This window comes from Panthera tigris, chromosome A3, assembly GCF_018350195.1.
Source record: "Panthera tigris isolate Pti1 chromosome A3, P.tigris_Pti1_mat1.1, whole genome shotgun sequence".
NCBI lineage: Eukaryota > Metazoa > Chordata > Mammalia > Carnivora > Felidae > Panthera > Panthera tigris.
The window spans coordinates 122497657-122569745 of record NC_056662.1 but is presented as its reverse complement, the minus strand read 5'-3'; positions in this window follow the sequence as shown (position 1 = coordinate 122569745).

Here is a 72089-nt window from a genome sequence, read left to right as displayed (position 1 = left end):
ACCTACCAGCTTGTTGATATTGTCTTATTGGTATCGTCAGATGTTCAACTCTGAGAAAAATAGTAATCAACTGTGAACAAAGCCGAATACAAGTTATTTAGATTTATTAATCTCTGAAGAACAAGAACAATGCCATTCCTTCTCCTATCATCCTTGACCTCAGTACAGTGCTTTGCTCCTTGCAGAACATTTTCACATCTGCAATTCTATTTGATCCTTCTAGTAACATGGTGAGGTAGGAAGAATAGAGATTGCTTGTCTTCCCTTTGCAAAAGAGAATACTAAGGAGATGTGACTTGCTTGGCTAAAGTTGTAGGACCAGTATGTGTCAGAGCTACGGATTTCTGAATCCTGGCTTTTTTATTTTACCAAAGCCAGTCTGAGGGGCCAGCCATTGTCTTGTATATCTGTATGTATTTGGAAGAGAGAACATTTGGGTGATGCCAAGAACTCAAAGGGGCCATGCATAGCTTGTGAACTTTACTAAGCGGGTAATCATCACAGATCCAAAAGCAGATTTGTGAGAGGAAATGCTAGGGCAACCTAATTTAGACCTTCCTTCATGAAAGAAAGACATTCAAACCATGTGATGGATTCTTTTTAATATGGTATTATTGTCAGGGAATAGCTTCAATATGCACTGTAAGCATTAAATGCTAAAAATAATAACAGCAATTATAGATTGTTCTGACACCAGAAGAGTAGAATTATACTTCTTAACTGCATTGCCTTCAGCCAATAAAAATGCAAAATCGCTTCTCTGGAAACGATTTCCCTGTGTGCTAGATTACCAAGAGATGGCAGCATTCCATCCATCATTCAGCAACTATATATTCCTTGTTGAGAACTAAGATTTCCTCTTTTCCCAATAAAGTGTTGAGAACAAAGAATAAAATTTAAAATATGAGTCTGTTTCATAATCACCCATTGTCACACAATCATGCAGCTCTCCATTGTCTACATCTAAGTTTAGGTGCAGATGATACATAACTGTAAAGATTCAAATGACCTATTTTAAAGTAATACATGGTATAGAGTTGATGATAATGTACAAAACCCACTGACAAATGATTCGAGAAAGTGAATGGTGATATATGATTCCTCCTTGGATGCACTTGAAAGTTTCCATTTGAAGACTCTGCAGAACTTGGTAGTGCAAAGTCAAATGTACTGTGCTAATAAAGCTGGGACTGCTTTGTGTTATCCTGTTTGAAGTTTGATATTGTGTTTGAGTTAAGCACTTGTCTGGAGATGGAAAATTTTAGGAAATGTACCATTACAATTCTCCAGTCATGATAGCTGATGCAGGAAGCCCCAGATATGTGATCATTTCTAAGGAGGGTTGGAAAGACTTCTTTATGAGTGAAGTTTGAGAAATAGCCATAAAGTTAAGTATTTCAGAAGTTCATATTTCCAATGCTCAGCTTGTCATGCAATCCTTCTTAAGGTTTTTTTCATAATTGAGTTATTATTTCATGACAGAGGCCATTGGAAAAATAATTTTGGTATAGTTCTCGTAACAAAAGTGGATAATTTTAAAATATATGGGTATATTGCTAGTCTCCTTTTTTCTTGTTTGGAGGGGAAGGGGTGACAATTATATGACAATTTTATTGTTTGTTTGTTTGTTTGTTACCAGGAATTGTTTTCAGTTGTTAAATATCACAGATTTGTCATAGAGTTAACTTGTCAGTCAGTGACCTCTGACAGTGAACTTAGACTTACTTTTGGAAACTGCAGAATCTCTACTAGATGTCTCCTTGCTTTCTGTTTTCATGGAAGTCATTACCGCCTCACTTGATTAGAGAGCCATGGAGCTGGGAGGAACCTGCATTATTTGTCTTTATCTTACTCTTAAGAGATGACTCCTTCATCCCAGAATTTTTAAAAAATGTGCCAAAAGTCACATAAAGTAGTGGTAGAGGAAGCCATGCCTGTTTCTAGTCTCCTGACTTCTGCTACCTGAAAAATAAGTTCAGAAAAATGACACCTTTGGATTTAAAGGTGACCTAGTGCCACTGTCCCCTTCAGCTATCTGAATTAACTGGATTGAAGATATTTGAACCATCATTCAAAGCAAGGTTCTGGCTAAGGAGGCAGATGCAACAGAAGGAAGCAGTGGATCTCTGCATAGCAATGGAAGGTGCTGGTGATTCCAGAGATCTGAGTGGCTTCAGCTTTTCTCCATGTCTGGGACAGAAATCTTTATCTCTGGTCAGAAACCCTGTGCTCTTGTTTCTGTACACTCCTAAGAGAGAGAGTCTACCAAGCAGGGCCTCAGGGAATTTGCCAGTTGTTTTCTGAGGATAGGACGTTTTTCCTAAGCAAACTGGTACCTTTGCTAGGAGGAACATATCCTTCCCTCTTGGTGGATCCCAGGATAGGTTGCACACAGATCAGGTCCTGGGCACAGAATTGTTGACAATTTGCAATCATCTCCTTGTTTTCCATGAATATTCCTGTGTAATGGATCCAGGGCCCTGGAATAAGCAAGACAACATTGGAAAAGTAGGTACTTCCTACAAAGATGTTTTTTTTTCCTTTTTTTTCCTTTTTTTTTCTTTTCTTTTTTCTTTTTTTTTTTACTTCTATAAGGAAGTCATGGTGAGGATATTATCTAAAGGTCTGCATAGGAGGACATAGCTGTCATTCTCAAAGGCCCAAATTAGGGAAAAAAAAAGAGCAATTCTTCATAATAATGGTAACCTTTTTTTTAATGTGTCAGGTATTATTCTGAGCGCTTTTCATATATCTATATTTATTCCCCATAATAACCCTATGGAATTGCTACTATCATTACCTCCATTTTTTTAGGTAAAACTGAGATTAAATAACCTCTTGAGGTCACATAGGTAGTAAATGCTAAACTAAACCCTTTGTTCTTAACTGAACCATACTGTCCCTATGTCCGCTTCTGCCTGCACGAGGGGTAGCATTTTCTTTTTCTCTTTAGAACATCAAAATGCAGCTAGTCGTGGAGCACCTGGATGGCTCAGTCAGTTAAGTGTCTGACTTTTGATTTTGGCTTGGGTTATGATATCAGGGTTCATGAGATCTAGCCCCATGCTGGGCTCTGCTCTGACAAAGTGGGTCCTGCTTAGAATTCTCTCTCTCCCCTTCTCTGTCCCTCCCCCACTTGCACACACACACTCTCAAAATAAATAAACAAACATTTAAAAAGTGCAGCTACTTGTGGTGTGACTTGCCTTTTCCTTATCTGTATTGTGAGAGAACACAAAGATAGAGTGTGAGCCTGGACAATTGGAGAGTTTACTCTGGTTTGGGAGTTTCATGGGCTTCTTGATATGGGCATAGATGGTCCTCAACCCTAGAGACAGCAGCCTCCTTGCTTAAGTTGTCCTTCTACAGATGGCTGCAACTAATCCACTGAAAGTGAAGCCCCTGCAGATCATGTCTTGGCACTGATGTGGAAAGGTGATCCTCCTTGTCTTGCCCTCTAATGAAACAGATCTTATGGGTATTGATTTTCCAGCAAGCCCCAGAGTCAATTTGTGGACAGACTTTACCTGTTTGAGTCTATCAAGTGTATCTCGTTTTCATTTATTGCTGGAAATAGAAATGTAACTCTAATTTACATTTCTCACAGAAAGTAAACTTTTCAGCTGTTGGTTTCCAAGGAGTTTCCTTTAGGAAATATCCTCATGGATACATTCCTCGAAGGACTTTGTTCCACCTCCCCACCTAATTCAGTCGGGAGTAAAGATAGACCCCATACATGTCCTGCTTCTGCTTTGACCTCTAGAGCTGCTCACCACTTTCTCCACCTCATTAGTTTTGATCTGGCCTCTGCTTCAGGGTCTCTGCCTGCCTATCTTTGTTCCATAATGTTAAGTTGAGTCTACCTGTTCATGAATCCCTGAGTTTAAGAAGCGTGCCAAGGTGAATTCTGCCATCTTTATATTTTATCTGTAACCCTGTTTGGAGATATTCAGAAAGAACTAATGCCTCTGTCCCCTAATATTAACAGAATGGCTTATCTCCAAATATGCAAAATGGTTTGCAAGAGGGACTTTACTACTGTGCAAAGCTTCCAGAGACCTAGGAAATACTTTATGGCAAAAAATTGATGAAAATCATAGGAACCCCTTAATTACTGAGTGTCAACAAAGCAGTAGAAAATGATGCCATTTGTAGGAGTAAGGAGTAGAGGCCTCAGCCTTGGACAAGAGTCAGAATGACTAAAAGCATTAGGGCAGATGGCTAGGTCATAAACACACTATCTACCTTCCTTATTTCTGTGTCTTTGGGATCAAGGCAGCCTCAATTCATGCTGTGTTCTGTATGTTGACATAGGAGAGAGAATTAACCTTTTAAGTCAAGTAAATGTATTTCTCAGATACATTTACTTCCTTAGTCACTATAGGGTTCAGTTATAAGGCTCAATGTATCTTAGTAACAATAGCCACTGGCTAGAAGAATTTATTTGTTCTGTTAGATTTCATTATTTTGCAGGTGACTATGGTTATCCTTCCCTGGAAGAAGATGATGAGAGGACCTCCATTAGACTATGTGCTTCATTTTACTACAAAAGTAATATCATTTATTGATATTCAATATAAGTCAATAACTATAATAAGAGTTTTAATCATATTGTCTCATTTAAATAAAAAAAATAACTTTATGAGGTAAATAGTATTAATTATTCCCATTTTACAGATGAGAAACTTGCCCAAAGTCATATTGATAGTAAGGAGAAGAGCAAAGATTTGAATCTGGCAAATCTGACTAAGAGGGCTGCATTATAAACAGTTATGTCTCTCTCTGTGTCTCTTTGGGGCTTTGTCTTGTCCTTTACATGTCTTGTCCTTTACATCCGCGAAGCCTGAAACATGGAAGGTGCGCAGGAAATACTTAATGATGTTGTTGATAGATTGGATTTACTGGCCCTTCTCAATGAAGTCTTCCCTGACTTGTGTATAGTTATAGATAAAGTAGTTTTTAGAATGCATTCTACTCTTTTGACTCTGTTTACCTAGACTTGATACCATGTTTGTGTTTTTTGTATGATGGTGTCATACCTAGACTATAAGTTCTTTAGGAGTAGGGATTTTGTCTTTTGCTTCATTTACCAGCTAAGTCCGTTGAACAGGGATGACCTCATAGTGTGTGTGTGTAGGTGGATAAATACATCATTATATTCAAAGATGGCATTGAGTTAATAGAAACATTAAAAAGAAGACATCAACATGAGGATAAAGTATGGCTTGGAATGTGTCGCAGAAAGTCTTCCTGAGGCCGACTTCCTCAGAATGAGTGATTTGCCATATGATTTCAGTTCACTCTGTGCTGTGCCTTTTGTAGTACCTGGTGTGTTTTACAGTAATTGTGTCTATTCAATTTTCTGTCTTTCTTGCTGGACTATGATATCTAGAAAGGCAAATACCATTTATCCACAGAACTCAGCACATGATTGCTCATTAAATATTTGAGGAATGATTGAAAGTACTTATCTGTGGTTATCCCACATCTTCAGCTGCTAAATACTCGGTGTGAGTCATTTGGATTGGATGAGCTAAAGCACAATCCTGAGACCTGAGGTTGGCAAGCACACACAAACGTCAGAAGTAGGTGGAACACATGGCATTCTCAACAGCAACAGTAACAACAGAACAGAATGAAATTAATTCTGTGTAGAAGAATTTTGAGTGCTCATACTTCTGATCAATTCTTATAAGCAGCAATTAGAGAATAGGGGCCCAAAATTATACATATGACCCTGACATTGAAGTCCTCCAAATGCAGTGGACTGGGCCTTCTTGAAGTACAGGTCCTGACTTATTCAATACATAGACATGATTAAGACAGAGTCTGTGGAGTTTGTGGGCACAGGTGAAGGTCACCACCACAGAGGTGCAAGATATAAATTGAATTTCACAGATATTAATGGCAGAGCCATGTGCTTGATTCCTGGAATTCCATAATTCAGAGAAAAGCTGGAGAATCTCCTTTTTTTGAGGTAATAGCAGATAAAGGGTTTACCAGGCCTCCCTCCATCTATACAGAACTCCAGTCAGGCTGTGAGTGCTTTTTCTTCTGTAACACAGATCCCTGCAGGAACTAGCTGCTTGCTTAGAAATGGTAGCACCAGAAAAAAGATGCTGTAGGCTGAATAATTATTTCATGTCTGATCCCTAAGTCTAATACCAAGTGAGTGAAACAAACCCGTTAGTAAAACAAATACCCGCATTAGGCCACTAGAAGCAAAGAGACAAATAGGAAGAGGCAGGCAATTCTGCTGTCGAAGCAGGCACTGGGGAGGATTGCCAGAGGCCATCTGCCCTGGTTAACAGCAAAGCCCATTGCTGTGTGGGATTTGGGGGTGCTACTTGCTGCTAGCCAGCACCAACCCCAACAAGAGAGACAACACTGAAGGGGATATCAGGGCAGTCCCGCTTCTAGCATGGCTGTGGGCTTTGGTAAATTGATTTCCATTTTTACTAACTGAAAGCCAGTAGCTAATGAGAGAATAATTTCTGGGTGCCATATGGGCATATGGATATTTTCTAATTTATTTGCTTGAATATTATCTGTCCCTCTTTATATTAAGACATTATATTGTAATTATTTATACTGCCCCCGGCTGAAACAAACAGAGCTATTTGTTGAAAGGTTAAATGAGAAGAGGTGATGACTCCAGCTCATGTTTGGGGAATCAAAGAGATAGAACACCCACATTATTTCAGTTATGTTCCAGGAAGCAGAGCGTGTCAGGGAAGAGTATGGTCTACAGTGCTGATCAAAGGGTGGCAGTAAAACTCAGATCTCATTCCCAACCCTAGAGCTGTGGGCTGACAGAGCTGGAGGGACCTTAGGGATCATTTATTCAAAATCTTTCATTTTAGAAGCCCAAGGCCTGGAGAAGGGAGGTGACTCTCCCAAGATCACACAGGTATTACAGAGATTTAAACATGTTCCAGGTCTTCTGAAGCTGTTCTGTGAGCTCTCCACTTAGCCTCAGTGGTCTGCCCTGCCTCCTCCTCTCAGGTGGCCTTGGTTCATTTTCTAGATGTGATGTCGTGATTACACTGGTTTCAAAAGTAGAAAATGTATATATATATATATATATATATATATATATATATATACACACACATATATATATATATATGCACACACACACACACATACATACATACACACACATTGTGATTAAAACTTTTAACATTTACTCTCTTAGCAACTTTCAGATATACAATACAGTATTATTAACTACAGTCACCATGCTTTACATTACATCCCCATGACTTATTTATTTTATAACTGGAAGTGTATACCTTTTATATATTTTTGAAGAAAAAGAACAAAGTCAATAACCTACTACCAGGGGGATGTGGTTGATGTTTCACTTATGTGGTACAGACAATTAAAAATGTTCCGTCCGCACTTAGAGCTGAGTTTCTCAAGACATTCAGACCTTGACCTTGCTCTCTGGGCTGCTGAGGGTGGAAGAGCAGAAGAGATGCTATAGTGAAATTTTTGTCTGATGGACACCTTTCATCTGCTGTCAGGTCACATTCTCACAGACAGAATTCTCTCTCTCTTGCTTGCTTGCTCACTCGCTTGCACACAAGCATGTCTGTGCAAAATTAAATTAATCAGGTGTTATTTGACAATTGCTAAATAAATTGATTCCCTAAATACTATAGAATTAAAGTAAATTGATTTATTTTCTTTGGAGAACCATTCTTAGACTTGGTGAGCCTTAAATTGGATATTGACAGATGAAGAGAATTTGGATAATAAACAGAGAAGACAGTATATGATGTAGGACAGAATATGATATACTGGTGGTGGGGTGAGGCTGGGATTTGGAGGAAAAAGATCAACCTTGGCCTCACTGGCGTCAGGGGCACGTGTAATGGTAGAAGTGAAATGTGCTTTCAGGGAGGTCCAGGAGATTAAGATTATGGAGAAGGCACAGTAAGACAGCCTACTATAAAGTTGACATTATATACTATATGTATATAGGAACAACTACACATTTATTTTATCAAGAATTAAACTTGATCCTATGTAAAAGAGCTATCTTTCTCTTGATTGGTGACTTACAGAGGGACCTATCTCTTCCCCAACTCCCATATCCATCTGGCCCCAACCTTTTTCTTTGTCACTCCAAGTCAAATTTAAAGTAAAAAAATCCATAATTTGTCTATTTTTTCCTAATTATATCTGTCTTTGCAGTACTACCTATGATTTAATCAAGTGTTCACATGGCTGCTAAAGTGATAGTTTAGGTTAAAGCATTTTAGTCTCATTCAACACATATTCAACAAATATTTATTAAGTCTTACTGTTTACCTGAAATTGGGCTGGGACTTGGGATTTGAAAAAAGAACAAAATAGAGTCTTAGTCATTAAGCAGCTTGAATCTAATAGGACAAATAATGCAGGAAAATATTCCAGATGTGATATCAGAAATTCGTGCAAAGAAACATAGCACATAGGGAGCATTTAATAAATATTTGTGGAATTGAAACCCCTCCTCTTGTGCTCTAGACCTCCTTCTTTCTTGCCTTTTCAAGGACTTTGCTCCGGTATTTCTCCCCTTTCCCTATTCACTGAAGTTTCCCTTTCTATAAGATCAGTTCATTAGTATATAAACACATACTGATCATTCCTACCTAAAAAGTAACATTAGCAAAGAGCTGTTTTTAAAAAATGTATTTATTTATCTTGAGAGAGAGAGAGACTGAGTGAGAGAGCGAGCAAGCATGCGCAGGGAGGGACAGGGAGAGAGAGGGAGAGCCCCCCATGTGGGGCTCGAACTCATGAACCAGGAGATCATGACCTGAGCCAATGTTGGATGTTCAACTGTCTGAGCCACCCATGTGACCCACAAACACTGCTTTTGCCCTCATATCTTTCTCCAGCTATTGTCATTCCCTCCTGCCCTTTATAGCCCTTTCTGCTTCTTTACTAAACATCCTTTCCTGAATTTATTCCAAAAAGGCTTCATATAGTCTTCACTCCTTCATTAACACTGCTACTGAAAGGAGCATGAGTTATCCTATTGCCCTAGTCCAAGTGACTTCTCTTCTTACCTTACTTGATCTCCAGCAACATTCAACAAAATGGACTCTAATTTCTTGGAGTTATTTTCTCTTGGCATCATGGCACCAGACTCTCTTAGTTTTCCTCCAAGCTGATGTTTGCTGTCTCCTCCCCTTCTGCTGTACCTCTGTTTTTTACCTCCCATTTTCTCTCTTGCACTCTCCCTGGGTGATCTAACCCATACTCTTGTTTTAAATACTACCTGTACATGAGCAACTCTCAAACTTTATCTCTGGTTTTTACCTCTTCCCAACAATCCAAGTACGAATATCCTACCTCTATTTGACATTTCCAGATGGATGCCATATGCATATATCAAACTTAACATAGTCAGTATAATTTTCTTAATTTCCCACTCCACCACTACTCTGACATAAATTCTCTACCTTTCAGTTTATGGCACTGTCATATACCTAGTTTCTCATATACCAATTATCCCTTGGTTCCTCTCATTCCCTAAGTTCCTACATCAAATCCATGAATAAGAACTATAGACTCTACTACCTCTATATCAGGTCTCAAATTTTTTATTTTTCTTCATTTTCATTACTACATCCCAATCAAAGCCACTGTTGCTTCTCATCCAGACATACAATAGTTGCTCAACTGATTTTCCTATTACCTCCTTTTACCTACTTTCAGTTTTCTGCAACATAGCCTGAACTGTTTTTTGCAAATGCAAATCAGATCACGTCCTTGTCCTACTTAAGACCCTCTAATGGCTTCTCATCACTCCTAAAATAAAATAAAAAACTCCTTTACCCTGCCTTCTAAAGCCTTCATTGTTAGGTCCCTGGTTACTTCTCTTGTTTCCTCTCATATCCACCCTATGGCATGCTGGTAAATGTTTAAGAACAGGCTCTCTAAATGGGAAGGTTGGGGGTAGGAGGAGGAGGCTAGGAACTGGAGGGAAACTTGGTTTACAGTGTTTTCCAATTTCCCTTTTGTAAATTCTCCCACCATGGCCAGTTACAAGCTACCAGAATGATGTCAGCTGGCTTAAAAATTTCCTGAAAGTGTGACCGTTGTCTCTCACTAGCCTATACAAGCCAGCTGGTATAAACCTTCATTACAGTGCTTTAGCCACCCCAGCCATTTATTTCCTATAAAACATTATTCAAGTACCTGCCTTAGGCCTTAGGTACCATTTCTCTCTCTGCCTGAAATGCTCTTCTACTTGATCATGATGTAGAACAAGAATAATATCGTTATTTAGGTCTTACTTGAGCTCAAAGAACTCGCTGAACTTTTCATTGAAAACCCATATAGTTACCATTTAGTCAGTCTCTAGTACATACCATAGTTAGTTCTCTCCATAAGACTTAAATCTGTCTGATCTTTACCTAATGTGTATATTTATTTATATTCTGTTTGCCTCACTGGAATATAATCTCTACAATTGCAGAGTTTTTGTCTTACCATATTCACTGCTACATCCCCAGCATTAAGAGCAATGCCTAACACACACTAGATGTTCAGTTTGAAAAACAAATCAATGAATAAAATAACATTTCCAGCAAAATTGATCTCTGCTTGTTTATATAGTCTTTGTAATAACTAAATAGTCAAATTTCTCAAACATAACTTGCTTTTCTTCTGTTCGCCATTTTGCAGTCACTCATTTCCTAGCCTACAATATTGTGTCTGTTCCTTTGCTTTTTATCTATCAGCATATTTTTACCCAGCAAGGCTCTAATCATTGCCCTTCTATTAAGAAGTGTTGCATGGTCATTTTAGGCTATAGAGTTCCTCACCTCTGATGGCCACCAGTGCATTTTAACTGTATACATCCCTAGTAATTGCTCACATACTACCAAGTGACACCCTGTGTTGTTCTCTTGCCCTGTGACTTATCAGTTCTATTTTTATTCAGTGTTTCTAATACCCATATAGTCTCTCCCTTCTTCCCTTTTTGACTCTGAGGTCCTATAGTTCCCAAACAGGCTGGTACCTCCTTCAGTATTCACTTAGATTCCCAGTGCCATTCCCTGAACACAGTGACTATTTAGTAAATACCTATTTATTAGATTTATTTTATGGACTTTGAGCATCTATAAGCTGGATCTTCTTTTGTTTTTCTCTGTCGATAGACTCTCCATCCTTCTTTGACTTGCTTTGTGCCCTGGGATCCTGACATGTATGCACTTTACCAAACAGCCCTCATTCCTTCTGACTTTGACTGAGTTGAACCAAGTAGGAGCATAGGTCAGAGATCTGGAGGAAGAAGGAAGAGCAAGGGAAGAAGTGGCATTTCCTGGCTCTTCCTCACCCTGCAAGGTCATCACAGAATCTTTATCTTTTGTTGAAATGCCTCCATCAGCTCTCATCACTTTTGTCTACACAGCACTCTCTTTCTGAACCCAGGGGCCACTTCCTCACTTCATTCCATCAATCCTAAGGATGGTTACTAGATCTGTGGTACTTCACCATTCCTTATAATCTCCATACCCAATGCCTATATCTTTATAAATACCCCCTTACTTAAACCCTCCTTAAATGACTTAGTTTGAGGGTACTTCCTATCTCCTGTTAAATACCATAGAAATTTTCTTTTTCATAGAACCTCACCTATTCTTTAGTACATAGCTTGGGTCCTACCTCTGCTGTTAAACTTGCTCTAATTACTTCTAATAGAAATGTGGCTCAACAAAATTTAGCTCAATTATATTTGCCGATGTCTCATTTTTATATATTTAAGTTCTTTGCCTGTGACAAAAGAATTCCTGCCTCTGACAGAAATTAAATTTCCTAAAAACAGATCTTTGGCTATACACCTAAATACCTCTCAGACTTTCTTCTGTATCCATCAGCACCAACCTAGGATAAGCTACTATCATCCTCTCCCCGCCCCCCCTCCACTTGGCTCATGCCTATTCTGGAGACATTTGTAATTAATTTACATGTGTCCTCTTTGGATCTTCTCAAATCTGCCCCCCACCCCCCACACACACACCATGGTCAGGATTATGTCCCAAAATTCAGTTCTAGGGTGCCTTGATGGCTCAGTTGGTTGGGTGTCTGACATTTGATTTCAACTCAGGTCATGCTCATGGTTCATGAGATCAAGCCCCACATAGGGCTCCACACTGACAGCGTGGAGCCTGCTTGGTTCTCTCCCTCCATCTCTCTCTGTTCCTCCTCCATGTGTTCTCTCTCTCTCTCTCTCTCTCTCTCTCTCTCTCTCTCTTTCTCACAGAATAAATAAATAAACTTAAAATTCAATTCTGATCATGCTTCATCACTCACATCCCAAACACACATACACACAGACAGTACATCCATGTAGACTCTATAGCTTTTCTGTGTTGGGAGAAAAAAGACAAAACATCTTCCTTTGAACCACAAGGCATCTCATAATCTGGTCACAACCCTCTTCTCCAGTCTCCTCTCTTACTGTGGTTCCTTTGCTCCTTCCACTTTAGGGGCTTTCCTTCAGTTTCTGGGATATCCCATACTTTGTTCTGGACAGAACCTTTGATATGCAGTCTCCTTTCTTTTTCTCTCTTCCTCATTTCATTCCTGCTTATCACTCAGGTCTCAGCCAAAGTGTCATTTTTCACCAGGAAGTGTTTTTGATTTTTTTAAAATTTGGTCATATCTTTTTACGTCCACTCTGCTCTCTTCATAGCACTCATTATAATTGAAATTTTGCATGTATTTGCATGATTACTGATGTATTCATATTTCCCACCAGCTCATACACAACATAGTCAGTGTCAAGATTTTCTTACTCTGTACCTCCAGTTTCTGATAGTGCTGGACACTCAGTAAATATATGAAGGACAAACATATGATCCTGATCCAATTGTGGGCATCATTCATATATAGATGACTTCCTCCACAATTATGTTTATTATTCTTTGGACAAGTGCTTCTCTCTTAATCAGGTAGATCATCTGACAATATCATTATGACTAAATACCATGTGAAAGTTTTAAGTGCATTATAATTCAGTGGAAAATGCAGAAAAAAAAAACTTAGAGATAAATAGAGTTAATATATTGGAGTATATAATTTAAGAATGTATTTCTGTGTTATTCAGGAGCCCTTTGGGTACAAACAACAGTAAGGGGACTAAAGTGAGCTTTGGATAAGCAGTGAATTTACTGGAAGGATGTCTGGTAAGGTCACATAGTCAAGAAGAGGCTAATATTCCAATTTAGGAAAGCCAGGAGAGTAATTGGAACCCAGGTCTTAAATTCCACTCACACTTTTGCTCTTTGTCCCCATAACTCAATGTCCCATTTCTGGAGCTTCTAGCATCATTATGTCTTTCTCTAATACAGCTTCTTGCAGATGGAGGAAATTCTGACCCTGGAGTAGAAAAGACTTACCTATTTCTAGTTTGAAAAGAATCCTTATTCTGGGGAAAGTTCTCATTGATCATGTTGGATAGAGTCTGATCCTGAACAAGGGAATTGGCATCTATAAGAATATGGTTGGACTGGGAAGAGGAATAGTTTCAAAAAAGAAAAGACGTTTAGCGGCACCTGGGTGGCTCAGTTGGTTGGGCGACTGACTTCAGCTCAGATCATGATCTCACAGTTTGTGAGTTCAAGCCCCGCATTGGGCTCTGTGCTGACAGCTCAGAGCCTGGAGCCTGCTCCAGATTCTGTCTACCCCTCCCCTGCTCATGCTCTGTGTCTCTCTGTCTCTCAATAATAAATAAATGTTTAAAAAAATTTAAAAAAAAGAAAAGAAGTTTTGGGGAAGGTTGATGGGAGGTGTTCACCACAGTGTGTGTGTGTGTGTGTGTGTGTGTGTGTGTGTGTGTGTGAGAGAGAGAGAGAGAGAGAGAGAGAGAGAGACAGAGACAGAGAGACAGAGAGAGGCGGGGGGCATGTTGTTTCATATCATCATACCTCATGTAATGATACATTATGACCATCTTTAAAAAATATGGCTCTGTAATCATCATATATCTGTCATCCTGACAGGCCAAAGCAGAGTGTGGCCTGGGCTGGATAACGGGAGAGCATTTTTGCTCCTCATTTTCATTCTTTCAGTGAAGGCACCACTGATGAACACAAAATGGAGGTGAGAAAACAAGAGGGCAGAGTAGGAGGCTTAGAGGCAGTTTGAGCAAAAGGATCTGGGATTTAGGCCACAAGGAGGAAAAGTCATTCAAAGAAAAGGCGAGCAGCCCAAATGAGCTCATTTCTGAGAGAGGAAATGGGAGTTAATGAATAAAGATAGAACTAAGAATCCAAGGAGATAATTGGCCTTACTAGATATAGGGTCTCTTGCCAGAACAGTACATCCTAAAAATGCTAATTCAGAGCCCCAGAAGATTGGAGCAGCATTAGATAAGAACAGGCTCATCAGACCTATTTGCAGAAAAGTCCGGAAGGGCTTGGAGAGCAGGGGCATATATCAGCATCTCAAGTGTGAGAAGGAAGATGTATGTCACTCATTTTTCTCTGGCTGAGCCTCTTCATAAAATCTCCTGGTCTCAACTCTTCCTGTCTACTGCTCTCACATGTTGGTGGAGGTGACAAGATCAGGTCTCAGGTCCCTACTCAGGGTATCCACTGCAGAGGTGCCCTTCCCTCCTGACTTAGCTGTGCTCCAAGAACTTGTTCCCTGAAGTTCTGAGAGTATCTATTCAGCTACCTGACCCAGCCCCTCAGGGATGCTTTCAATCCCAGGGGTCTGCAACCATGACTCTTTGGACCTACCCAATGTCAGCTACCTCCTGAGCAATGTTACCATTGTTTAAATATCACTTCACATTTTATATTCTCATGGCAGGTAACACGATCTCAAATTCATGAAGCATCTGCTCTCCCTTCATCCATCCACTCTGGAGATAATTTTTAAAAGATATTTTTTCTAATGACTTTAAATTTAAAGCTTTTTTTTTTTTAAGTGGAAGTTTGGGAGACTTTGAAAAGTCATGCTCAGCAAAAAAAAAAAAGTAATTTATACTCTCTCTAGTTAATAACCTCTTATGTGCTTTAATAATTTAAACCAATTATCAATGGGAAGGTCTATAGTGTATACTTCAATGATTGCTTTTCGTATATTTCCTCCTTTCTTTCATGCCGTATGCCACATGTCCTCAATGTGTCTCCAGTGCCTATTATCTCTGCTACACACATAAAATAACTGCTTTAGCTAGGAGAACATGACCTTGACACTGAGAAAAGCAGTCCTTTAAAGGATAGCTCAATTAAAATCTAAGGCCTCTGTTCCTGATTGGATTTCATTATTATTCATAAGACTATATAGCACTGAACCACGTGTTCGCAGAGTCCTCAAGGCTGGTTTCAGAAAAGGTGCATTAAAGTCATCAGTGGGATGTCTGCCTGGAGCCTGTTGATGCTTAGTCACCAATAAGCTCATTAGTTTGACTTGGCGTGTGGAGGCTTTACCCCTCTGAGTGAATATACTTGTCCCTCCATTAGATTGTGAACACCTTGAGGGAGGCTGTGCAATGGACTAGTTAGGAGCATAGGTTATTAGATTCACAGAGATGTGAGCAAGTTATTTAAATTCTCTGAGCTCAGCTTACCTATATGAAAAATGGGAATGATATGGTTCTTCTAAGGTTGAGGTGGTACATCTAAAATGCTCAGTATAGTTCCTGGCTGTGATAAGCACTAAAGCTATTTAATAATAATAATTAATAATTAATAATAATAATAATAATAATAATACAGGACAATGCCTTTTTCTTTTTATTCTCCTAGTGCCCTTAACGCCCATGCATTGCTGAGATAAGATTTATGTAATCAATAACCACTCAATAAAAGGTAGGGCTGTGAGGGCATGCCACACTCAGTTCTCTGTTGCTCAGAAAAAGGAGAAAAATGTGAACTAGAGCAGGTAGGGAAGGCTTCCCTGAGGAGATAGGATGTGAAATAGGTCACAAAGGCAGGCTATGACATGGAACTTCTTAGAACATAAAGGACTAATGATTTGTGCCAAGTTGACAGAAAGTACCTCATGGATGAAGCACACTTAATCCTAAGGATAAGACATCTGAACTAATCAGAAGGAGGCCAGAGAGGGTATTACTAACAGAATCTGTTCATAAATTATCTGAAGGCTTCAGAGAGAAGGGCCAATGCTGAATTATGTGCCAAGTTCAAAGCAGCAACTTTAATATTTTAAAGGCAGGCCCTGACTTCTGTTCTTCCATATAACAGGCCCTTCTGCCCCATTGAGAATATTATGGGAAATGGAACATGCATGGAATGAATATGTAGTGTAAGCACATGTTACAGGATGTAATAAGGAACAGTGTCTTGAGGGCGAGAACTGAGAAGAGTATAGAAACCTTAGTTAGATCATGTGAAGTGCGATGTCATGTGTCCCAAGAAAAGCTAGAAAATCTTCTTAGCTCTGCAATACTCTAGTGATTCTAGAGCAGGATTTCTCAACTGTGACACTAGTGATATTTGGGTTGGATAATTCTTGGTGGCAGGGGACTGTCTTGTGCCTTGTGAGATGTTGAACAATGTCCCTGTCCTCTCCCAACTTGGTATCAACCGTAATCCCTCAATTGTAACAGCAAAACATGTCTCCAAACATTACCTGGGGGTGGCGTTATCACCCCAGTTGAGAACCACTACTCTATTTAGTGATAATAATCTGGGGAGATTGGCATTCCTAGACACCTGCATACCTGCTGCCCTAAATTTTTCATCTGGACCCCCTTTGTTTTTTGAGAAAAAAAGAGAGATAGAGTGTGTGTATGTACAAGTGGAAGAGAGGCAGAAGGAGAGGGAGAGAGAGAATCTTAAGCAGTCTCCACACCCAGCACAGAGCCTGACATGGGGGGCTCAGTCTCACAATCATGAGATCATGACCTGAGCTGAAATCAAGAATCAGACACTTAACTGACTGAGCCACCCAGGTGCCCCTGGACACCTACCCCCCACCCCTTGTTTTTTAATGTCGAGCTCACTGAGCTCAGCTCTGGCATTTCTTTGTGTTTTTTTTTTTAATTTAAAGCCTTTTTAATGTTTATTTTTGAGAGAGAGAGAAAGAGAGACAGAGTGGGAGTGGGAGAGGGGCAGAGAGCAAGGGAGACACAGAATCTGAAGCAGGCTCCAGCCTCCGAGCTGTCAGCACAGAGCCTGACACGGGGCTCGAACACACAAACTGTGAGATCATGGCTCAGAGATCAAGAATCTGATGCTTAACCAACTGAGCCACCCAGGGCCCCAGGCATTTCTGAACCTAATTAACTTTAGTCTTTTGACATGTGGGCAGCTACCATGATGTGAAGTCATATGCATTGGTCTAACAGAGTCAAGGAAAAGCTAGTTACACACTAAAGAACTTTTCAGATGAAGAAAATCTTTTCCCCACATTTAATTTTCCCCCCAGTGTCCATTCCAGCATTTGGGAAAATAGCAATTGCTTTATCTTTACTTCTTGAACAGTAGAACATATGCCAGGGTCCAGCCTGGATACAGCAGAGTTGTGACATTTTGTGACATCACAGATTTGATCTGCATTTCTGAATCTTGTGACCTTCTGCTCCATTCTGACTATGGACAACTCACAAGCACAGAGGTAATCAGGTGTGAAGTAGGAGAAACACATTTCAAACAGTGCTGGCTTTGGGCACTGTTGGGGGGTGGTTAAATACAAGCTTTCTGTCATTGTTCTAATGATCCCCACCCAGTGTGGCCATTTGAAACCAAGCTTTTGGCATTTTTTTTCCTTCATCCAGATCCACAATATACATATGTATCCTAAATGCTCTTTCCAAGGCAGTAAGGCAGTGTGGAACTAACTTTTTTTTTTTTTTGAGTTTTTTTTTTTAATGTTTATTTTTGAGAGACAGAGAGACAGTGCATAAGCTGGGAGGGGCAGAGAGAGAGGGAGACACAGAATCCAAAGCAGGCTCCAGTCTCCGAGCTGTCAACACAGAGCCCGACACGGGGCTCAAATCCACAAACCGTGAGATCATGACTTGAGCTGAAGTCGGACACTTAACCGACTGAGCCACCCAGGCATCCCATGAGTTCTAAAGTCTTAGCCATTTGCTAAATACAAAGCACATCACCTCTCCTCTTCATGTCAAACTCTTCTGCAATTGTTATTCTTGGCCAAACACATTTGGAGGTTGTTCCATTTGCTTCTTCTCAAGGGTGTCAGGGCCAGCTCCATGACTGATGAAGTGTGACTGTGCCTCAGAGCCACTCACAGCAGCACCAGCTACCAGCTCTCAAGATGCCTATTAGCCTGGACCATACCTAGAAGACCAGGCACAAAATCAGAGAGGCTAACAAGTCTTCATTTTATGGGGCTGAGATGATCCTTTGTGAATTGCTCTCTTAATTCGCGTTTTTATTTCTCTTTTTCAGTAAAGCTTGTTTTTCCCGATGTTTACAGTATTCCAGTCTGCACTTTGCTTTCCTCTTAAGCTCATTGTCTTAGGTAATGACCAAAATTTCTCTTCCAGAATAAATGTCAAACCCAACAGAGACCACAGATGAAATCAAAACTCTGTATTTCAGTCTTTATCTGCTTCAACCTTGCCATTTCATGATATTCTAAGTTCTTTGAATTTATTTCCCTCTTTTTGGGTTCCCCCCCCACCAGGTGGGATTCTAGAGATGAGCTTCAGTCCTAAGAGACACATTTTCATGTGGTATTTAGACCTCCAAAGGACAAACTTTAGAAGGACAAATGAAATATTACAATGAAATCTTCTAAAGAGTTCCAGTGAGCAAACCAAGAATGAAATTTGCACTACTGGATACGTTGCTTTTGAACCTTGAACTCCCAAAGATTGAAGGATTACTGACACTATATTGACCTCATTTTTATCTTTAAATATTGATTTAAAAAATTTTCTTACTACAGAGATAGACCATTGATCTATATGGAAATTAATTGTTTTAATACCGTGAGTTTTAATGTAAAAACTTCTTTTATCATTGCTGCTCTTTTAGCATAAATAGAATTAAAAGTGCACATCTTCCGATTGATCAATAAGGCCTACTACTGTCTTTTACAGTTTAATGTGGATAACTGCAAGGTCTGGATTACAATTGTCAACACAGAAAAAGAGGTTTAGTCATAAAAACTGTGAAGTTGATCAAGAACAGAAACCCACTGAAAGTGATAGAAATTACCTGAAAGGGAGTGTGAGCACTCCTTGCATAACATGTATGATTAGATCTCTCCTCCCACCTGAGCAACACCGTTTTCACTTTCTCCAGTCAGTGCTTCCTTACACCTTGACAGTGATTTATGGACACATTGAGGACATAGAAGCACCATGATGGTGTGGAGCGGGGTGTAAGACTAAGCACATTACCAGCCTCACAGAAGATGCTTATTACTGACCACTGCGTTGTTGGTCATCTGATCCAGGGGAGAGGGTAACTAGAGGGGTGGTGCTACGCCATTTGGCTCAAGAGTTCAAAGGATGAAAAATCACAGCTGCTTCCCTTGTAAACCATAAGGGCGAGATCACTGCAAAAGGCAACTTACGAGAGTTAAGGGACGACTAAAACGAACATGGAAAATTGGAGCTGCCTTAATGTGCTGAGCCAGCATATGCTGCAGAATAAATAAGCTGTGCAGGCAAAGCCCAGGCCACACAGAGAGGCTCCCACCCCTTGCCAGGCCAGGGTCTTGAAGAAAGACCTGCACATCTGTCTGCCTGTCAGCTGCCTGAAGAGGTTCCTAGGGGTGGACTTTTGGAATCTGGCTCTCTCTGGGTGTGAGAATCTCCCTGGAAGTGGAGGAAAGACAGACAGGAGGTCTCCCGTGGACAGGACAGGGCACTGCACATCCAGAAATGTAATGGGCTTATCTGATGCTCAACATGCCTGAGAGCTTTTTGCTTCTGCCAGTGTTTCTTCCTTTTGTTATCATTAATACACAGATTATCACTTGCCAGCTCCCATGAGCTTTCTGACTGTAAGAAAAAACATTCCTTTCATCATCAGCTAATGAGGACATTTTGTCCCTGTAATCCCTAAAGAAGTACACTCCTCCCCTAATTAATCAACAAATATTTATTGAGCAGCTTTGGCACACAAGTCTACTGCCATTCCTTCTGAATCTGCCCTTCTTTCTTCTGTGCTTTCATAGAGCTCACTTTGCTTGTACTTTTGTAGCACATTTACTGCACTGTATGATCATTACATGCCCACATGGCTGATTCTCTGACTGGACTGAGAGCTCTCAAAGTCAGGGACCATACTTTATTCATCTCTGTAAGTCTAGTGCCTAGATTAAGTCCTAGCATAGAGTGGGTGCTCAAGAAATGCTTGAGAAATAAATGAATGAATGCGTGCATGCATAGTTTCCGTCTCCTTGGACATGAGGAAAATGGAAGCTGCACTACCCCTTGAGGAGTTCACATTCTGGATGTGGGTCAAAAGAATAAACACGGAAGACTGTGAATTACTAAACAGATTCATGTAATATGTATTATAAGTGTTCAGAGGGGATAGTTAAGATAGGCCATAGAGAAACCAGGCAAGGTGCAGAGAGTGATGAGATTTGAGTTAGGTTTGGAAATTGGAAATGATGGCTCTGAATTCCAAGAAGGCAATTGGGATATGCATTCCCCCAACCTACCAGTCATTCCTCCAGAGGGTGCTGTTTACTCTACTGTGTAAAATAGGGCCTCACATTTGGTTTGGCAAATGTGAAATGAGAGTTTGTGATTTTCTTTTTAATGGTATATAGTCCCTCAGGAGAAGGTTAACGAAAGAATGAAAATAAGCATAAGTTCTATTAAGGAAAGCTATCCCTCATCTGCTAAATGCAGAGACCCTCTGAGCCCCTATAAATGTTCTCAGAACAGTACCTGACTCTGGTCCCTTCCTCAAACTTCCTGTTCTTTTCTCTTTTCACCTCATTGGGTTGAGATGTTCAGGGTGCTTCTAGCTAAACACTCACAAGACATGACCATGTGCATGTGGAAACCTTGAAGGTGGCAGCAGACAAGAACAAGAAATGTAGTCCGGTACTACATAATTTTAATGGAGGCCAGCATTAGTTTCTCCCTCCACAGCTATCTCTGCTACTGTCTCTTCCTCCATGAGGTGCTGCTCAACTAATATTTTAAATATGCTCTTTGAATGTTTACTCAGATCCAGGACCACTGTATTCCTATCTTGTGTTTTGGTCAATGACCTATGACTGGCCTGTCCCATCTGACCAACCCAACAAAAGTGCTTTCTCTACTTCCTTCTCTGTTCATACTTATCTGTGTTCGCCTGGACAGACGCTTATTGAAACAAGGACTGGATTAAAGGACGTCAGAGCACGTTTAGAAAACAAGGCTGTAAACCTAAACTAAGACATATGGCTTTGGCTTCACTGAAGGTTGGAATGAGGGTGAGGGCCATGGGAAGGAAAAGAAGAAGACAGAGGAGTGGCCTTGATAAATTAAGTGGACTGATGGCCCTGATAGTCTTATGAACCAAGTAACACCTGTGAAATGTTTGTGAACACATGGAATAGCCCAGAAAAGGAAGCAGCTATAGAGATGTGCTTCCTTCCTCATCCCCCAGGGAGTTGTGGGTACAGTGGCTTCTGCTCTCTTTTGAAGAAGGAGATGACCTGGCAGTTCACGGTAAAGAGCTTCTGTCTAGAAGTCAGGAACCCTGGGTCTCATATCCCCTAACTTGGTGTGATGTTGAGTGGGCTCTGCCCTTATCTTAGTCTTTATTTTTCTCATATGTAAAACTAGAAACTTAAAGAAAATGGTGCTTTAGAGCCCCTGCAGCTATGATTATCTGTGAATCTGTGGCTTCACATTAAGTCATTTGAAGAGAGAATGCTGGTAAGGCATATTTTAAGTTAAAGTATGGATTCTCAAAAACAGGATAGTTCACACATTGTAGAGAGAGAATTCTAGGTAGCAGCTACCCCAGTTACTTATTATGAAAGCTGGATGGATACCAGATTCCTGGCACACCTGTGTTCATTAATAGAGTCCAGTCCATGGGTTTTAGGCAATATATATTAATGGGAAGATGGGTTTTATTATTCATTTGTTCTGTCATTAATTGACCCATCTATTTGCTAAATGTTCTTGAATGCCTCCTACAACTTGCTCTGTGTTGGGGACATAAAAAAAAAAAAAAGCAAAAATAAGATACTATCCTAGCCTAAGTGCCCAATGTATAGGAAAGGAGCAATAACTCAGGAGGGGGGCCCAGAGTGGCAGGCCAGAGGGGGCTCCCTGGCAAAAGACTCTTAGAGCTGACTTTTGAGGACTGATTACACTTTTACAAGACTGGGAGTGTTGGAGAGGAGGTAAGTAAAGGCAAGAGAGTATTGGAGACAAAGGGGCCTACTTACTGGATTGTCCAGTGGGGAGGGGGCCTTAGTAGACATAGAAGGAGACAAAAAGTGAAACTCTTGCCTCACACAAGGGACAAGATAGATGATGAGGCTTGAACCACATAGAATAAGGAAGCCTGAATCTGGCATCCATCCCTGCTCCTGCCATGTTTTGTGGCTTTGTGCATCTTGCCTGGGATACATTCTGCAGCTTGTGGATGCTTATTATCCATAATAATCATAATAATTAATAAAACCTTTTAAAGGGGGCTTTAATCATGCTTGTGCTTTGCTTCCAAACACATAATAAAAAGGAATTACTTATAAAAATGACAAATTTATTCCTAATTATACCATTATTTTGTTATGCAATACAAGTAAAGCAATCTTTGAAGCTGGAAAAATGTCTCATGCAGAATTAATTAGAACAGTACACGATTTGGAATTAGGCAATTATTTTATTGATATTTCACAACTAGAACTTTGTAAGAGTACCTCAAATATTTCCATTATTGCCAGTAAATAGTTAAACACTTACTGGTATGAGTTCAAAGATAAACTTTGGACTGTTTTTGGACCTCATGGAAATGTTTTTAGTCTGTGAGAAAATGTGTAAGACTTACCAGTCACTGTGGCCCCAGGGAAGTTTTGAGGAAGAAGATGGCAACGTTCAGAGAATTTGTTGTTCATATGACACCACAAGGGAGGAGCTACAGAGACACAGTAGTGTTTCCTCAGCCAGAAAAGACCCAGGTGTCATCACTGAGCAGGTGAGGAAATCTAGAGAGGGAGAGCGATTCCTAAGTCACATGGTAAATTATGGGCTGAGGTCATAATTCCCATCCCTGGACCTTCATCTCTGTGTCCTTACTTTTCTTTGAAATTATACACTTTTTTTTAGGTTATGAAAGTAAAACCTATTCATATATCCAGTGCTTTTTCTTGCTGCCTTCAGACCCAAGTCCACATTGACTTCTTTATTTCATTTTTGCAGTAAATTAAAAGCCCATAGACATGTCATCTTACTTTGCCTCATGCATGTAAAACTTGCCTCCTTCCCCATCTACTACTACTAGGCTGTAGATAAATCAAAGGCTAAGTTCCTTTTCATTCTTCTGTCTTAACCAGCCAATGTTCAGAACTGGGCACATAGCACAGGCACAGTGAAAATTTATCAAGCAGATTCATCAAGCTCAAAGGATCTGATCAGAGTACAAGAGACTCTACTCCTCATGGTATTCTTGTAGGCTAATAAAGGGATTCTCATCAGCCAATTCCACTTTTGGGGGGCAAGGGTCCCCATACAAATAAGCAATGCTGTCAACACAAGGTGGGTGTCCTATACTTCAACTCAGTTCTGACACTATCTACTCAGAAGTAGCATCAGATTCCACAGGTTAAAATTTCAGTCCTACAAGACTCCCCCCACCCATTCCTTCCATTTCAGACACTAGTCACAAGCCCAGGTTGTCACCTGTGCTTCTGACAAACTGGCTATAGCTTAGAGGTTCCAAAGACACCTTCCTCAGACTTCCAAAATCTGTTGCATGTGTCCAGGTTGCTGCCTGTACTTGTGGCCAACTGTCTATAAATCAGAGATTCTCACAACCTCATCCTTTAGTTATATTAATTTGCTAGAGTGGTTCACAGAACTCAGAAACATTTTACCTACTAGATTGTTGGTTTATTATAAAATGATAAATTTTATAATTTAGGACCAGCCAGGTGGAAGAGAAGCATAGGGCAAGGTATGGAGCACCATGCCCTCTCTCCTTGTGTTCACTATGGAAGCACAGAGCTTCCATGCCCTCTCTCCTTGTGTTCACCAACTCAGAAGCTCTCCAAACCCCATCCTTTTTCACGGAGGCTTCATTACATAGGCATTACTGATTAAATCACAGGCTATTGGCAATTGGTTCAACCTCTAGGCCCTCTCTCCTACACAGAGGTTGGGGGTGGGACCAAAAGTTCCAAGGCTCTAATCACCTGCTTGGTTCCTCTTGGCAATCAGCCTTCATCATTAGATGCATCCAAAGTCACCTCATTAACATAAAAAAAAGGCACCATGGCTATCAGGAAATTCCAAAGGATTTAGGAGCTCTGTACTAAAAACAGGGACCAAGACACTATATATATATACACACATACACACACACATATACACATACATATATACATATAAATACATATACACATACATATATACATATACATATATACCTACATATATACATATACATACATACATGTATACATATATGATTTTGTGACTTATACAGACTATGTATAGACTATATATAGAGACTTGTATAGACTATATATATAGACTTATATAGACTATATATATATAAATATACACATACATATATACACATATACACACATATACATATGTATACACACATATGTATACACACACATACACATACATGTATACATACATATACATATGTATACACATGCATATGTATGTGTATGTATACAGGTATATGTGTATATGTATGTATACGTGTGTATACATGTATATGTGTATATGTATGTGTATATGTATATATATGTATACATACATATGTATGTATGTTTATATATATGTATATGTGTTTGTGTATATGTATATATGTATGTGTGTATGTATATGTATATGTATATAGTCTATATAAGTCTATATATATATAGTCTATACATAGTCTGTATAAGTCACAAAATCACAGCTAACATCTTGGATTCAAAGAGAGGTTGTAGGTAGGGAAGCAGCCATGCTTGTGAGACTACCAATTCAGAGGTGATCACCAGCCTATTTTGGGAATGGATGTGCTTGTGTGGTGGCCATAACCTCACTCCTGGCCCATGACATTGGGGCCTTCTGAGAGAGTAGAGGGCCTCTCAGTTCCTTAGGTTATTAAGAACAAAGTAACTTTTTTTTTTTTATTGGATGCTTATAATGCTGGAAATATGCAGGTACAGAAATACCTTGACAGACAGAGTACTGGCTGTCAGATCAGTTGGTTCCACACTCTAAGGAGGGAGAAAAAAAGCGAGAAGGCTGGGGAGGCAGAGAATGGACAAGCAAAAGAACTATGAGAATTTCGTAGAGCTGCATGGTTGCCGACCAGCTGAGTTACATTACTTACTCCTCTGTATCCAGAAGTAGGGCACTGTTTGCTTTGGGCCTCAGTTTCCCAAATTGTGAAATTCCCACTGGACTAACAGCTTGTCTGAGGTGCACTGTAGTTATCAGCCACACCCCACAGGTGGCTTCTTTTACCAGCACAGACATAGTGAGCTTTGAGTAGCTAAAATAATAAAAAATGTTCTTCAGTCTTCTGTAGCAACTCGCTCAATCATCACAGCTCTCTTGCAGCTCAACTTTGCTACCTAATATTTAACCTAAACCTTTTCCCTTCTTTTGTTTTAGTTCATCACCACTTGCTCAGTTCTATCAATCTACCTATGCATTTCTATGCCACCTCTCACCAGAGTGCTTAGCACCTGTCCTCTCTGAGCAATGAGGTTAATATTGAAGGTAAAATCCATTTCGTAGAGGTAATGTACTATAGACCTTTCAGAAGAGCTCTCTATGATAATGAGGAATGAGTTACCATACTGAGGTTGTTTAAATGTCATTTATTTTAACAAGTGACACTCTGAATTTATTTAAAGTTGACTACAATGAAGGAAGGGTGGAAAGTTTTAAAGTTTTATGAAACAATAATAGAACTGCAAAGCAAGGAGCCCTGAAAGATGGATCTGAATGGTAATTCTGATTACAAGCTCCATGGGAGGTCTGGTTGGTCGAATGTTTCCAGTGGATTGTAAGAGGCTCTGAGGATGTAGAGAATGAGGATGTCACAGAGAGCATGAGTTTGTACTCTGAACTTCCTCTCTTTGCCATTGTGTTCACACGTGTATATATGTGCTCATGTGTACACAGATGTCTGGGCAGGTCCGTGTGTGAGTAAGCCAGAGCAGGACCATTCTCTCTGCCCCTTGATTGCTCTCTTCCAACCACTGAGTCAGTGCTGGTGTCTTGAGGCAGCTGCTACTGAGTTGCTCCTGCTTTCTTGGCCAGAACAGTGCTGGTCTCTGAGGTAAAGACCATGCTTACTTCTCATTACTACCAATGGAGATTAACAAAGTTAGACAAATGTTTTATTCTTATTCATCAGAAAATGGAATTTAGGGGGTAGACAGTGGGCAAAGACTGCAGTGTCTTAGTGGGGAAAACATGGTGAGGGGAAGAGGAATTACTACCTCTTAGGTGAATAAGCTAAGTATTCTTAAAGGTCTAGGAAGGGATTCTTTTGATTTCAAGTAACAGAAACCAGTTAGAACTAATTTAAGAAAAAAAAAAAAGTAAGTGGTTAGGATGAAGATAGATTTATTGTCAGGTTGCTGGTGTATCTTGGACACAGAGCAGCAGGGCCCTTCAAGGGCATGGAAAGAGGGGATAGAAAGCCATTAGAAAACCATTTAGTAGGGACTCCTCTGTTCTTTGTCTCTACCTTTCTGCTTCTCTTGTCCATTTTTCTTCTTTCTGAGACTGTTCTGTTTCTCTCCACATATACTGGGCAGAAGGTGGATGCCCAAAAATCTCCCTGTTATATGCTCTCAATTCCAACCATGCTGGCTGAATTGAATCCCAATTCCATATTCCTAGGAATGATCATTTGATGGATTTGGCTTAAGAATCTTCTCTAAATAGCCAGCTAACTCTGTGTATTCACCTTGCTCCTTTGGCAGCTGGCGTAAATAAAGTACATCTTCCCATTGGTAAACAGTAATAATAATTTTTCAAATGAAAAAGGCTCTGCCCCTGGTCCAGCCATTTATGGATTAACAAATATGTACTAATAGGGGCTTGTTCCTGTGTGTGGAGGATGCAGTTCTCATGGAAAGTGGCCATTTTGAGCTGGACAAATAGTACAGAATATTTCTAATACACCAGAGAACTCCAGAGCATACACAAAGCTGAGCTCAGTATCTACTGCAATCTTGTCTTCCTTGAGAGAGAACGTGGCAAATGGCAGTTTGCCTATGTAAGTGAAATGATGTCTGAAGGTGGGTGATTTTATTAAGAGTTAGATCATAACAACATTTTTAAACTTAAATAAGTTATTTTCTTTTCAGTCCAATCAATTCCCTTATTTGAACATTTAAGATAATTATAGGTTACAGGTAAATTATATATTATACACATGCTAAATTATAACCCATCTCCACCAATTAATATTTATTGAGCAATGAATGGGCAAAATATGCTAACTTGGAGATTCAAGACCTGAGTGTAATTAGGTATTTCTGCCAGGAAAGATTATAACTGCATCTTCCCAAACATCCCTCCCTTCTCTCCCCAGTGTATGCGAAGGGAAATGTAAGGATAATATGCTAACCCTTAGCTTATCTCTGAAGTTGTTTACACAGGGAAAAAATCAATTACTTTAAATATTTGAGATTCTGTTTTCCAGAACTAACCAATGACAACTTATGATAGTCTTCAGAGCCAAGCAGAGGACTCAAATTTAATGTTTTATATTTTTTTATTCCATTAGGGTTTCTTGTTGGTCTCTCACATGCAGGCCTTAATAATACTACAGTGAATTTGATAGAGCCTATTGCTTGTGAGCTTAGGGATTAGTGTGGCAGACAGACTGGTAACTTGGTACTTGGTACTGCGGATGGTACAGTGTGGCTCAGAAAAACGGTATGGTTGTGCAGAAAGCAGAAATCACAGTTTTGCCAGCCAACTGTGAATAAAGCTCAAAAACTATTTAGCCCTTTATAAAGCATTTTGAAATGCAGAACTTAAGATTTAAACCATAAAACACAATGATTTTATTTATTTATTATTTATTTATTTTTAAGTAGGCTTTGTGCCTAGCGCATCAGAGCCTAATGTAGGGCTTGAACTCACGACTGTGACATCAAGGCCTGAGACACAAACAAAAGTCAGATGCTTAACCAGCTGAGCTACCCAGGCACCGCTGTTTTACTTTTTTAAGTAAATTCTACCCCCAGTGTGGCCTCAAACTCACTGCTCTGAGATCAAGAGTTGTATATTCTACCAATTCAGGCAACCAGCCACCCCAAATACGATTATTTTAAAGGAATTAATACAATCATGCAGGAAGATAGAGTGGTGCCCAGCAGTTCAGCATTTGCCAAACCCCCATGATTATTCTTCACCAAGAGGATTGACACACAGACCTTAAGGATGATCCGAGTCTCTCTGAATTCCTCATGCAGGAAGGGAGAGGGGACAGAGGTTATCAGAGAGGGGTGGAGATGGTCCATGGAAGATGTGACAGAGGCAGTGTCTTAGGCAGAAAGGAATTTGATCATCAGAGTAACCTGACAGAACTGATTTCCTGGCCTGAATCTGATAAATCTAGAACCTTACTGATAGTATGAGTCCATTCCCAGTTTACCCAGGGCATTTCCAGTGTATGCCTGTCTGCATTTGGATGATGAACTGTTTTGTTCCCTGTTGATCCCAGGCATCAGCTCACACAAAGGTTTTAGGATCCACCATCTGTGATAGACTAATTCACCTTTCAAGTTGTATGTATTAGTGGAGTCCTTTCTAAGCCTGTATATTTTGTGTTCCACCCACATTTGTATTTCAGACAGCTCTAAATATCCCTACTGTCACTATAGATATATACTTTTAGAATGATTTCTCCTTTCCAAACTCCATTCTCTGAGTTTTCTCCTTTGAATCTCACAATTACCAAGGGATAGGCAGAGCCTAGGCTATTATTGCTCAGAGATATTAAAGTACTTGCTCACGCTGATCATGGTTGTCAGGGGCAAAATCCAGAGTAAAACTGTGACTCCCAATTCTCAGGTCAGTGCTTTTCCTGGCATATAAAGGGCAATGCCATTTACAGACTGAAGTCTCAAGAGCAGAGCTCATGTCTCACTACCTGGGTATTCTCATCACCTAGCACAATGCCTGGTATGTGGTCAGTGTCCCCAGTCCTTATAAAACTAGAGGAGAGAGCCCAGACCTACCATTGAGCAACCTGGACTGTAGTTCCAGCAGTAAGCAGTTGTATTATATGGCCCCTCTCCCCACTTTTAAAACATGTCTGGATCTTTATTTCTCTTCTGTAAAGTGAGGGCAGTAAGATTAGCCTTATCTACTCAGGCATTATAATGATAAATGTGAAGAGTGGGGTAATGTTTAGAAAAAAAGAAAATGTTCAGTATTTAAAAGCAAATAGAAATGAAAATATCATGAGTTCTAGTCCCAGAAAAAAGCTTCAAATAATCTTGCAGAGAGTGGTTCCGTATAGTCTTTGTTTGACCACAATGCAGGTACCCCTGAAGCTCTGAGAGCTCATGGTCACCCTTGTCACTCTGCATGTGAAGTGGTGGAGAAGGTGTGCCTGGCTCCTTCAGAGAAGAGTGAATATGAGTGGGTATAAACCAACCAGTCTCTGTCTCTTTAAAAAAAGATTGAAGACAAGCCCAAGGCATAATGCTCATAATTCATATTTTGGAATTGGGAAAAGTATATTTGTGCTTATTAGACCATATGCAAACTTGCTTGTGTGGACATGGCTTTCCCCTTCACTTCCTAACTGCAACTGTTGGGTGTGCTGCTGTTTTGTACTAGAGAAGGTATATCAGAGTCCAAAGGAAATGCTAGCAATTTAATAGGAGATAAAGTGATGCAACACAGCTCACACACACAATAAATGAAATGAGAGGCGACAGACTTGTAATGTGTCTTTAATGTAATTACAACTATAGTCCAAGAATGAAGGTGTGATATCAATTTGTACAGATGCACACAGCTTTCTTTTTTGAGATCCTCATTAGCAAGTTGTGTGCACCTTGTGGAAATAGGAATAATCCCATGGAAATGTAATGTCCCTAATGAAACTGGAAAGCATCAATTGTGACAAAAGGGACTGGGCAGAGTCAGATCACCCACACAGCCAAATGGCCTGATTTTCAGAGGTTAGTACCAAAGATCCTAAATTCTGCCCCTGACTGAGAACAATACAATGTAATCTCTTCTGAACTCTGGTAGGACCTAGTAGGAACAAGTCACCAACTCTACTGACAATGGAAACCCATATGTCTGGTTGGGGCATTTGGGGTTATTTTATATCTCTTCCACATTTGATTTATAAATTGGATTTAATCCTTGTTCCTATGCCTCATCAAAAGAAAGCTATTTATATATTAAAGTATGTTTTTGTTGCTCATATTTCTTACTTTCCTGGATTACCGTGGCTTTTTATTTCTTATTACATTAAGCCTGTCTCTCAGTTACTTATGTCTGAGGTTGATCTTTCCCAGAAGACCATGAACTCTTTGATATTAAGGTCCAGTTTGGAATCATTCTGGCAATCCCTCCTTGTACCCCAGCACAGGGCCTGGCAAAGAGGCAGCTTGAGTCCACTTGTGAACAGAATTAAAGCGTTTCCTTTATACGTGGCAAGTAGGTCCATCCTTCTAGATAAAACTCTATACAAGAATTAAACTAATCAATTTATTACCCACTCCCCCCCATGTTAATTCAGTCATACCGTGTTTATTAGCTATGAGAGAACTCTATTTAGGAAATCACTCTCTTCCCAAACTTCAACTTAGTTTACAAATAAGTTTTGTATTTTCCAGACTTTGCTAACATTTCAAACTCCTTGGGGAATTATATGTATGATTAAAAAATAGAATATTTCGGGGGCACCTGGGTGGCTCAGTCATTTGAGCGTCCGACTTCAGCCCACGTCATGATCTCGCAGTCCATGAGTGTGAGCCCTGCATCGGGCTCTGTGCAGACAACTCAGAGCCTGGAGCCTGCTTCGGATTCTGTGTTTCCCACTCTCTCTGCCCCTCCCCCACTCATGCTCTGTCTCTCTCAAAAATGAATAAATGTTAAAAATTTAATTAAAAAATAGGGGCGCCTGGGTGGCTCAGTTGGTTAAGCGTCCGACTTCGGCTCAGGTCACGATCTCGCGGTCCGTGAGTTCAAGCCCCGCGTCGGGCTCTGGGCTGATGGCTCAGAGCCTGGAGCCTGCTTCTGATTCTGTGTCTCCCTCTCTCTCTGCCCCTCCCCTGTTCATGCTCTGTCTCTCTCTGTCTCAAAAATAAATAAAACATTAAAAAAATTTTTTTTTAAATAAAAAAAAATAAAAAATACAGTATTCTTAGCCAAACTTTATCACTAACCATAACCCAGGGCTTTTAAGGATGGGTGTTATGTAGTGAAGTCATGAGAACTAACAGAGAGATGAGCTCAGCTCAGATTGTGCAACTCATTCATCATGTGGCCTTGGGCAAGGGGCAACTTCGTGGTCTCAGTTGGTTCATGATTAACACAGTTATAGTAACACTTCTGCTGTATACCTCGCAGGGTTATAATAACACTAATGAAGTGATAGGTGTGAAAATGCCTATAACCTGCAGAGCTGTGTGTAAATAAAAGGAATTATGGGAAATAAAGATGGAAAGGATTAGAAGTGCTAATGTCCCTTCATACCAATAAAACAGAGGAGAGAAAAGTCTCTTAGTGAACTTACTCAATGTTCACTCTAGGATTCAAACACTGGCAAGCCTATGAGGCAGGGCCAAAGAGGTCTAGGTATACAAATCACCCAGGAGTTCTCTGGTAAGAGAACACAATTTAGGGGAAGAGAATGTACACACAAGGGTGTTGTAAGGACACTGATTAAAGTTGAAGGGGGAGGGGCAATTGTGAGTGTGTAACTTATCCAGCTCTTGGCTTCCACCTGTTCCTTAACCTCTGAACCTCAGAACTATTTAGTAGAACGCTGAACAATAGAATTTAGAACACAAACAAGGAATAAAAAAAAATGAAACAAAGGAAAATAGTTCCACTAAATTCTCCGTGAGACTCTGTGTGGTGAGGAAGCCCCATTCTGGTTCCCGTGTAGCAAAGCATAATCTCAAAGGGAATGGAGGCCCTTTTTCTGCCTCAGCATGGGATACAAAGTGAGTTGGAATACAGTGAGAGTTTCAGAAGACAAAGTCTGGTTTGGGCACACAGAGGGCTTCAGTGCACGCAGCAGAATTCTTGGTGGTGGTGGTACCCAGGGTGGGTTGGAACAGTGGTGTCCAGCACCTGCTGCAACCGGAATGCCACACAAATATGGAGACAGAAGTGTGGACTGGCTCTGGGAAAAACGGGAGCTAACGGCCTTGCTCTGGACACCATTGCATCCTACTTGAAGGTGGCAGGCCATCATGGCAGTATCTCTGTACGAGGGAACTACTGCATTGTGGGCTTGCTGTTGTGTGGCAGTGATAGAATAATTGACAGGGACAGAGGAGTAGACGAATTTAGGTGGATTGGTGTAGTTTTCATTAACTCAAAGGAAAACACTGGGAATATCAATTACAGCAAACTGAGAGAGGGTGCTTGTTACAGTACATGTGGTAGTGAGAACCAAACACAGATAACGCAGAACCTAGAACTGAGTGTCTACATTGCTTCCAGTAGGAAAGGATTGTAAGCCACTGGCTAGTGTAGTGCCAGCAGCAGTCCATGATTTCAAATAGAGGAACCAGTTTGCTGCTAACCTGAGTTCAGGAGATACTATTAAACAACATTGGAACCCTTAGAGGCTTGGGCAAAATTATCTTCCGTGGTAAAGAGAGTGAGAGAATGCTTTACTTGTTTATTCCATTTACCATCCCCCAGAACCACAGCCTTACTAGACCCAGGAAGCACATCCTCATTCTTTAGGATTTACATTTTACAATGATGGAACAAGATCTGTTATAGATAATTTAGCCCCAGGAAGCTGAAGCCAGGGACAGTCAAGCAGGGCTTCAGTAACAAGGAACACCAGGCCTCTTTATTTCTTTACCCTGGGACTTTTATTTCTGAGCCAAGAAGATAACGCATCTTAATAGCAAGCAGCTGAGTTAACTAGATAAAAGGTTTCATAAACAGTTAGTGAAATCTTGAAATCAGAGAAACCAGAGATTCACAGCCTTACCTTGCTTGACTGGATCTAAATGTACATCACAGAAAGCAACACAGAATGAGATAGTGAGATATTTGGCACCTGCTCCTGTGAGCCTGTACACATGGTTTCCATTCATTCATTCATTCATCCTACAGATAAATATTGAACTCTACTGCACAGTTTCCTCATGGCTTAAGTCTGAGGATAAGACATGCCCAAAGAATCAATCAGCTAAAATGGATTTAATGATCTTACACAATAAAGATTACATCAAACCAATGAGTGCATGGAGCTAATAAAAAGCCATTTTTACATACTAGTTAATAGAAAATAAATAGAAAACCTAAACAGTTTAGATCCATAGGTAAATGATGGTACTAGTAGTTAATATAAAACTGAAAAATGAGTCAAAATAAGTAAATTGACATATAGTGAGAAGACCAGGATTATAAATTATGGTGATTCTGTGGTTAAAAGGAAATGATAGAAAAACAAAAGCAGAAAAATTCCAAAAGAAAAAAAAAGTTGGGGTGGGGGGAGAAAAACCTACTTGGTGGAAAGAAGGAGCTCAAAGAGCCTTGGTAAAGGATGAGGCTAAATATGAGCCTGGAGGACCAAGAGCCTGACATGCACCATTAAGAGCTACTGTTGTCCTCCAAATTGACCACCCATAACTGAAAGGTTTTAAATAAAGTACAGATTCAAGAAAATTCCAATTACTGTGGCAGCAGCTAGAAAAAGGGAATATCAAAGGAAGTATCGAGGGGAAAAATGATTGATTCTGAACAAAGAAAAATTAAAGATCAAAAGCAAGAAGATAAAGGAAATCATACTGGTTTTGGACAAAGACTACACGCATTCAAAACCTATAAATAGATAAATAGGGAGCAATTTTCTGAAAAAGTTAATGAAATGGAGCAACAACTGAGATATGGAAAATAATGATTATGTGACGATGGGAATAAAGCCAGTCAAATGCTACCACATCAATTAAGGAAACAGCAGGCCTCCATAGCAGAGACAAAAATAATACAACTTCTGAAGACCCAGCATTTATAAGACAACATAAAAGAAGCAAGAGAAACATGTGCCTTTCACTACTAATCTGCCTTTATGTGAAATATTACAAAAAAACCCTATAAAAAACATGAAAATATTTGATTCAAATTGCAAAGCAAATTCTTCAAAGCCATGTATACTTCATCAGACCACGTTTCACTCTGTGCCCTTCAATGATCTCTAGGCAATGTGCCCTCATTTTTGTAGGTGACTGTTCTATGTTGTGGCACCAACTCTGTAGAAGTTAAAACCTTCCAGTAGGGGGGTGAATGGGTGGCTCAGTGGGTTAAGCTCCCAGCTCTTGAACAGTTGGGGAGATGGAGACCCATATCAGGCTCTGTGCTGACAGCATGGAGCCTGCTTGGGATTCTCTCTCTCCCTCTCTATGTGCCCCTCCCTTGCTCACTCAATCTCTCTGTCTCTCTCTGTCAAAACAAACAAACAAACTTTAAAACAAAAACAAAACAAAACAAAAACCTTCTGGTAGGGGCAGAAGAGCTCTGAGCTTCTGTGTTGATCCTTAGCTTCCTTTCTGGCCAGGGGAATATGCTGAGCCATTCCTTTATGGCTTCCACCTCCCAGTTTCTGATACTCCTGAGTAATCTGTCCATGGAGTCTGTCTCTAGACACACCTGCTGAGCACACAGTTGCATGAACAGTTGGACTGAAGCATTCATTGTCCCTGACAACCTCTTTCTTCCCAGGTACCAGACCAAGGAAGGTAGTAATATTTTTTCTGATGTCATTAATTGGCTATGCTTCATGTTTGTGAGTGGTACAAATGAAATTTTATTCTCAGATGTTTCTTCTCTTCCCCTTTTCCTTTCATGTTTGTTTTGACAACTCTTTATTTCCTCTGCATCTTCAGTGCCTACCAAAGTGCTTAGCTCATGGCCAACCTACTAAAGGTTTTCCGAGTAAATGAATCTTCACAGGCTCACCTTCATCTGTGTTGAATCCACTATGCCAACCTCTTACTCCAACTGATGCTCTTCTGTTGATTTTTCTGGCTCATTCTTATACACTCTGGCTCCAAAACACAGGGGTCTTCCAGGGTTTTCTTTTAAGTCTTTCTCTCATCCCTCTTTATGTTTTTCTCCTTTTTCACTCATTTCACTTTCCTTTATCTTTTATTGTTGTTAATATTTATTTTTTTTAGAAAGTGAAATAGTTCATCTCAAGGCAGTGGATAGATCACCAAAAGTCAGAAAAACAATGGATGCCATTGGAAAGCCAGAACTCAGGATCTTTGGTTCCTCGTACATACATCTTCCTTGAATATCATTTCCTAGGAACAGGGCTTCCCACAAAACTTTTTAAAAAAGAGCTAGACATGGGGTGCCTGGGTGGCTCAGTCAGTTAAGTGTTTGACTTTGGCTCCGGTTATGATCTCACAGTTCATGGGTTTGAGCCCTGCATCAGGCTCTGTGCTGACAGCTCAGAGCCTGGAGCCTGCTTTGGATTCTGTGTCTCCCTCTCTCTCTGCCCCTCCCCCACTCACATTCTGTCTCTCTCACTCTCAAAAATGAATAAACATTAAAAAAATAATAAAAATAGCTAGACATACTTAAAATAACATATATACTAATAAAACATAATATGTAAAATAAATATAAATACCACAATTTTAACAAAATTGAAATACAAATCTGTAATTAAAACTTAGTATAATTTCTACCCATTTATATATATTTTCAATAGTATAATCCTAGACTTCCCTTCACACTTGTCATTTCTTTTGCAATTCATCCTAAATTTTATAAATTTGAGTTACAAATTTCTGGTAGTCGTAGGTTTAATAGGTCCTAATATCTTATATTACTTTGTAATATTTTTTCAATTTTTATTAAAGTTACTCATGAATAGGATTTAAAGAGCCAAGTATTTCTTCAGAGTGTCCTATGAAGTTTACCTGCTTCATTGCCAATAATTCCCACTTCTCATGCATATGAGTTTTCTATCATCATAACAGATTACCATAAACCTAGTGGCTTAAAACAATACAAGGTTATTATTTTGTTAGTTCTGGAGGTCAGAAGTCTGACGTCAATTTCCCTGGGATAAAAAGAAAATGTCATTATGGTTGCGATCCTTTCTGGAGGCTCTAGGGGAGAATGGTTCCTTGTTGACTCCTTTATCAGCAGATTTCAATTCCCTGCAGTTGTATGATGGTTTCCGGTTGGCAGCCCCTAGTTCCCTGGATCCTTGGTCCCTGCTCATAACCCTCTCCATCTAGAACCAGCAGCAGGACTTCAGGTCATTCCTACTCGGCTGTTTCTCTCACCCCATCTGCCTTTCTCTTCCACTTTTAAGGATTTGTGATTATATTGGGCCCACCCTGATGATCTTCCCCGTTTCAAGGTCCTCAAACATCATATCCTCAAAGTCCCTTTTGCCATATAAAGTAACATTCATAGATACTGGAATTAGGGCTCAGATATCTTTCAGGGTAGGGACATTATTCTGCCTACTATACCATGGATATTCGTATTCAGCTCTTTTAGATAATTATTTGGTAATTACTCCAGCTTCCTGAATAGAATTCCTAAATTAGAATTTCTTGCTTTTCTTCAGTTTTTGTAATTATGTATTGACTTCCAATTATAGAAGATGAGGATTTAGATACCTTTCATTCTCAACATCCTGTAAAGTATATCCATTTCTTATCCTTTTATCTTCCTTATATGGTTAAATTAAAATAAGATCAAATACTGTTTTACATTACTGCTATTATGTCAATAATATTCATAGCTGGACTATGTATTATAGAATCAGTATTTCTTATTTATGGAAAGGCTTTTTTGTTTGTTAAATTTCCTATGTATTTATCTCTTAAGTTTCCTATACTCTTGCTCAGTTGTGTAAATTCCCTCTAGTCTTTCTAATCAAATTAGGCATTGTCAGTTCTATCTTCTTGAAGAACTCCCAGAATTTTCTGACCTGTTCAGTCTGGATTTGTTGATTTCTAATATGTTGCCCAACTTCATTGTGGGAATCTCCCTGTAGCTGCATCTTGAAGACTCCTTTCACTTCAAATCATGTGGGATCTTTCCCTCGTTTCAGTTGAATACATTCTTCAGAAGCTTCTTGATAAAGAATATAAGGGAGGTTAGATATTTTAGACATATATATTCATTAATAAAAACATCTTTCCCTACCCTCCAACTTAACTGAGAGTTTAGTTTTGAATTTTAGTTGGATATTACTTTCCCTCAGAATTCTTGTCTAAACATTGAGTTTGCGATATTGAGTTTCATCAGTCTGCCTGTTTACAGTGCATTCATTATCTTGGTTCTCCTTGGTGCCCAGTATCCTTCAGTCCAGAGACATTCCATTTTATTCTCTCCAGGAAAAAAAAACACAGAAAGGCAAAAAACATTGGGCTTCTTCAGTAGGGAAGAAGTTGCATGGGATAGGAGGAGGATCTGGGAATCTAACTGCTTCTTCAAAAGACTTTCTATGAGTCATGCTGTTTTTAACCATATATCCCCATCTTCCAATACAAACATACACATTTTCCAATACACATTTCCTGGATACCTGGTTCTTCCACTTCTAGAAACCTTGGGGATTTTGCAGTATGAATGAATATGTTTCTTAGCTTTCCCCAGATTAGGAATTGAAATTAGATTTAATATTCTTCAGCCAAGCAAAGGTAGTTAACACTCACTGCTTCCCAGCCTTCAAAATTTCATTTTTCTTGTCTCCACTGCTGATCTTTTTGCTATTTTGTTTATGTCCCTTTACAACTGCTTTACATGGTTTTCTATCTTTACTGGTTTTTTATTTTATTTTATTTTATTTGGCTGTGGCCAAATTAAATTTGTGTGATGAACTTGCTGTCTTTAACTGCAAGTCCTCATCAACTTTTAGAGTTTCTTTATTTTCTTGTTGTTGATGAGATGATCAAAGTTTCTAAATATACTAGCTCATTGAAGGGCTACTTTAAAATCGTCACTTTCCTACAGGACAGCTTTATCTAGATATTCTGTTCAGTTATAGCTAAAATTGACTGGAAAACACCAGAACACTCCTTATAGCTCAGTGCTTCTTTCAGGCCTACCCGTTGTAGCCATGGATACCACCATTTTCCTGATTTCCAGACTGTTCTATTACATTGCCAATTTGTCCCTCAGTTCAGTCTATTAGTAATACATATTGATTTTTTTTTCTTCATGACATCTCTCAAATGTGCCTTCCCTGTTTGCAACCATTTCTTTCTTACTAGTTCAGGCTCTCATTATCTCTCAATATGATTATTGCAAAACAACCTATTGACAAGTTCTCATCTCCCTCATTCTCCACTCCCATTTTATTCAACCTTCTTTAAGATCACTATCACCTTCTGGCTATAACCATACATATTTTCCCATTCTTTTTGGATCAAGTTTAGCCTGAACTGTCAGTGCCTGAAGATAGAAACCATTCGGTAAATTCAGTAAGTGATGGGAGGAACTAGATGACATTTACAAATCTCTATCAGGGCTTTCACTTTGTCTAACAACATTTTTCTCTAACTGAATAGCATGAATCCTCTCTGCCTGTCATGACCTCCCTCCTGCCCTCACTTGTTTCCAGGCTGAATCCCCATCCTACTTCTATCCCTGTGTTTAAGCTTGACCCTCCCTTGGGCTTCCCCACCTGCCCGCAACTGTCCACATAAATCTAAATTTCCTCAAGCATTTACTTTAACTCTAAATGCTCATGGAAACCTTCCCTGACTATGGAGGCTACACAACCTCTGTCTTTGTGCAAATATTATCAAGACATGAAGTTAACTGTCTTAAAATCACATGTGTGCCATTTGCCTGTATGTGTATTTTCTTCCTCAAGCCTTTGGGGACAGGGATTCTAACATTTCTCTCAAACTCATCAATGTGTTGTTGAGCATGTGACTCGGCAAACATAAACTGATACGTTTTAAAGTTTTTATAAAAATATCCTTAAGCAAAGAAGAGTAAGGACCTCAATTTAAAAGACACGCTTAAGAAGTTTGCATTTCCTTGAAGTTGCATATATAATTTTATTTATTAATTTTTAAATTTTATTTAGTTTTTAATTTTGCATTGTAAACTACAACATATCTGTGTCAGGAGACTGAGCCCAAAATTCGATTCCACCACTTAATACCTTACAGCCTTGGGCCAATTACTCAGCTTCTCTGTACTTTGCCTTTGGTTCTCTCACTTTTAAGACAAAGATTACAGCTGTTTAAATCTTATTGTTGAGGTGAAAAAATACGTTAGTTAATTTATATAGAGCACTTCAGATAGTGCTAAGCAGTTACTAAGTACTTAATAAATATTAGTTACAATTTTAATAAAGAGTATTTAGATTATTTTTCCTGTAGATATTCAAGTTAAGTTAATGTTCCAGAAACATGTGCCATATTTGTCTTGTGGTTTTGAAGAGTCAGGACAGAGTCATGCAGTGGACCCACATCACCCAACAGACTTGGGAGCCTGCTGGGCAGCCACAGTGTGGTCCTGCTTAGAGGGCCTGAGTCCAACAACCTGAACCCTGACCTGCCTTGCAGAGGAACTGACACCCACACTTCCATACTGTGAGAATTGACACCCACACTCCCACACTGTGAAAGTCTTAGTATAGCCATCACACACACAAGCCTTCTCCATTCTTTATCCAAATCATGTGGATTTGGATGATTTGTGTCCCTCAAAAGATTTCATGTAATAAAACCCTTACATCCCACATTCCAGGATGTGACTTTTGTTTTAGGATTTCTGGAGGGCCCACGAAGAAAAAAAAAAAAAGAAGTATTTCTGTCCCAAGATAAACCTGGCTTTTTTTTCTTTGTAATTTCCTTATGGGCTGAATGGACTGTTCATTCTGTATCCAAATTATTCTCCAGTTTTACCCTTCTGTGATTTTCAGGGGAGACTGAAGCCTGTTAAGTTGTAGACAAAATGTTGGTACCTTGATGTTGCAGTGAGAAGTGAGGAAAAGAAGAAACAGAGGGGCTAATGAATGGATTAAGAAGTGCTGAGATTTGACCTAGAGTGTTATAGTTTAGCACTTGGCACGTGCATTTCTCAATCCATGTCTGCTCTAAATATAAGTTCTCTGGGTTCCCAAAATACTTCTCCCCTCTCATGCCCTTCAACAATCTTATTCTCTGGCAGATCTTAGACTGGCATGTCCATTTATTCTCTAAGGCTAGATTCAGTGACGTCCTTTTAGCAGATGGACAGACATTTTAGGGAGGTTGTGGTGCCACCCACTCAGTTATGACACAAGAGGAGGCCACTTGGTTACTGAAGACAGAGAATGACACCTTCCTTGAAGGTAGAAGCACGTGCCATTTACACCCCTCACTGCAATGTCCACTTGAAGGGAACACAGCACTATCTCTGCTGTGAAATTCATGTACATCCTTCAAGTTCCTATGCAAATGCCATCTCATCTGGGAAGCCTGGGCTGATGTATCATCCTTGTTCCTTCAGCATATTATTTGTACTGATTTTGTGACACTGAGACCTGCCCATCTTGTACTGTAGTGGGCTAGAGTTAAGACAGGACTCACCGCCATGGCAGGGATAGCTAAATTTGACTTGTTCAGAGAGATGAGCTGCTTGTGTTGGTTCTCTCTCTCTGAGTTCTTAGTCACAGGGCCCTTCTGTGAGGTCAAATATTGAGTTTAAAAGAGAGGTGACTCTTCTGTGTTGGTCCTTCTCGACTTAGTTGCCCTAGTGATGTTACCTCCTGCCCTAACCAAATGTGCTCCCAGATCACTGCCCTAACGTCTTTGGGCTCTTCTTTTTATGAATAATCTTTCATGGGAAAGGGGATAATGTATTTTTTTCCCCACTGAGATTTGAAGGAGAAGCTTGAGAATTCCAGAAAGACTGTTAAAAAGAGGGGCTTTTGTCTACATCTGTCCTCATAGGATTGTTGAAAAAGTGGCAAAACATAGGTCTTTGGTGGTTGCTGTTTTTCTTAGTCTGAAATTCATCTCAGTTTTTTTTTCCAGTAAATGCTTTCCCCCTCAAAACTGGTTAACAATAGGCACCATTTAGAGCACACCTGAAGCCTCTGTGCATAAGAAATCAATGGAAAACTCACAGCAGTCTCCAAGGACTCTTTTTAAAATCACCTTGGACCCCGTATCTTAGAAAGAAACTAAAAGAAGAAGCTAAATATCATTGCCATGCATGAGGCATTTCACTACTTGCTACTTTAATTTCTAAAAAAAAAAAAAAAACTACAGCTCTATTATAAGGAGCACAGGGTCTATTATCTCTTGATAATAACCTTAAATAAATGCCAAACATAGAGGTCTAAAATTATTTCTGGCCTCATGCATCACTTGCGTTCTATGTGATGGCCCTGCGATTGACTAAAAATAATGAAATGTATTCATTATGCAGAGGGTGTGTGTGTGTGTGTGTGTGTGTGTGTGTGTGTGTGTGTGTGTGAGAGAGAGAGAGAGAGAGAGAGACTGTTTCAGACATTAGTGCCTAGTTATCTTCTCTGATAATGTTAAGCCTTTGCAGAAATGAAGGGGCCCTGTGTGAGTGACACTGTTAATAAAATTTTTAAAAAATCCTTTCTTTTACTTGCCACTTTCCATTGGTTACCAAGTCTTATCATTTGATCCTTTCATAGTCCTATGTAAACTCCATACCCCCTCATCATCCTCATTATCACCACATCCATCCAGATCTTAATGACTTCTTGACTGAATTTTAGCCACAGCTTTACTGGTTTTGTCTCACTGCAGTCCCTCCATGCTGCTGCCAGGGTAATTTTTTTAATCTGTAAAACTGAGCTTTTTTACTCCAACCTACTTTTCCAAGGTTAAAGCTAAACTTAATATTTCAAATACAACCTTTTGTGACAATGCTCCTGCCTGGTTCTGTAAATCTGTTTTGCAACACAACCCTGTTATGCTCCCCACTTGAGCCATATCTATAATGTTGTAGTTACTTGAATGCTCCATTCTGTTTCATGGACTTCTGTTCATTCTATCCCATTTGTCAAGAATTCCTTTCTCTTGACTGTCTGCCTGGCTAACTCCTGGAGCTCCATTCAGAGTCAATAAATTATCACCATCTCCAACAAGGCTACAAGATTGGTCCCTGAATCTAACTAAACTCCTTCCTTGATGTTCTCATAATACCTTATGCATAAAACAATCCTAAACCAACCTTCATGATGCTGCTGTTCTTTCTTTTTTCCCTGACTGCTTTTTAAATGTCTTGTTGGAAGTGACTCTGTCTTTGTAGCCTCAGGATTTAGCATAATGTCTTTAGCACATCTTGTACCAAATTCATGTCTTTAGGTGAATTAATGGGATTGACTTATACTTCAAAAAATAAGTGGGAATGTATGTCTTTAAATAAACATTATCTTTCCTGAAAGAATTTTCTTGGAGGTGTAGGCTTAATCTGGTGAGAAAAATTCAAAACCTTATGGAAACTCCTCTTTGGGGACTGCTTTGGAGCCTGCTTACAAATCACATAAGGAAATTGGGCTCAGCTTCAATAGCACATTGCTGTGTGTGGCATAAAACTAACTCCCAGCTTTATCACCCAGCTTACTCATCAGACTTTAACTCTGAATGACTTCTAAATGAGGGTGAATTTTATTTTTTTGGCAATAAAAGACATAATTTGCTGCCATTGAGAATTTTAAAAAATCTACTGGCTCTGAAGTCCATTCTAAAGAGGAGTCTAGACATATTCTGATCAAAGGAAACATCTTTGAAATATATATATTATCTCCTGTGGAGGCTGTTTGTAAGAATGGATCTCAATTTTTGCTGGTGGCCTGGCTTGCTAATAAGTCCTATGACACATAGACAGCTTGGGCCTGGTAACAAAGGCACAAAAGTTACAGCCAGATGCTTTAGACTTGAGGTTTTACCCTGCCACTTGCTACGTAAGTGGTGTTGGATAGGTCACTGACTGGGAGGAAAAATGGATTTCAGGTTATTTTGCTAAAATGAGGTCATGGGCATTCTAGAATTTCAAAATAAAACTTTCGTTGTATAATTTATTTTTATTGATTGGCTACTATGTGCTAAACTAATCTAAAATTTTCATAATTTCTCATTTAATCCTCTCAAAAAACAAATCATGGATAAGGAAGCTGAAGCTCAGAGAGACAAGAAATTTGTTCAGGGTGACACAGCTATTAAAGATAGAAAAAAGCAAACGTTTTCACTCAGTCTGACTCCATAGGTCATATTCTTAAACAGTCTTTCCCCATTTCTCCAAAACTATCACCAAATCCAGACCTTCTAAGCATTACAGATTCTGCATATTAAAGAATTTGAATTTTTGTCTATTTCCTTATCAGGGTGTATGCATATAAATGAAAGTTTTTGGTGGACCTTATTAGCAAACACCCTACCTCACATACATTTAAAACTCAACACGCACAAAGACACACACACACACACACACACACACACACACACACTTATCCTACTAAATTTACTCTGTAATTCCCCTGGATTGAAGATCACTTGCCAGCCATCTTTTTGATAAGTGATGTATCTCCAAAAGGCAATCTTTCTGTAGGGCTATCATGTGGAAGAAAGTACAGACTGCTCAGGTAGCTCCTAGAAAGCAGAAATAGAACCAATGGGTAGAAGTTACAGGGAGACTATTTCAATGTAATGTGAAAAGGAGGCAAGTGACAATATGGACAGTCCAACGAAGAACAGTCTGCCTTGTAAGGCACAGTACTTCCTGTCACTGATGGTGCTCAAACAGAAGGTGAAAGACCCCTGTCAAGGATGCCATACATACTAGCTTGAGGGGACATTGGGTCACATGTCCTGCAAGTTTCCTTATTGCCTTCAGGCTATGAAATTTCATAAAGGAGCCAGGACTGAGGTGATCTTGCTCAGTGGACCAAATATTCCATAACTCTCAGTGAGAGGAGCTCTGGGCAGGTTCTTTAAGACACAGACAATGGTTGAGATGACATGTCAACATCTTTCCTAGATCCTGTCAGATACAGGACTATCAATGCTTAAGGCTGTTCACAAATTAATCATCCAGTAGAACATCAGTAGCTTATGATCTTATTGATATTTTTCAACTTAATATTTGCATATTAAATAGACCGTGACTGCTGGAGCAGGTGTTAATGATTCAAATGGCTTTTCTTGGGCTTCCTGGGTGGTTCAGTCAGCTGAGCATTGGACTCTTGTTTTCGGCTCAGGTCATGATCTTGCGGTTCGTGAGTTTAAGCCATGCATCAGGCACTGCGCTGGTGGCATGGGGCCTGCTTGGGATTCTCTCCCTCCCTCTCTCTATCTTTCCCTCTGTGTGCTTGCTCACTCTCTAAGAATAAATAAGAATAAACATTAAAAAATTTAAAAAATAAACAAAAAAACCAAATGGCTTTTCTTTAATGGATAGTGATAACATAAGTCATTGTGTACATGTTGACTTACTTAATCCTCTTAACAGTATTTTGCAAATAATATTATATTCATTTAAAATTTTTTTTTAACATTTATTTATTTTTGAGACAGAGAGAGAGCATGAACAGGGGAGGGTCAGAGAGAGAGGGAGACACAGAATCTGAAACAGGCTCCAGGCTCTGAGCTGTCAGCACTGAGCCCGATGCGGGGCTTGAACTCACAGACCGCGAGATCATGACCTGAGCTGAAGTCGGACGCTTAACCGACTGAGCCACCCAGGCACCCCTTATATTCATTTTAAAGGTGAGGAAACTAAGGCTTAGAGAGCTGCATAGTCTTTATTACCAGAAAGTGAAATGACAGATGTAAATATCTTAAGAGACAAAGTGGAAGGATGAAAAATTTCTTTGGTTGAAAGATATGGAAATGTATTGCATAAAGCAATAGGTGATATGTCTCCATTTGTAAGAATGGCTTGTCAGCTCTCCCTATTCTAGATGTTGGGGTCCACAGTCTTGGTCTCCATTTTCTTTACAAATCACTCTCTGGATCCAGTGATTCCTTGTTTGAATTCCTACTAGTAAACCTTGGTATCTCAGATGCTTTGTGAGGGCCAATAGGAACAGCCAGAGAATTATAAATTTGACCAGTTAGAACAGAAATTCATTTTCAGTCTGGCGTATTAAATGGTCTATATTCAGTATACAGTGGAAATCTCTGTTGAAAAGATTCCTTCCTCTTGTCAGTGAAAATTCATTGTGGTTTTGTGTCAGGATGATCCAGGGTAGATTTTTAATACTATCTCCTTTTCCCACATTTCTTCATATCTCCCCCAGTAAAGTGAGTCATTAGAGTCTGAGCTCTTTGCATTTAAACCAATCTCAGGCACCAGTCTATCAAACAGCAGATTGGTTTAAGAATTGGTCAAAAATTCATGCAATGGAATATTAAATGGCAGTGAGAACGAATGAACCATGGCTACATGCAACAATGTGGATGAGTCTCAAGAAATAATTTTGAACAAAAGAAGCCAGCCACAAAAGAGTGTACAATGCATAGTTCTATTTGTATAAACTAAAATATGGTACAGTATTGAAATAATGATAATCGTTACAGTTCTGGAATAGATATAGGAAGGACCCCAATAGGAGCTTTGGGGTGCTAGTGATGTGTTTTTTTCTTGAACCAGTATTTAATATTTGATAAAACTGAACACCTATAATTTGTGTACATGTTGACTTACTTATATGTAGTTTTCTTTATAAAAGCTGTATTTCAATAAAGAGTTGAAAAAAAGTTAGAAGGACGTGTCCACATCCAGACCTCTGGTATAAGTTCTAGGGAAGTAAATGATTTCACTGAGTACCTGCTAAGGATTTGCATACTGAGATCGACCTAAGGCTCCTTAACAACATTCTTCTCTGCCATAGACACTTCAAGTACTAGATCCACCAGTCTCATGACAGCTTCCATCGCTCTCTTGACTTGCTGCAGAAAGTTTTCTTGCTCTGGGCTTTTTATTTATTTTCATCATGTTTTGTACTACTTTTTCATTTAACATATTGTGAACATCTTTTATGTCATTATCTAATATAATTGACATTTACTTAGCAATTACTATGTAATAAACACTGTACTTATATCTGCTCAATTACATAGCAATTACTATGTAATAAACACTGTACTTATATCTCAACTACTCTGGGGGAAAGACTGTTGAAATCTTTATTTTTCTATATAAGGAAAGTTCTAACTTGGCCCAAAGGGTTGAAGCTACTAATTCTTTGTAAGGTGGAAACATATTTAACCCTACTGTCAGAAACTAAAAGAGCTGCCTCATTTGAGGTCAGAAACAACTGCCACTCATTGCTGCCTACTGTCTGCTCCATGCAATAATATAACAGATTTGCATGATGTACTGTAGAAAGGAAAGGCAATTGAAGACACTAGGGTCTACATTATGGCATAGTGCTAGAAAGCCAATCCTGGGTGGAATGGTGAAGATCTATTGCTGGCCTTGCCAGCTGAAAGTAGACTCTTCGATAGTCTATACCAACAAGCATAAAGAAAAAGCATTCTAAAACCAATATTGCACTGTATGTTAACTAAAAATTAAATTAAAAATAAATAATATATATAAAGTCCAATTTGGGAACTTAAAATAAATAAAGGATGGACTTTATAGCATGTGAATTATATCTCAAAAAAAGAAAAAGAAAAAGCATTCATCACATCATTTGATGCCTACCATTTAGCAGGGAATGTGTTGATTTGCTCCAACAATGAATTTACATATATAATTAAAATCATCACATGATTAAGTTTCTAATGATCTGCTGTCATTCTCTAAGATCAAGTAGTCTTTTGCAAAGCAAATTGAATAGGGCTGTGGAAGGAATCAGCACCCCAGCATCTTTCAATCCTTGATGGCATTACTAATCTCTACAATCTGTCTAGGAATGTGGTATTACTTTTAGTTTACTATTTTGATGGAGAGAAGCAGTTAATTACAGTATTTTACCTTTGACTTTTTCTATAATAATAGTCTACATCCTATAGGTCAGGGAACCAATGTGGATATTCTACCAGACGTATAATTAATCTACATTAATTTGTATATTGAAATATGGAAAATAAATAGAGTGTGACTGGTGACTCATCAGGTGCACTGTGACTGACAATTCAATAAAATTCCATTAATCTTCTTACCTTCACAAGCCCCTTTTCTGATTAGTAGACTAAAGTGGTATTCTGGACCTCTGGGATTTAAAGTCAGTTTATAATCAATGTCAGTTATTCCTAAATTGTGAGATTAGTTTCCCTTCCCCAGTGTGTTATCATTCTGATAAATAGTTAAGCCACAGGTTTTTTTGAGGAAGGGTAGGAGAAAGATGTATAAATGTTGGCAGTATGGAAGCATTATTCCTTAAGAGGTATCAGCCTCCTCTTCATTTAAGAGGTTCTGTGTCTGTGAATTGGCTCAAAGTTGAGAATTGATTGATAGATTGGTACTGCCTTTTGTTGTGATTCAAGTCAGAGAGAGATTCTTGCTAACACAAATCAAATAAGACTTTATTTTATTTGTTTAAATAATTTTTTAATGTTTACTCATTTTTGAGAGAGAGACAGAAAGTGAGTGGGGGAGGGGCAGAGAGAGAGAGCAAGACACAGAATCTGAAACAGGCTTCCAGGCCCTGAGCTATCAGCACAGAGCCTGATGCAGGGCTTGAACCCACAGACCAGGAGACCATGACCTGAGCCAAAGTCAGATGCTTAACCAACGAGCCACCCAGGCACCTCAAGACTTTATTTTTTTAATGGAGTTTACTTTTTTAATGTTTATTTATTTATTTTTGAGAGAGAGAAAGAGGGAGAGGGAGGAAGAAGGGCAGAGAAAGGAGAAAGAATCCCAAGCAGGCTCCATGCTGTCACTACAGAGACTGTCACGGGGCTCAAACTCATGAACATGAAATTAGGACCTGAGCCAAAATCAAGAGTTGGTCACTTAACTGACTGAGCCACCCAGGCACCCCTCAAGTAAGACTTTAATGGTCTGCCCATAGATTTCAGTTCTGGGGATTCCATTATCAACCAAGCAACACTAAAACCTGGTCACTGCTTTGGCTCTGCAACTTAATATGGTAACCTCTCTTACTTTGATTTTGGTGATGAAGTGCTATCTCTTGGCTCTTAGAATTTTCGAATCCCATTGCTCTCAATGAATGCAAGGAGCCCAGTTCACTGGCAGTAGTTCCTGCTATCAGTCCTGGTATGCAGAGAGTAAAGATGTACCAGAGAGTTCTGAAAGGATGCTGGGGCTCTCCTTGCCAGTGTATTTCGCATAGCCTAGGTGAAGAATGTATCCTGTGGGATAGTAACAGGGTAGTATGTTACATGAAAAATATACTCTAGAATTCTAATTTCACCAAACAAATTAATATTTTCCTCTATAATATGCTAGGGAATTTTGGGTACTTCAACTTCACTTAATGTAGGTCACTTTTGAGTCCGAATTTCAGTCAACCAACCAACCAAACAAACTAGTAGAATCACTCCAGACACCTGAGCTTACATAGTGAATGCAAAATCTCTCTAGTAAGCTTGTATCAATAATAAATTTGGCTCAATCCAATATTATATTCCTCCCATCCTTATCCCACATTCTTAGGACCCATTCCAACCCCCATGGATTTGGTTGATACATTGTAAAAATCATGCAGTTATTTGGGTGTATGTTGCCCTCTTCACAGGTCATACCTTGTACTTCACAGTCTGTGAGTCACCTGCTAGAATTTGAAGCTGATTATAGCTGAAAAAGTAGTGGTAAGGATATGTCCATTAGGACAATCATCAGCTGAAAAAGTAGTGGTGAGGATATGTCCATTAGGACAATCATCAGCCCTTTGTAAGGCAACTATATTACAGGAGAAGCCATTAGAAGTTCACTAATCAAGGGGAAACTAATTTCCACAGGCTCTTTGGCAAAAGGTACGGATTAGTGGTCACCAGCTTCACTGAAATAAACTCCTATGTCTCCATCCCAATTTTAAGAGTCTGTTTTATTTCTAGTCAATGTACTAACTTTATTGTGAGAGCTTATAAAATTGAGAATTCAGTTTTAATTATAATTAAACCATCTGCAGGATTAGATTTTGGGTTTGGTTTTCAAAAATCTCGAGCCTGTGGCTCTAAGATACAAAGGTTTTCTTTAAAGCCATCATAGAAACTTCCAAGTCCCTTGCTTATTAGTTTTCTATTGCTGTATAACAAATTACCACAACTTAGCAACTTAAAACAACCTCCATTTTATTATATTCCACAAATTCCATGTGTCAGGATTTCAAATAAACCCTTTGTTTAGGATTGCACAAAGCTGTAGTCCATGCATTGGTTGGAACATTAGTCTCAGCTAAGGCCCAAGTCCTTTTCCAAGCTCATGTGTTTGTTGGCAAACTCCATTTCCAAGCAACTATAGAACCCATGGTGGCTTATTTTTTCAAATTCAGAAGAAGGATTTCTCTATAGTCTGTTTTTATGGAGCCTTATATGACATAATATAATTGCATTATGGTGGGATCTATACATTGGCCATATTCTATTGGCTAAAAGTAAGTCACAGGTTCCACCTGCAGTCAAAGAAAGATCATACAAGGGTACATCTCACTTGGGGTTACCTTAAGGTAAGTCTGTAAGACACATATCCTGAGTTGGAAATTCAACCCCCCCCCCAAATAATTTTATTTCTCCAATTTCTCTGGTGCATTTACACATAACCAACCAAACATTGTACAATTTATTTTTCCTACAGTGTTCTATGACAGCAAATACTTGCCAACTTTCCATTGGCCTTTAATTAAATGTGTATGCAGATGACTAATTAAATAATTGTTATATTAATGCATGACGTGAACTATTAGAGTCTCTTTTACCATTGTAGGTATGGTCAAAAACACCCTTCACTTTCAATATAGGTTGAATAATCAATTCCAGACAACCCAGAACCAATTCAGAGAAGTCATCACTGTAAAAAATATGTCTGCTGTTTCATGCTAACCCTCTGAATCTTATGAAAAATGTATTTTGTGACCCACACTAACCCACAACTCTGCAGGGAAGCATAGTTTGCACTTAGCTAAGTTGACACACTAACATTCCACCACAATGGGGCACTAATGGCTGACTACAAGTTGATCTCATGATGTTGTGCATGCAATATGACAACAGAAGTTAAGTCCTCTGGTCTAGTCACTTTGGTAGTACGTGGGCCATGAGTCTCTTCAGATGTAGTCATTTCTCAAAAGTGATAAGATCTACTCCCTTGTGTTATGTTCATGAAGAGGGTTCTTTACCAACTTGCCAAGCTCCTGAAGGTCAGATCTGATTTGATTTACTCAGTCAGTCTCTTTTATAGGATGCTGGGCCACCCAGGGTGAAATCACTGAGTCAGACACTTGGACTGAATGCCCCCGGTACAGAGATGTGGTCTGTGGAGGGGAAGTGCTACCTTAGGAGTGAGGCTGGTTGGTCACAGAGGAAAGGCTGTGTGAACTCTTGTCATTTCAAGGCTATGTAAGTTATTTCCAATTTTGTCTTAAATTCTAGAGTGTACCCCTTTTAATCAGGTATGAAAATGTGAAATTCAAAGTGAGCATAGTATACTCTGAACTTTCTATATATTTAAAAATATGTGTATATTGGGATGAAAATGGTGAGTAGTAATACCAGTTATTATCTAGTTATCACATGTCTACTATAGGAATAAGAGCCTTTTTATACATTATCTCCTATATTTCTTTTTTTTTTTAATTTTTAAAATGTTTATTCATTTTTGAGAGAGAGAGGGAGAGAGAGAGAGAAAGAGAGAGAGAGAGAGAGAATGGGGGGTGGGGGAGAAAGAAAGGGAGACACAGAAACAGGCTCCAGGCTCTGAGCTGTCAGCACAGAGCCCAACACAGGTCTCAAACCCACAGACCACAAGATCATGACCTGTGCCGAAGTTGGATGCTTAACCGGCTGAGCCACACAGGTGCCACATATTTTTTTAAATAGCCTTATTGAGATATAATTAATATCTCATATATTTCACCTATTTAGTGTACAATTCAACGGTTTAAGGTTTAAGTTTATTAACAGATAAGTGCAACCACCACAGTCAATTGTAGAACATTTTTATCTCCTCAGAAAGGAATTCTGTACTCTTTAGCATTCACCTCTCTTTTGCCCTTTTCATGCCCTAAGCAATCACTAATAGAACTTCTGTCTCTTTATAACCCTTTTCTTGACATTTCATATGAAAGGACTTATATGTTAATCTTTTGTGACTGGCTTCTTTGACTTAACATAATGTTTTTAAGGTTTCATGCATGTTGCAACACTTTTCAGTGTTTCATTCTTTTTATGTAGGTTAATATTCCATTGTATGGATGTACCACATTTTGTTTATCCATCTATCAGTTGATGGACATCTGGGTTGTTTCCAAGTTTTGGCTATTATGTAAAATGCTACTGTGAATATTCATGCATGGGTTTTTATTCATGTTTTAAATGAATTTTGTTTTCATTTCTCTTGATGAAATACATAGGAGTAGAATTATTGGGTCTTATTTTTCTAACAATCTTGTGAGATAAGTAGCACAATCTATGTACTGATAAGGCAACTGATATTCAGGAAAGTTAAACTATTTGCCCAATATCATAGAGCAAATAAAAGGTGAGATTAAAACTCTGTGCCCTTCAAATCCATAGTTCATATTTACTGTACTTCTGCCAACCATGAGCACTAAATATGCAGCTATATCCATGCATTTGATGAATACCACACCCCAAGTACAGATGTGCATAATTATCAGAATGACATCAGTTGTGGTTTAGGACAAACCTGACATTGTCATGACCACTCTCTCCCTCACCCCATCTCCCTTGCTAGAAACGTGCACTCCAGCTACATCTACCTTCCTTTCATGGATTTTTTTAAAATTTTATATGTTTTCATTTTTGAGAGAAAGGTAGGGGAGGGGCAGAGAGAGGGAAACACAGAATCTGAAGCAGGCTCCAGGCTCTGAGCTGTCAGCACAGAGCCCAGTGTGGGGCTTGAACTGAAGTCAGACCACGAGATTATGGCCTGAGCTGAAGTCAGAGCCTTAACTGACTGAGCCACCCAGATGACCCCTTTTATGGATTGTTTACAAAATGAACCCTGGCTTGTCTTTAGGGAGCAGAGTCAGAATTACCTTTCATATGAAATAGACTTAGGGATTATGCAGGGGGGAGGCATGACAGCATCCCTAGCCCTGGATTCTCTCTGAGGCCCACACAGAATGAACTTATCTGGATGCCATCCGCATGTTGATCTCCTAACAAAACATGCTTCCAGATCATCAGGCAGCTTGGTCCCCAGAGCGTCCTTTCTCTTTCCCCTGGGGTCCTTTTTCAGCTTGGGTCTTCTAGTGCTGTGCATACACTCAAGGCACTGAGGCCTCATTACCATGAAATACTACTCATTAGGATTGACTGCTTTCTTCCCAACTAAGATATAGAAATCTTACAAACTTTTATATTTTTTAGGAGCAAGCAGTTCAAAATTGGATTACCTTTCCACATTTTCATACAAAGTGGATTAATGTGCCCCTGTCTTTATTACATTTTCCACCCTTGTCATTTGTGATTAAGCCAACACTATGAAGATGTATTACAGATCGGTATAAATGGGAACATTAAAACACTGGCTATATATCAGAGAAGCTCAAGGCAAGTTGATTTGTGCTACACACACTCTCAGTGCAATACGTCTGGAATATTTCACGTCTCTTTGGACAAAACAATCTTTCTATGTTACCAAAAGTAACAAAAGTTAAGAAAAAGGGGAAAAATCGAGGAAAGAAGGAAAGGTGACAATTTTTGTTCTGAGACAATGGAAGGAAGCCACATTTCTGCAACAGTCTCAATATATAATTTTTCAGATTAGGTTCTCAGCTCAGACCCAAACCATCATCTGGGATCAATGAAGCAGGAAAAACATGGTTCATAACCAAGATTCCTAATTCATATGAGCAAGAAGGTATTTGAATAGGCCCCACTCAATGTTTCTGAGTTTATGTTCCATCTCTGCCAGGTCATTCCTACTCTGTGAGTACCTTCATGGCTCAGGCTTTCTGGGGAAGCAGCAGGCCCTAGAACAGTTCAAATCTGAAAGGCAAGCCCGGTTCCTGTAGAGGGGCTGCTCATTCTTAGTCACATGAGACAGGAACGCAAGGCCCCAAGGCTCAGAACATGGGATAGGCAGTTCTGGTAGGAATGTCCAATGAAGTGCTGCTTTCTGAACAGAGGCTGAATCTGATTGCTCCCCTAAAGAATCCTACCTGCAATACATTCTTTCCTTCACTCTATAACTTCTTTCCTAGAGATGTTTATGAGAGGACCTTATAGTTCCTTCCCATGATGTGCTGTCCAGAATGCAGCCACAGGCTCTCCCTGGCCTGCCATCACCTCCCCTTCTTTTGTGTTAGCTCCCTCAGGGCCCTGCCATGAAGACTGTATGAACAGATCAGAATAATTTACTTTCTGACTACTTCACTAACGTTGAGGACACAATCTCATGAGTGTTTGAAGTTGTGTCTGTGGTCTGTGGAGGGTAGTTATGACTGCATTGGAAAAGGACTTCTCTTTGGTGATATTAGTGCCCCCAGATAAAAGATCATGCTAAGAAGCTCTCAATTAAGCCAGTTTTTGTTGATAATGTTGAGTTGGCTCTTTACTTTACCTCTCATTTAAATCTAATCCTATCCAATTTTCTTTTGTGATTGCATATAGTGGAAACAGGACATGGTAGAGTTTTTGTGCTCAAGAATTTTGTGGAGAGTCAAACAAATAATAAGGAATTCAGTAAATTGTGTTAATCATGAAGAAGAAAGTAAAACAGGGAGATGATGATATAGAGAGTTGAAGAAACTAGTTTGTCAATTTCAAGGAGGTGACTTTTGATGTAGTCTAGAATAACCAGAACCTAACTGGATCCTAACTTAATTTGGGGGGTGGTGGGGAAGTAAACTGACAGAGTCCTTCAAAATAAACTGCTATGGGCAAGGCCAAAACTCCTGTTTCTGGTGCATTCTTGGAATTGTAGTTTTTCATATACCAGATGCCTTTTCAGTAGGGCATGAGGTAGTTAGCTGAAAGCCTACTTGAAATGTTGGATTGGATCAGAGTTTTTATGCACTTCAACCTACTTTCCAACCTGCTTTCTAACTTTTCAGTTAGACGGAAAAAAATCTATATTCAAAAAATGGTAGAAATATAGTTTATACATTGTGAAATGTACCATAAAGGAAAATTAGAGTATAAACTTGGGATATGTAACCGAGAACTAATTTTTATCTGAAATGTCAAGGAATATTTTCCCAAATGATGTAATTTGAGCTAAAGACTAAAATTTGTGTAGGTATTAACCAGATGTTTTGTGTGGGGTGGAAACAGGAAGTCTTCCTGGTAGAAGAAACAACATTATCTAAAGATCCTAGAACAAAAGAAAAAAGTTCTGTTTAGGAATCTGAAAGGAAATATCAGACAGGGAGAGTGCCAGATGAGTCTGGCGAGTTGAGCAGGTGCCAGGATATGTGGAATCTTATAGGTAATGTGAAATTAATTGATTTTTCATCCTAAGAGCAATGGGAAGTCACTGAATTTTCACCTGAGAAGTCACAAGTTCATTTGCATGTAAAAGGTCATTCTGGGCAAGAGAAAAGTAGATGTGGGAAAACCAGTAAGGAGACCATCTATGCTGTCCAAGCCAGAGATCATGGTGCCTTGGGCTAGGAGTATGGCAGCTAATATGGCAGCACAGAAGTGGAAAATTGAACATATTAATGATCTGTTTACCAGGTTAAACCCACAGCACTTGTTAATGTGCTAGAATATAGCAACTGTGAGAGAAGGAAGTATCAAAGTTGATTCCTTACTTTTGTTTCTTTCTTTTTTAAAATACCACTGCAAAGATGGTAGTTCTTTGATAGAGAATAGGCAGGTATAGAGAATAAACTTTAGTGGAAGGAGACAAACTAGATATACTGTCTACTGACAAATAACGAATGAATTAGTCTTGACCTGTTCAAGGACGAGAAGAAGAGGAATGGTGTAGAGGGATATTATTCATGTGGTTATGTGGCCATTGAAGAAATTCTGCAGACTAACAGAAGACTAGTGGAAAATTTCTGAGAACAATGTGTTCTACCTCCCAGAAGAAAATTTAAGGGCACTGGTTGTCATTCTCTTTAGAGTGAAAGAAGATTTTACTTTATAAAACAGGAACAAAAATGATAAACGGAGAAAGAGTAAGGTGATTTTGTTGGAGAAGCAACATGGTAAATGAAAAGAGAGAGGTGAGATGAGGAAGAATTGGGAGAAGGTTAAGAACACAAGAGGGTAATGAGGTCATGAAAAATAAGTATGATTTGCAACAATTTAATCTGTGGTATAGATAACACATTTGAGAAGACCTCTCAAAATGTGGGACAATAGGGTAAATAAATAAAAATAAGAATAATAAAAATATAAATATGGTGGACAGGGAATAAACAACACAAGAGAAGACTAATCAATATCCAAAAATAACACGGGGAAAAATCCAACAGATATATATTCTTTTCACCTGAAGATGTATATCCTTTTCAGATATATATATCTTTTCAGAAGATATATTCTTTTCACCTGTATGTAGAATGAAGTATCTCACCACATTGCAGGCATGATCATTTAAGGAATATACCTATACAGGTAATAACAAAAATCTAAATTAAAATAAATATAAATAGATGTTATTCTCATAAGCATTCAATAAGGGGGAAAAAGCAAAACTGGAAATACAGCGTTTTAAAGAGGAACCAATTTCAAGGTAGGCTCAGTTTTTTGTTCAATAACACCGTCAGAAGGTAACAGATGAAAATCTATAGACTTTTGAATTTTTTTGTGATTTAAGAATATTTTACCCAGTTTACTTGTGTTTTTTTTATGTAACAAAAATAGAAAAAAAACATTTCAGCTATGCAAAGACTCAGCTCTGCCAGCAGCCAAGTATGATCAACACATACACACACACACACACACACACACACACACACACACACACGTGTGCGCATGCATACACATGCATGTGCTCCTGAATTTATAGTCTTCTGATGGGGAGATAAGGAAAAAGGAAAAAAAGAAGCAAAAGGTTAAGAATGTAGATACTATAAAGAGGTAGAATACAGCCCATTTAAAAAGTAAAAATAAATATTTTATAACTCTAGTTTTTTTTTTAAGTTTATTTACTTATTTTGAGCGAGAGAGCAAGAGGGAAAGGGGCATAGAAAGAAGGATAGAGAGAGAGAGAATCTGAAACAGGCGCTGCACTGATGGTGCAGAGGCTCATGTGGGGCTCGAACTCATGAACCATGATATCATGACCTGAACCAAAGCCTGACGCCCAACTGACTGAGCCACCCAGGCACCCCTAAAACTCTAGTTTTAAAATTTAATGTAAATTTTTAAAAAAAATATTGCATATTAATGAAATTAAGAATAAAATGGTTATCAGTTCCCAGATTACTGACAAAGGGTAGTAGGAATTTAGGAAAGCACAAAACTGTGGTATAAAAGGGTGGAAATTTAGTCTTTTCATTTTGTCTTAACTATAATATGAAAAACATGATTAAAGTGATGAGACTTGATTTTTCTTTTCCCCTCCCTTTCTGGAGCATGATTAACCCTGCTCTGCACATCCATCACATTCCTCTGTTTACATCCTAAATTAATTTAGAATTTTAGGGGGTGCCTGGGTGGCTGAGTTGGTTAAGTGTCCAACTTCAGCTCAGGTCATGATCTCATGGTTTGTGAGTTCAAACCCCATGACAGGCTCTATGCTGACAGCTCAGAGCCTGGAGCCTGCTCTGGACTCTGTGTCTCCCTCCCTCTCTCTCTCTCTGCCCATCCCCACTCACTCTCTCTCTCTTTCTCTCAAAAATAAATAAAACATGAAAAAATTTTTAAAAAATTTAGACTTTTAGGAATTTCTTGACTCATTTTCAGCTGTGCTTATCTAAAGCTGAAAGAGAAAAATATATGTGAATGCAACTTATATACTATGAGGCCAAACACAAGCACAAGACTTTTATATTATTAAGAAAACAAGTTATTTCCACACAAATGGCAGTGAAATGAGGTCCTACACCTCCTATGCTTGTGCTGATGTTTTGTACCTAAAATACAAAAAATATACATTTGTGCTATTTTAATTTATTTGTGTTAGTTTCGGCTCAGTATTCCCCCCCCCCCCCCCATGAAGGTCTCATCAGACTTTGGCTACATCCCTCTTCGCTTTGCACCATCTGGGGATTTGGCCAACAGCCACCTATGCCTTCATCTAAGCTAGTGTTTTGCAAACAGTTCATTTGAGGACCGAGATCACAGATTTGACATGTTTTGAATAATCACATGCATCTTATAAATTTAATATTTTTCTTTAACATTTTCACTTTTTTACTTATATAAATTTATTTTTAAAAAATTTTATAGCATGAGTTTGATGTACGAGATACCTACATACAGAAGCTAAATAAAACTGTCTTGAGTGAAACTCTCATGGTATTGTAATACCATCCTTCAGAACTGATAGTATTTATTCTTGTCATCTATAGAGTGGTGGCTACATTCATGATCAAATGTTTTCCTCATCTGTGATGCCACTTTCTGTGCTAGAGCCAAAGGCCAGAGCTCTGGATGATGCAGGAAGCCATAATCTGAGCCGGTTGACTGATATAGTGAAGGCTGTATAAAAGTCCTTTCACTCAGAAGCATTTTTCAGTCTTGACATATTTGCTTGGCTTTAAAAAGTTCAGATTATTTTAGGTAGTTAATTTGGCTCTTTGATTAGTATCTGACACTAAAATTATCCCAACCCAACTTATATATGATTTCACATTCCGACAGTCTTTTCAGAGTCTATAAATATTCTGACTCAGGTGCAAATATATTTGGAGTATGTCATCAGAATCTATTTGGATTTTCAGCTAAAAAATTCTAGATTCAATAATTGGCCAAATTCATTAGTGGTTTTGACCAGTATGTACATCATTCTATGCAATTAATAAAGATAATATATATTTAATCTTTTATGCTGGCAAGCACTTAGAAGGAAGAGAATTTTTTTGTTTGTTTATTTTAAATTCTCTTTCCTCACAAACTCTCTTATCCTCATTTGTCTATAAGTAATTATTAAGGTAAATTTCTTTAATATAATTTCTTTAAGACGGATTTAATTCTTTCATAGGATACCAATGGTAATTTCTAATGTGGAGATCAAAATTACAAGAGCTATTCATATTCATTCTCCAGGACGCCATCTGATCACCAGCTGGGGTCAGGATGAAATTTTTCTGGCCAGAGAAAGGTGTCATATAATTCACTAAAATTGGTGCCGAATGCAAACACTTCTCTCAGACCCAGCAGGTGTGGGCTACCAGTGATGATGCATCATCCTATTTGTCTACAGCCTTCTTTTCTCTTTACCTATTGCCCCTTCCTCTACCTACTTCCTTTCTCAGTGCCTCTTTTATGTATTACTTTTCTTCTTCATATTCTGCTCCTTTTCTCTGCCTCTTTACTAGTGAATTGTATATGCGTCTGGGCTTAGGACCCTATCAGAAGCTATGTCTGTCCCTTCACCCCTCTCGGCGTGTTGGCCACCTACACCCTCTTGTCATTGTTTCTTCTGCACAGTCATTAATTAGGACATTCATTGATGTTCTGCTTCAAATTGCAGGAGCCAGCTGCTGCTTTGACAATGTTGCCAATGAGGGTATAAAATGGAAAATGACAAGTTCTATCCTATCTAACAAGAGACATTAGCTTAAACAGAGTTTTTCGGATCTTGGATTAGAGGTCGATTTCAGGGAAAACATTTTCTGATAGGACTGATGTTTTCATAGCACATAAAGATAAATAGCCCAAGTTCTATATACATGCAACATAAATTAAATCCATTTTAACGTAGACTATCTTATGTTTCATCACATGCTTTATGTGGTACTGAGATATTTGGCGTATTACATTTCACAGATTCCATTTCAGATATCACTGATGGAGAACAACAGCTAAGATAGGGATAGTAATAATAGCAGCAGTAGCAGTACCACTAGAAGTAAAAACTACCTTTTTGTTTGCAGAGTTTCTTCAACATTTAATATATGTAAGTTAGCCAACACCTGATAAGCATTTGCTATGTGTCTGGGATCGTGGTTGTTGAGCCATATGATACATACTTTTTGTACATCAAAAATGGCCGACTATCAGGCAGTTCATGTAGTTCAGCAGTTTCCCTTTTAATTCTCACAACAAAGCTGTGAGGAAATACTATTCTTGTTCTTTATTTGATGACACTGAGGACCAGATCAGAGAATATGTGGGGAGTCAAGACTTCAGACTGGAGTATGAATTCTCCATACTGCTACACAAAGTTCACCCCGATCTCATTTTGTGATTTTTGTGTTTCATTTTGGTTAACAAAAAGTTTCAGGGGAGAACTCAGTGTCCTCTGTGTGCTGCTGATCCAAAAGCCTGTAGATCATGAACATGAGTTGTTTTCATTAGTTCCTGACCAGGATGTTTTTCTTCTCCCCTTGAAAATACAAGGTCTGGGCATGAATGTTATAACCACAGAGTCATTTACTAGAGCCATGTTCACTTACTTCAAGGATTCCTAGGAGTAGAGGCACCATTGTGAAAACAAAGGTACTTGCTCCCCTCATATCAGACACCCAGCCAGCAGACAAGCTACAGGTGTATTAACATCACCTTCAAGGGCCGGAGCAAGCAAAGCCTCCATCCTGGAACACCTTACATCAGTGGGTGAAGACAGCTCCCGGAGAGCAGTTCCTTCCAGACTCAAAAGTCTGTGACCATCCCTGTTGTCCTTGCTGGGTATTCTTTGCCCAGTGAAATAATTAGAATTTGCAAACCATCAACACAGAGAGTTAGAAAATATTTGACTGAAGTATTTACGTACATACCACTGAAGCTCAGATATGTTTAGATGGAACCAGGACTGGAACCTACCAGGGTCCAGAAACAATGGCTTTGGGGTTGGAGTTTTCCAAGTGCTTTAATGGCAAGCCCACAATTCTAATTGTTCACTTGTAAAGGAAACACTCGTATTAAAATCTCCTGTACTGTTATCATCGCTTCCCGGGCCATATCACTATCATTCCATACCACCCCAGCTCTTCATCCTGAGTGAGTCAAGAACTCTAAATTGACAGGATATCCTTCCATTACAATTTCAATCACTGCATCACTGTGGCTGAACACCTAGACTGTTCATGATTTTTGTAGCATCCTCAGTTTTCCAGATGAATAATAAATATAATTCGTCAACTATTTCAGAAAAATCCATGTATTCTTTTTATTTTTTTTTTCCTTGGGAAACAAGAAATCTATTTGCTTTTGCATGGTATATGGCAGTCAGAAGTACCTCATTCATTCACTTTTTATTCATTTGATGCATGAAAAAAAGGCATTAAATGTATTTCAGCGTGTCACCTCAAATTCTGTGCAGCCAACAGTGATGAATATGCTCAGTTCCTCAGCTGGGGTACTGTTTCATTTTTTCGTGACAATATCATTTGACAAGCCAATTCTGCATTGGCAATATTGTATCATATTTTTGTCTGCATGTAAATTATGTTGACAGTCTCATAAACATAAATTGGCAGGGATACTGTCCCAAAGCAATGTTTGTTAAAATACACTAATGGAATAGAATAAATAAATTTTTCCAAAGCATTAATAACGCAGTGGTGTGTCACTACATTGTGCAAGAAGGTCTACAGAATATGTTACTGTCTATGCTAAATTAATACAGTATATATTTCTTAACATATATTTCATTCCATCTCATGCTTATGTTTATTGATTAGTCATCCCATTTCATGGAGCTTTGTGTAGTAATGATCACAACCTTGTGATACTTTGTAAAAGTCAGCATTGTCTGGGACAGATAGCTATAATTGAGCATGTGTGCAAGGTGTAATTTAAATCCTGCATTGTTACATTACTTTGTTCTTGACTGTGCTTCCTTTTCATCACCTGCCAACCTAAAGAGATGCTTTTAGCTGGCTTCTACTCTGGTGGAACAGACAGATGCTAGAGATTTAGAAGAGGTATCTAGAACACTAAGCAGACTAGGTGTAGGTTTTATTAATTTATTTTTGAGATCAACAATGAGAAATTTCACTTCCAGGTATTTGTGGACAGATAGCATGGATCATTTTGGAAAAGTAGGGACTATTCCATACTTTTAGTTCTTTCACTTGCTAGCAGTATAACCTTTGGCAAGATATGAAAAAAATCTCTACGTCTCAATTACTGCACAGTAGGGATAATTACAAATAACAACAGGTGTTATGAGGATTAGATGTTGAATGTAAAGTAATTGATATGATCTCTGGCTTATAACAGGCATCACGAGATGGTATCTGACCATGTAGAATAGAGGGAAAGGAGCAGAAGAGATCCAATGAGAGAAAAACAAAGACAGAAGCAAAGAAAGAAAATGAATTTAACCATATTCTTTGATGAAACAGAGGATGCCGTGTCTTCAAAAGTGTAAGTATTTGGTATGGGGAGAAATGGGTACAATTTGGAATTTCTACACATGTATTCAAGTCAAGGTATGCATCAGATTTCAGGGGTACTCTGTGTGTCTCCCTGAATGGCAGTGCATATGACTCTCTTCTAAGTTTCCTCTTTCCTATTGATTAAGTCCTATTTTCTTATTTCATCTTTTGATCTTTGGAGAGTAAAGATTAACGGAGAAGTAGAAGCTGAGATTCCATTGCTGAAGAAGGAGAATCCTTGTGTGGATTCCCCAATGCCTGCTTCTGGAGCTTCATCCAGTCTCTCTCAGCTTTTACTTTGAAACTTCATGTGAAGCATCCTATAAACTATTCATCCAGAAGTCCACACACTTGGACTTGGGCGCTAAGCAAAGAAGGTTAGGCAGACATAGCTTCTGCCGTCAGATGTATAAATCAAAGCCCAGCAAATACATAGGTTTTATTGTGTTTGAAGTTCACCACTCTTACTGATTAACCATAAGGACACAAGCCGCCATCTTCGTGTTAAACTTAAGAGATTTTATTGAAGAGGTAAAATCTAAGAATTGCTTTTAAAAATTTAAGCAATAAGCCATGCAACAAATTATGAGTGACCATTTACTAAGATGGTAGCTGTAAGAGAGAAAGCAAATACAGGGACAGGCAGTGTTTTGGGAAAGTAAGAGGTAGGAGTTTTGTAAACTTAAACAGCAGGTATTATTGGTCATAATACTTATAAAGCATTATGCTAGATCTAGGGTAAATAGAAAAAAAAGTTCCATATATCCTCTCTGATCTCCAGGAGTTTACAATTTATTTGGAGACAGAAGACTCATATATAAGCGAGTTCTTGATGTGAATATGAGAAGTGGAACCCCAGCCAATAATACAAGCTAGAATGGTCTGTGTCGTGAATGGTGTAGCATGCCTCTGAGATTCTGCTTCTTTAGGACTCGTTCTTCAAGAGTATTGCCCTCTGATAGCTCACAAATTAGTATTCCCCAAGAATTTCCCTTGGCCTGAGGTAGTTACCTTACCCAGGGTTATTCCCTCTGCCAAGGGGTAATACTCATCCACTGAATGGTTGATGGAGGATTGATGTACAAAGCCCCAGCCCCCTTCTCTAGATTAATGATGTCTATGAAGGGCCACTTAACTGAAGAACATGACATGGGACTGGCTAGAGCTTAGGTTGCAATGCATCACCATTCTGCATTTTTCTATGCCTGATCCTGCTTTCCTCACTTGGCTACATTTTTGGTTCCTAAAAGCCCTTCCTAATAAGCCATTTGTACACAAATCTCCATCTTAGAGTCTGTTTCCTGAGAAACCTAATCTACCTACCAAGCCTGTGTGTTTTAAGGTTCAAAGAGTGGTGCAGATAATAAGTGCTATAGGAATATTTAGAAGAGAGAAATCTCTACTTTTTGTGTAATTGATTATCGTATTTCTCCAAACTTGCAAAGTGCTTGTTACATGGTCAGCCCTATAGAGTTTTGTGACATGAATGGCTTGTGTGCTGAAGAAAATTGACTAGATGTTGACAGACAGAAGGGAGAATAACTACAAAGTGATTGACTTGGGTAGCGTAAAGAATATTTTATCTTTCTCAAAAATAAATAATTGAACCAAGGAAGAGAATTTGAACTGCTTGTTCTTTTCTGTGTCCTGTTTCAGAGTGTTTAATAGACTAGAATTTATGGAACTGAATGAAGTGTAAGTTCAGGGTTCATCGTATCTGTGTGATATCTGCTCTTAACACTCACTGAAGAATTATATTTAAAAAAAAGTCACTTTCGGATCCCATCTCCTGCACTTGGTGGTGTTATAAAACCATCTCTCCTAGGGAGTTCTAAGGAAGTTTTAAAGACTATTTATCAACTATATAGATATAGATAGTAAAATAGATAGTAAATAGGTATAGACATGGGTGCAAAGAAATAGACTTTCTAATTATTGTACAATGTGTGAGAACATGTTAGCAAAAACTTCCTAGAGTACAATTTGTAGCTAAAATGTACTAGCCCTTTGATACAATTCTATATTCGGAGACTTATTCTAAGAAAGTAATTAAGATATATGCAAAACTTAACCTCAAAGTTGATTATTACAACAGTATTCATGATAGCAAATAATTTCTAACAATATCAATGACACACAATTGAGAATAAGTTAAATAAATTATTTTATTTTTCAAAAAAGGAGTATTTATCCATTAAATCAATGCTAGATGGATATTTATTGACTCAGAAAGATAGTCATATACATTTAAAGAGGTATAAAGCCCTAACCATAGTGTAATACCATTGTTTTGCTTATATAATGATCATGTATATGGTATACATATGTATGTTTCTAGGTATTTTTGTGTGTGTGTGTGTGTATATATATATGTATATACATATATACTATATATACACATGCTGTACACACTATATACATATACACATTTATGTCTCTTTATATATATTTATATATCTGTATAATTTTTAAAGGCTCAGAGGAAATATATAAGAATAAATATATTAAATATATAATAAATAGTGGTTATTCTTGAGTAGAAGGACCGTGAATTATTTTTTATATATTTATATTTTCCTGTTTTACCTTTCTGGAATCCCCCTTGTCTTATTATTTTTCCATCTGGACTAGAGTCTCTGCTCTTTTACTTAACCACTGTCATGACAATATGCTAAACTAATTTGTGATTATATTTATCATATACACGTGATAAACTCTCACTGCGGTTGACTCAAACTGTAGAGCTTTGTGGTTCTATATATAATAGATATATAGCTATAAATGATAGCTTATATAGATATAAGCTAATAACAGCTTGACAGATTGCTACCCTAGGTCAGTTGGAACCACTAGTGATGGAGGGTCATCCCCATTAATACAACCATCTCACTATATATACCCATTGAGCCCTCATTCCCATATTCCACATAAAACCTTTAAACTTGAGCTCCACATTCTGTTACTCTTCTCAATCTCAGTAGTCAATCTACTCTCCAGGTTGTTAGAGAAAATAGAAACCACTGGATAGGAATATTAGCATCATAAGTAAGTCATATCTATATGTCTGCCTCAATCTGTTACCTTTTTCTCTTCAGTTCCACTCATTACTGTGGAACTCAAATTCTTGGATCCAAATCCAGTTCTTGGATCCATCCCTTCACATATAATCAAGGACAGTACACAATATTCTGCCTGTTTTCTACTTAATCTCCTAGATATCTTTCTCCACTGTCTCTATAACACCCTCCTTTCTGGCCTTAATTTGATCATCCTATTCACACTGTATAAAAAGATGTTCATATTATGGGAATTATCTTGAATTTATACAAGGTCAAGAAAGCAATATCTTTTTGTACATAAATAAGGTACAGAGAGTAATATATGACAATATGTATGCACGCACTTACCAGAATTAACTTATTTCAACATGTTGCCATATTTGCTTCAGATTATTAAAAAGAAAAAAGAAAAAATAGTGAAATTGGACCTCTATCTTGTATTATACACAAAAATTGACTCAAAATGGATTAAAGACTTAAACATAACATCTAAACTATAAAACCTTTAGAAGAAAACATAGGGGGATATCTCACTGACTATACTGTGTATGTGAGGATTTATTTATGAGCTCTCTATTCTGTTCCAGTCATTTATGTGTCTGCTTTTTTGTCAGTACCATACTGTTCTGAGTATTATAGCTTTATAATATAGTGTGAAATCAGGAAGTGTCATACTTCAGTTTTGTTCTTGTTCAAGATTGTTTTAGATATTTGGGGTCTTTTGTGAGATTACACAATAATTTTAGACTAGACATCCACATGCAAAATAATGAAATTGGACCCTTATCTTACACCACACACAAAATCAAGTCAAAATAGATTAAAAATTTAAACATAATAACTGAACCATAAACTCCTACAAGAAAACATAGGGAAAAGCTGTTTGAAGTTGCTTTTGGGAGTGATTTTTTGGATTTGACATTGAAAGCAAAAGCAACAGAAGCAAAAATAATGAAGTGGGACTACCTCAAACTAAAATGCTTCTGCAGAGCAAAGGAAATGATAAAATGAAAAGGCAACATGATAGACAATATTTGCAAGCTATATATCTGAATATATACAGGACTCCTAAAAGTAATAACAAAAAAATCTATTAAAAAAAAGTACTGAAATAGACATGTTTCCAAAGAAGATCTACAAATGGCCAGCAGGTATATGAAAAGATGCATAGCATTATTGGCCACCAAAGAAATGCAAATCAAAACCACAACAAGATATCACCTCACACCCATTAGGATGGCTATTATCAAAGAGTCAAAAGTTAACAGTTTTTGGCAAGGATGTGGAGAAAAGGAGCCCTTATACACTGTTGGTTGGAATGCAAATTGGTACAGCCATTATGGAAAATAGTACGGAGGTTCCTCAAAAATTTGAAAGTAGAACTACCATATGACCCAGCAGTCCCATTTGTGGATATATATTCAAAAGAAAATCAGTATCTCAAAGAGATACCTGCACTCCCATGTTCATTGTATTATTCACAATAGCCAAGATATGGAAACTATCTGTGTCCATTAGCCTATGAATGGATAAATATATATAAATATATAGATGTATAATATATGTATATATCTCACACATATATACAAATATACTTATAAATATATATGTGATATATATTTAGATAGCCTTTAAAATTAATATTTAGATTTTTAGCCTTTAAAAAGAAGGAAATCCTTCCATTTGCAATAACATGGATGAACCTAGACAACATAATCCCAAGTGAAATAAGCCAAACACAGAACAACAAATACTCCATGATCTCACTTATATGTGAAATCTGAAGGAAAAATAAAAAAAGAAGAAATCTAATTCATAGTAACAAAGTAGAATGGTAATTACCAGAAAGAGGCTACGGTGTGGAGGAAAAGGGGAAATTAATAAAAATAAGAAAAAGAAAAGAAAGTACATAAAAAGAAAAATGGTGGTTACCAGGAACTGGAGACACAGGGGGTATGAAAGTTATTGTTTAATGGGAACAGAGTTTCAGTTTTGTAAGATGGAAAGACTTCTAGAGATGGGTGGTGGTGGTGGTTGCACAACTATATATATATATATATATTTATATATATTTATATTTATATATATTATACAAATCTTATATATATAATATTTATATATTTTATATGTAATATATATAATATTTATATATAATCTAATTAAAAATAACATGAGAACTCAGAAGGAAAAGATTACCATTGATATGGGTTACTATCAAAGGAAAAAATAACACTCTGTAAACCATTATTCTTGAAACTAATTTATGAGAATATGTGAGAAATATATGAGAACTCTTTGAAACCAAAGCATGACTTTATAAGAACTGAACAGGCTGAAATGAAAAGGAAGCAGACTAAAATGAAAGGGTCCAGCTGAGATGATGATGATGGCAGCTACAGCAGTTATAGCAACAGCAAAGTAATGCCAAGAATAACGCTCACTGTTTAAATTGACTACTATGAGGACTTCAGGATGAACCAATGCATGACACCCTTCTCTACTCAGGTCTGAACCAATTGTTAAATTAAAAAAATACATATATTAATACAGATAGGAGGCCAAAATATCACTTTTCTTACAGACAAAACTGATAACAGAGACTGTAGCTTTCATTTAGAGGCAAGGGCATACTAACACTAATAGTGGAGCTCAGAATTAGACTCACCTAGACAATAGTTCAGGTTCCAGGAAGACCTGTAAACACTGAGATTACTGCCTGGCAGGGAGCAGTCAAGAATAGGTAGACTTTTCAAGCAGGCAGCTTGTCCATCAGTTGATGAATGGATAGACAAAATGTGCTAGATCTACACTTCAATATTATTCAACCATAAAAAGGAATGAAGTACTGATCCATGATACCACATGGATGAGCCTTAAAAATATGCTAACTGAAAGAAGCCAGACACAAAAGGCCACATATTATATGATTCCACTTATATTAAATGTCCAAAGAGGCCACTACATAGGGATTGAAAATGGTTGCCAAGGATAGGGGCAAAAGGAACTAGAGAGTGGATGCAAATGGGTTTGAGGTTTATTTTGGGGGTGATGGAGTATTCTAGAATTAGATAGTGGTAATGGCTGCGCAACCTTGTGAATATGCTGGAAAGTATGGACTCATACACTTTGAAAAGTAAATTTTATGGTATCTGAGTTGCATCAACAAAAAGAGGAAGAAAGTCTTAAAACCACATCATACTGTTCAAAAACAAACTTTCTAGGGGCGCCTGGGTAGCTCAGTCAGTTAAGCATTAGACTCTTGATTTTGCCTCAGGTCATGATGTCAGGGTCTTGAGCTCGAGCCCCATGTAGGGTTCCGTGTTGACAGTGTAGAGCCTGCTTGGGATTCTCTCTCTCCCTTTCTCTCTGACCCTACCTGCTTCTCTCTCTCTCTCTCTCTGTGTCTCTCTCTCTCTCTCTCTCTCTCTCTGTTTCTCTCTCTCTCTCTCTCTCAAAAATTAATAAACATTAAAAATACTTTCTAAATTGATGAGCTACCTAAAAACCAATTTTACATAGTTTTTCTCATCAAACATCTGAAATTCTCCATGGAAGTTCTCCAAGCAAGTTACAAGATACAAATGACCAGCTCAAACCCTGAGAAATTCTCTCTGCTGTAAGTTAGGAAGACCTGAAGAATAAGAAAGCAATGTATGCTATAAGAGATGTAATTTTTAGTCATTGTTAATCAAATGTCAGCAAGAACTGTAAACAACCCAATAAGGCAACAAATATTTGAACATGAAATAGAAAGTAGGATTATGTTCATATGAAACAGTAAATGATTTCTTCCAGTCTTAGAATTCTTAGTTTACTCTTAAAACATTAAACTCTCTTAGAGTTTAGAAGTATTCATAGTTTCCTGTTAGAAGCATTAAATATGAAGTTTTCTTTTTTTAAAATTTTTATTTATTTTTGAGAGAGAGAGAGAGAGAGACAGTGCAAGTGGGGGAGGGGAGGAGAAAGAGGGAGACACAGAATCTGAATCTGAAGCAGGCTTCAGGTTCTGAGCTTTCAGTAAAGCCGGATGTGGGTCTTGAACCCATGAACTGCAAGATCAAGCCACACCCTTTGATGTCATACACCTCAAATTCCAGATGTTATTCTGATCTCCCAGAATTTATTTTTCCCCTCAAGATTCCTAACCTAATGAACCAGATATTGGGAATTTAAGGTGGCCCAAGAAATAACACTCTTCCTTTCCACTTGAGTTTGAACCAATGAGTCAAAAGAAAAAAAAAAGCTGTTCAAAAACAGTAAGGCAACTACAATAACACAATTATTAAAAACTTAAAGTTTAGCTGATAGCAGTCAAGAGCCCATGCTGCTCTCTTCAAGTTGGCAGGGAGATTCCAAAAGGAAGAGAGAAAAAGAAGCTAGGATTTCTTTCATACCACACTTCAGGTAACCTGAAGGGATGAAGCAAATGGGGGAAGAGAAGGATGGGGGGCATCCCTGTTGGATGCCCTTCTAGGGAGAAAACCTGAGCAATGGTGGATGTATGTTCCTTGCTGCACATTTAATGCGCCCAGCTCCATGTGCTTTCTAAATGCTGTTATGTTTAATCCCTACAACTGTATGAGGTAGGTAGTGCTAGAAGTTTCATTTTACAGATAACTGATGCTGAGAGTAAATTATTTGCAAGAGGTCACACACACCTGATCTCTGTGTCACCAAACTAGACTATACCCAGAGCGAGTGTTCTTAAGTAGTGTGCTCTATAGAGATACAATTAAAAAAAAAACAAATTAAAATCCTCACAGAAGACAATAAATGACAGTACTTCCACTGCACAAAATTAAATCAGTGTTGAATAATAAAAACCAGAATGTAAAGGTCACGGAATGAATATGGAGAGAGCAAAGAAAATAGATATGAAAGCAGAGAGCAGACAGCTAACTGATGACTAGTAGGGGTTTCCAGAGAGGAAAGTGGAACAAATGATGGTGAAATTTAAAAAAACAAAAATAACAGAACATTTTCCTAAGATGTAACAATAGCAACAATGACAAAATTTGAAGTCTTCAGATAAAAAGGTTTGGCAATGTTTTGAAGCAAACAGGAATTATATCCAATAACATGTATTGAGCATCTAGTGTTTTGTGGCTGTATTATTTAGTACTTTGATAAAAGGGATAGCAAAATATAGTCCCTGTTCCTCAAAGGGATAAATGTCTATTGGAAAAAACACAATAAGGATAGTTCTTTAAAATATGGCAGATTCAACAATAGACACACTAATGATGCAGATTATTGTAGCATCAAAGCAAGGCAAGTGGTTAGTTGGTAGTGTCCATGGTTGGTCTATTGGAGCAGACTTCTAAGTGAATGTAAGACATAAAATTTTAATTATGTCCAAGCACTAGGTACAAGAGAATTGAGATGATATTTATTCAGGACAATATGGGCAAATAAAATAGAAAAAAAATGTAACATTTGTGTGGGAAAATGTACATAATTTCTTGTTTCTGCATCAAAGAAGTCCAGAGTATGGGTTGAAGAAGTTCAGGGCCAGGAAAGTGGGCAAGCGAGAGTTAGGAGGATGTTACGCACCATGTTACAGGGTGGGATAAGGCAACAAGACATTGTTGAAAGGTTTTCTGCAGGGTCAAAACATGTCATGCTACATCAAACACTTGCTGCTCCTCAGAGCACACACTGGGGGTAAAGGCAAAGTGACTAGTTGAGATGCTGTTACAAAAGTTCAGGTGAGGAAAAATAAGGACCTGGAAGATTGAGAAGAAGGTAGTTACAAGGTAGTTATAAGAAAACAGGATGAATGCCAGGGGTATTTAGGAAGGAAAATTGGTAGAATTGGGTAATTTGTTCAAAATTCTGATGGATCCAGTGATGGCTTCCATATTTGTGGCTTGAGTGGCTGGTGGGGATGACATATACTGAGTGGAGAAATAAAATGTCACTCATTAAATTTCTAATCCTCCCTAGGGGTAGCTACAAGTTATTGTTTTACTTTTGATTTTAGGAATTATAAAAATAGAGGTTCATCTCAGGTTTTTTAAAAATCTGAAACTAGTCACTAGGAGAATTACAAGTGTGCCTGTACCTCAAATCCCCAAAGAAGGCTTTTAAAAAATAACTAAAAATAGTCTATCTGGTGAATGACAGAGCTAGAAGAGAAAAGTAGTAAAACCAAACTAGAACACACCCACCTGGAAAACATGAAATAGGGTGACAGAAGTAAACATAGAGTTCTGAAAATAAATATAAAACTTTATACCCTTCTATTAAAGAAAAAAGTCTCTCAAATTGGGTCAACAAAAACATGACTTCTGGGTATCATAGCAGCAGCCAGGTCATGCCTGACTTACCTTTTGTCCAATTTCAGTTAAAGATTCCAAAGTGTTCAACTCGAGATAAAATCTGGCAGCAACACAGCTGATTGATGAAGTGAGAGGCCTACATTCAGATGCCAATACTATGCCTGCTAGTGGGACATTTGATGAGAGATCCCAGAAACACAAGCCTGAACTGGGCACGCCATTCATTCTGGACCAGAAATTGGCTGCCAAAGTCACCAACCAAACAACGTGTGCCAAGTTGAACGTATCAGGAACCTTGACTATCCATGCATTTCCCACATCCCTATTCTGGGCACTGGTCAATGTTCTCCATCTCAGTCAATGGCACAATATCCAGCTGTTTAATCAGTTCTTGACACCTTCCCTTTCCTCACACTTCCTTCCCGCCTTTGCAGTCTGTCACCAGACCTAATGATTTTACTCCTGAAACATCTCTCAAGTTTGACTGCTTCTTTCTGTCTCCAGTGCCATTACCTGAGTCTGGGCTCACCCTGTAACTTCCTAGGCAGTTCCCTAATATCCACTCTCCATGTCTTTCTCTTCCATCTACATATTTTCACTGAATGCCAGGATTATGTTATATGTGCCTGCCAGTCTTTTTGACACAAGAGCTGCCGAAGGGAACAAGAGGAAATCCCTGGTATGATGGAGCCTACCTTTTAGCCAGGGAGATTGACAAACAGCACATGATTACATAACTTAGTTGCTCTGAGGAAAACTAAGCAGGATAAGGGCAGGCACTAATGTCAGTGCCATTTTAGATAGGACAGCTGGAGTAAATCTCTGAGGAAGTGACATTTGAACAGAATGACCCGATG